The sequence below is a fragment of the Tachyglossus aculeatus genome, assembly GCF_015852505.1.
Source record: "Tachyglossus aculeatus isolate mTacAcu1 chromosome 12 unlocalized genomic scaffold, mTacAcu1.pri SUPER_6_unloc_1, whole genome shotgun sequence".
Classification (NCBI taxonomy): Eukaryota; Metazoa; Chordata; class Mammalia; order Monotremata; family Tachyglossidae; genus Tachyglossus; species Tachyglossus aculeatus.
The window spans coordinates 5712651-5767642 of NW_024044828.1; the positions used below are offsets into that span (position 1 = coordinate 5712651).

The 54992-nt window shown below is 41.6% G+C and overlaps 1 long non-coding RNA gene and 1 other non-coding gene across 2 annotated transcripts; one reads left to right on the forward strand and one right to left on the reverse strand.

Moving 5' to 3' along the window:
* Positions 1-12335: 12335 nt before the first annotated feature.
* LOC119921199 lies at positions 12336-12472 on the reverse strand. The gene has a single exon (XR_005448504.1). It is a non-coding gene; the product is annotated as a small nucleolar RNA SNORA7 (small nucleolar RNA).
* Positions 12473-24143: 11671 nt separating this feature from the next.
* LOC119921111 lies at positions 24144-43141 on the forward strand. The gene is made up of 3 exons (XR_005448464.1): positions 24144-24200; positions 39543-39590; positions 43022-43141. It is a non-coding gene; the product is annotated as an uncharacterized LOC119921111 (long non-coding RNA).
* Positions 43142-54992: the final 11851 nt, after the last annotated feature.

Genomic DNA, 54992 nt, shown 5'->3' on the forward strand with positions numbered 1-54992 from the left:
CCTTATTAGATAAACTTAGACTACCATTTACTCTTTGACAAGGCTTTTATAGGGAAAACAGAACTTACTTTTGTCACCAAATTATACTAATGAATCAATTGATAGTATTGAATTTCTACTGGATGCAGAGCACTGTACTAGGACTTGGGAGATTGACACCTGTCTACTTGTTTTGTTGTCTGTCTCCCCCTCCTGGACTGTGAGCCCATTTTGGGGTAGGGACCATCTCTATATGTTGCTGATTTGTACGTCCCAAGCACTTAGTACAGTGCTCTGCACACAGTAAGTGCTCAATAAATATGATCAAATGAATGAATGAATACAGCCCCTCTAGATTGTAAACTTGTTGTGACCTTAGAATGTGTCTGTTCATTGCTCTATTGGCCCCCTCCCAAGGGCTTAGTACAGTGCTCTGCACTCAGTAAGTGCTCAATAAATATGATTGACTGACTGATTGACAATACAGTTAGAAGACATGATTCCTGCTCTTGAGTAGCATACAATACACCATGGGAAGTAGACACTACAATGCTTATGTGAATGAAGAAGTGCTGAAGTGACAAATTGGGGTGGATATAAGGTGGGGAAATGAGACATTAATCGGGGAAGTCTTCCTGGAGGAGATGTGATTTCATAAGGGTTTTGAAGATGGGAAGAGCCATGGCCTGCCATACATGAAGTAGGATGGTGTTCCTCACAGGAGGCAGGGCCACATCACCAATTATATGATCATATTTAATATGAAGTAAATCAAGATCAACTGAGGCAATATGAATTAGTATTTTCTTCAGATTAAATATGAACACTACCTCATCTGTGTTTTTATTTCCCCTACAGTCCCGAAAGGATGAACAAAGAAATATGAATTGCTAATAAGGGGCTCAACAGCTTCCTTTGTGTCACCCTGACTTGCTCCCTTCATTCATCCCCCGTCCCAGCCCCACAGCACTTATATACATTTCTGCCATTAGTTTATATTAATGTATGGCTCCCCCTCTAGATTGTAAGCTCATTATAGGCAGGAAATGTGTCTTTTTTGTTGATTGTATTCTCCCAAGCCCTTTTACAGTGCTCTGCAAACAGTAAATATGAATATGATTGACCGACTGGATGGGAAGAGGAGAGAGCTGGAAATTTCATGGCAGGATATTAACCAGTCCCAGGCTCCATCCTGATGTTGTTCCTCAGTCAGAAGCACACTGCTTCAAAGAGGGAACAATCTGTTAGAGAGCACTCAAGCGAGTTCAGCCTTATTATTCACTAATAATAATAACAATAGGATTGGAATAGTAGAGCACCTGAAGATAAATGTTGCTGCGGCCACATTTGAAAACCCAAAGTGATTAGATGTGCTCATAGCCAACAGAGGAGAGAATTTATATGGTGTGTGAACAGCATTTTGTCAAACATTCATTTTTCTCTGGCCTTTTCTTTCTCACTGACTTAGTGAATTAATAGAAAATGTTACACTTCAGAGGAGATATTAAAACACGGTCCTTTCTTTGTCTCTTGTGTACATAGTGGCTGTGGTGAAGAAGCAAAGTCCAATATCTCCTGGGACCTTTGAGGAGAAAGGAGATAAGGTCAGTGCCTTGGTTGAAGAAGATTCTCTCAGAGAGAGTTCCACAGCAGAATCTACACATATAATTATATTGGTCAACTCACAATGATACTGCATTTGCCTAAGGAGTTCCCATAGTTTCTAATGCATTACTTTGTAAAGCACTCTAAGATACCTCAAGGTTGACATGCTGTGTTAAATGTTAGTATGTTACCCTAAATATTTCTGCCCATTTAATAGGTATTTTCAATAGTCCCCACAAGTTTTACCTTGAGATGGAACAAAAATGCCTAGAATTTGAATAGTACCTTTATTTTTTTCCAAAATCTTTTCACATTAGTTATTTCAGTTTGCCTTCTTTATATCCCTAGGCAGTAGAGAGAGGCAGATATTATTATCCCCTCTGCTTCTACAAAACTGCTGTTCAGAGTCCCCTAGTTCTGACTTCTAGGACCATTGAGTTTCAGGAATCTTATCCTAAGATTGAGACTGAGAAGTCATAAATTTTGGAGCTGTGAAAAAGCCCAAGCATTACCATATTTCTCCAAATATAAGGAGAGAGCTCCTCTTAAGAAAGAGAGGTGTCAAAAATTGTGAACAGTGACATTTAGAGCAGTCACAAAATTGAAGAAGCATATATTGGGTTTCAAAATCAAGGAATAAATTTAATATTCTTTCAGAATATCCTTGAATAACTCTAAAGGAAGTTCCCTGTCCATATGCAACTGGCAGTCCCCCATATTTCCTATCAGGAAGGCAGGAGTCTTTTAGAAAAAAACAGATTAGTGTAATTAGAATTTGAGGAACAGAAAGTACTTTTATCTTCCATTACCAGTGCACTTCAATCAGTTTTTCATTTTCAGCAAGGACACTGCTTTGCTTTAGAAAAGGCTTGTCATTTGGAGTCACCTACAGTCATTTTGGTTTCGAGATTAATATGTAGTTATGTAGCTAGAGAAAATAGATGAGTACAGCTGATTACCCAAAATGCATTTTACAATTCGAACAATAAAATTCTACATGCTATTTTTTTTGACAGTTTTTGTATTGTCTCTGATGCAAAGTTTTGAAGTTCTGTAATACCCAAGAAACAACATTGCTTAGTGGAAAAAGCATGAGATTGAGACCAGGTTCCAATCTCTCTCTGCCACTTCCTGCTGTGTGACCTATGTTAAATCACTGAACCTCTCTGTGCCTCAGTGCCCTCATCTGCAAAATAAGGACAAGATACCTTTTTTCTTGCCCTTTTCAACTGTGGGTCCCTTGTGGGATAGGGAATTTGTCCAGTGTGATTGTCTTGCATCTACTATGTGGTTGATGTAGTAAGAGCTTAAAAAATTTCAATATTATGGAGCAGAGTTGAGTTCCTGCAGAATTCCTCATTAAGAAAAATTCACCCTGGGTCCGGTGCCATTCACAGTTGCACAGTGTGTTACACTGAGTCCAGACTCTAAGTTCCTTTTGGGCAGGAACATGTCTACCAATTCTATTCTATTGTACTCTCCAAAGTGCTAAGTAAGGTGTTCCACACATAGTAAGCACTCAATATATATGATTGATTAATTGATTTGAATGAAGTTCCCCAATTCTGCTTTTTGGGGTCTGTCTGAAATGTGCAATGAAAACAATGATTCTGGAAGAAGCAGAACTATGCATATACAGATTGTGAACTCCAATAGTACTGATATTGGAGCCATCATAATTTCATGGAAAGGGCATGGGTTTGGCCAGCTTGTGACGTAGGACAAGACACTACAATCTCTCTGTTTCTCAGCTTCCTCATCTGTAAACAGAGGATGGCATTACCTGCCTTCCCCACCTTAAAGGGATTCTGTGAGGACAAAATTAGATGCATTGGCTTAGAACCTGGAAAAATAAAAGCACTCCCCTAACTGAATATATTGTGTCTGGGGCCCATTTCACTGGATATACCCTGATTCAGAAAATGAGAGCACTGTAGTTTCTCATTTGCCAGCTATGAGAAGCAACATTGTCTAGGGGATAGAGCATGGGCTGGGGAGTCAAAAGGACCTGGGCTCTTATCGCAGCTCTGCCGTTTGTCTGCTGTGTGACCTTGGGCAAGTCACTTCACTTCTCCGGTCCTCAGCTATCTTATCTGTAAAATGGGATTAAGAGCATGATCCCCATGTGGGACAGGGACTTTGTCCAACCTGATTAGTTTGTATTTACCCCAGCTCTTAGTAAAGTGCCTGATACACAGTGAGAGCTTAAATACTACAATAATAATAATAATAACTGGCCTGGATGGTTGTCTAGTTTTTCTGCACCATCATCATCATCAATCATATTTATTGAGCACTTACTGTGTGCAGAGCACTGTACTAAGCGCTTGGGAAGTACAAGTTGGCAACAGATAGAGACAGTCCCTACCCAACAGTGGGCTCATAGTCTAAAAGATGTCCTCGCAGCTTCAGTATCCAGGGGCTTGGGAGGAAGGGGGGAGAAGCTTGATCCTGGGGCCCAGGTCTGCCACGCAGCGAAAAGAGAGGGTGGCATCCGCCAGGCTCCATCATCCAGGGGGCGGAAGGGGAGGTGTCATCCAGGGAAGGAGAAGTGGCTTGATCATCCAAAGGGGAAGATCTTAGAGCCGCCGGGGGCCAACTGTGGGGTTCTGTCCTCCGTCGTCCGAGGGCACCCAGCCCAGCTGTTCACAAGGCCTGGACCAAGGGGATAACTCTTGCCTATCAGGCTTGGTGCTTCTGGAGTTTGGGCCTTCTAGGGGCCAGTTTAGTTGCTAAGGGAAAATGCCAGATGTTTCATTATCCCAGCATCAATGGCCAATTTACACAGGAAGGAGAGTTGTGTTCAGCGGTTGTTTTGATCAGAGGATGGTTGATGACTCAGAGCTGAGCAGCACCTGTTTTGGGGAGCTGGCAAGGGCATACAGTGGGAAGGTGAATGAAAGCGAAGAGCTGGAATAACTGTCCATCTAGAGACCTGAGGAAATATGTTGCCTGTTGACTTTCATAGCCCAGAAGCAAAAACAGAGCTGGAGAAACATTATCTTCAGGAAGGTTGATAAAAATGTACAGCAGATCGGAGGAATAGAGTGATTTTTAAAAAATGCTAAATATTATCAAGACCTTTATTTATTTATTTTGCAATGCTACTGCAATTACCTTTTCCATGTAAGAGCTCTCTTCTCTCGGAGTTGCGTGGGTGGACGTTGCTGTTGTTTACCTATTAAAGCTATGAAGCTCCAAAGACTAAAGTAAATTCACTTTTTTTTTAGCCTCTAAAAATAATGAAATGGCTTTGTGCAAGTCGTAGGACTTTAAAATACTCTGACAATCTCCAACAAATAAGTTTCCCAAATAGTTTGGGACAAGCTATTTAGCTTATTATACATCAGAGGAAAGGAAGACGTTTCCCTTAAGATTTGAGTCCATATTCCTTAGACAGGAACTGTGTCCAATTTGAGTGAATGTACCTAAGACTTCAGTATAGTGCTTGGCACATAGTAAGCACTTCAAAAATACCACAATTATTATTCTTCCTCTGCTCTGGGCACTCAATATAGTGGATTTTTTTAAGCTGGGAATTAAATTGTGATGTACTGACTCGAGTCTTTTATTGTTCCATTCTACACCTGCAGTTTTCCTTTCTCGTCCTGGGTCTGCTATAGGTTTTTTTTTCTTTTTTTAATATGGTATTTGTTAAGCACTTACTATGTGCCAGGCACTATACTAAGTGCTGGGGTAGATACAATCAATCTGGTTAGATACACTCTCTGTCCCATGTATGGCTCAGTCTTAATCCCCTTTTACAGATGTGATAACCGAGGCACAGATAATAATAGTAATAATTATGGTATTTGCTAAGCACTTATTATGTGCCAGGCACTGTTCTAAACGCTGGGGTAGGTACAAGCAAACTGGGTTAACACAGTCCCTGCCCCATTTAGAGCTCACAGTCTCAATCTCCATTTTACAGATGAGGTAACTGAGGCACAGAGAAGTGAAGTGACTTGTCCAGGGTCACACAGTAGACAAGCTGGGAGTAGAACCCATGTCCTTCTGACTCCCAGCCTGTGCTCTATCCATTAGGCAACACTGCTTCTCAGTGTGAATCAGCTTGTTCATTGTCAGAATACAGGTAATGGTTGGGTGTGGGTAAGGTTGGATGGTGATGCTTTGCATACTGAATACCATTTTAATGCCTGCCTTCTGTAGATTGTAAGCTACTTGTGGGTAGGGATCGTGTCTATCAACCCTAGGGTAATGCTTATTTCCAAGCTCACTAAAAGCTCACTAAATACCATTAATGGATTGATCGATCAAAAAGAGGAGGGCTTTCAGGACGATCCCCTAAATAACCTTAATCCATCAAGTATATAGGTGACCACACTGCAGAAGACATATTCAATCTCCATGTTGTCTGCCTGTCGGCTCCTTAGCACAAGGGGAGAAATAAAGGAAATTTTAGACTCCTGGCACAGGCCCAAGAAAGGTTCATACCTTCGAGCCAGCCCTGAACAAGATTTTCTTCTGAAGTCTATCGTTAGACCAGCTGTTTCTTCCCAAAAATGTTCATTTACTTTTCCATCCAGTCAGGCTGAAGAGGAAACAGGATCCTCATAAGGTTAAACTGGATAAATAAGAACAGTGCAGAAAGTGATGGTGGCCAGTCTCCACAGTAAAGATTTTGTAGGATCAGAGTGCCTAATACAGAAATGTTTTTATATGAAAATCCCAATCTCTTTACCTATTTATAAATGTTTTTCAAACATCCTATATACTCCATTTTGTCATCTGTTTAGGAAAAATCAGCAAATGTAACTTCTCAAAGGGGATAGATTTTCATTAATACACCTTCTTAGGCTTATGAAATTTTGTCCTACACACAGCCAAAGAGTTTCACTGGAAACACAGAACTAAATACTGCCACAGTATTCTACTACTCAAGCAGTCTATTATCCAAAGATGCCATTACTGACAAAGGAAAAATAAAGCAAACCAAGAAACAGATTTAAGCATTCAGCTGGGACAAGTACTTATGCTTCCTCAATCTCAGTAATAACTTCCTTCTCAATTTAATATTAATAAGGCTTTTTCTCAATGATTTTTACAAAAACCTTTCTTCCAGAATTTATTTCAGAATTGAAACCATCAATACAAGTCCACATGATATTATCCTTAACTGGTCACCTGGACAGTAAAATCTGTATCTCCTCATTTTTAATGCCTGTTATTTAGATTAAACCTTATTTGTAACAATTTTGATAAGAAACGTTTTTGCACTTTTAAATATTTATTTAAGGTAGAAATTGATATTTAGTTTGTCGGTCCCTATACGTCAAACTTTGCTACATATGTATATAACATGTAAATCAATCAATTAATGACATTTATTGAGTTTTTTTTTCATTGGCATTTGTTAAGTATTTTCTGTGTGCCAGGCACTGTAAGTGATGGAGTAGATACCAACTAATCAGGTTCGACACAGTCCATGTCCCACATGGGGCTCATAGTCTTAATCCCCATTTTATAGATGAGGGAACTGAGGCACAGGGAAGTGACTTGCCTGAGGTGGCACAGTTAGGATTAGAAGCCAGGTCCTTCTGACTCCCAGGCCTGTGCTCTATCATCCGCAATGTTTCTCACACTTCTTAATTCATTCAATCATATTTATTGAGCGCTTAATGTGTGCAGAGCACTGTACTAAGCACTTGGGAGAGTAAAATGCAGTAAAGTTGGTAGATACATTCCCTGCTGACAGGAAGGGGTCTAGTGGGGGAGTCAGATTTTAAAATTAATTAGAGATATGTACAGAATTGCTGTGAGGCTGAGGTGGAGCGATTTTATCAAGTACCAAAGGGGAACAGATCAAAGTGCATAGGTGTCGCAGAAAAGAAAGGGAGTAGGGGAAATGATAGCTTAGTCAGGGAAGATATCTTGGAGGAGATGAGCTTTTTAAAAGGCTCGAATGTGGAGAGAGTGGTATTCTGTCATATATGTAGGGGGAGAGAGTTCAAGGCTACTCACAATATTATCTTTATTATTATGACATTTGCTCAGCACATAATATGTTTCTGGCTCTAATCTAAGCACTGGGGTAGATACAAGTTAGGTTGGAAACAGTCCCTGTCCCACATGAGACTCACAGTATAAGTAGGAGGGGGTAGGATTTAATCCCTATTTGACAGTTAAGAAAACTGAGGCACAGAGAAATTAAATGACTCACCCAAGGTTTCAAAGCAATGAATTGACAGAGCTAGGATTAGAACACAGATCCTCTGGTTCCCTGGCCCATGTATTTTCTACTAGGCCACGCTTCTTCTAAAATACATGTGTGTGAGCATAACTCTCCTTTGCTTTTGAAAATAATGTCACATAGTGTCACACAGAGAAGCAACATGGCTCAGTGGAAAGAGCATGGGCTTTGGAGTCAGAGGTCATGGGTTCAAATCCCGGCTCCACCGAGTGTCAGCTGTATGATTTGGGCAAGTCACTTAATTTCTCTGTGCCTTAGTTGCCTCATCTGTAAAATGGGGATTGAGACTGCGAGCCCCCCGTGGAACAACCTGATCACCTTGTAACTTCCCCAGTGCTTAGAACACTGCTTTGCACATAGTAAGTGCTTAATAAATGCCATTATTATTATTATTATTATGTGGTGAAATTCCATCTGTGAGGAAAGAATGTTATACTGTACCACTGAAGGAATAATTTCAACAGACTTGTTCTAGAATCTTCAGTGAAAGTCAGAGTCCAGGTAGACCTTTGCAGTATGCCTCTATATTAATAGCAGCACTCCAGAAATGAATTGAGACCATACAGAGCTATAAGACAAGCATTGAGATGACAGAGAATTGATTTTCCATAAAGTCTGGGGTCTTCATAATAAAGTAAGTAAAATCCACAGTGAACAATTTACAAATGAAATGCATGAAATTGGATGTCCCTAGATCATGTATTGATTAGATTTTGATAAACACATTTGCTTGTCAATATTGTAAGTTATCATTGTTCGATCTTTATGAAACTCCAGAAGGCTATAAACTCGAAGTTAAACTTAAATACCATGAAATTCATGTTAGATCAGCATTCTGAGGCAACACTCTTTGTAACATCTGAACCAAAAATGCTTACCCCTATTTTCTGGATGAGTGGTTGCAATGCTAAATGATCTTATTAAATTGTAAGTTTTATTTAATCTTGCAGTTTATCAACATTGTTGATGAACCATATCAATTCAATATAAAATTAATTAGTTATGATATCTAATCGATTACAAGGGAAAAGGGGTAATGAAACAGAACAGAGACTATCTTTTCTTATTCTAATTCATTTCTTTGTAATATTCTGACTTTTTCTAGTGGCTCTTTGTGACCTTGAAGATGATTTTATAGAAGTTCCCAATGATACTAAGAAAAAATGATTTGGCTTAATTCTTATCCTAGGACTATGTTTTCCTAAAAGGTCTAGTATTTCATAAGTAGAACATATTTTACCTAATATAATAATAACAATAAGTTCATCACTTACTATGTGTCAAGCACTGTTCTGAGTGCTGGCTAAAAGACTCAGCAAGTGTTTGATATAGCAAGCTCCTAGAGGGGAAGCACTCAGTACAAGATCCCTACTTTCAAGGAGCTTAGAGTTTAGAACCATCAGCACTACCTGGATCTCCTGAACCAAATTTCTCCCCCACAGTTTCTTCTACTAGAGTTAAATGTTTTTGCATCTAATCACCCTCCCTCCAGTTTATGTGCTCTTTATGCTTCTGTTTTGAACTTTCCCAAACACTTGGTGAAGCAACATGGTCTAGTGGATAGAGCATGGCCTAGGAGGCAGAGAACCTGGGTTCTAACCCTGGCTATGCCACCTGTCTGCTGTGTGACCTTTGGAAAGTCACTTTACTTCTCTGTGCCTCATTAAGACTGTGAGCCCCCTGTGGGACAGAGACTGTGTCCAACCTGATAATAATAATAATAATAATAATAATAATAGTATTTGTTAAGTGCTTACTATGTGCCAAGCATTCTTCTAAGTGCTGGGAGGGATATAAGATAATCAGGTTGGCCAACGTGGGGCTCACAGTCTTAATCCCTATTTTGAGGGAACTGAGTTACAGATAAATTAAATGACTTACCCAAAGTCACACAGCTGACAAGTGGCGGAGCTGGGATTAGAACCCATGACCTCTGACTCCCAAGCCTGGGCTCTTTCCACTGAGCCATGCTGCTTCTCTCGTAGCAGCAGCTTGGAAAGAACAGAATAAAGAGCTAACACTCTAACAGGGAGACTGACACAAAAATATTTTCAGCCAGAGAAGTCAAAAATAAAAATGGATGTATGTACATAAGTACTAAGAAGAGTGAAAATAAGTTCATAAGAGCCAAGTTGACTAAAGAGATGATATGACTCATCTGACTGCAATGACAGTTCAAGAATGGGAGCTATAATCATTTACTTGAGAAATATCATGACCTAGAAGATAGAATATTGGCCTGGAAGTCAGAGGCCCTATGTTCTAATCCCAGCTCCACCACTTGTCTGCTGGATGACCTTGGGCAAGTCACATAATTTCTCTGTGTTTTAGTTACCACATTTGTAAAATTAAGGCTGTGAGCCTCATGTAAGACAGCCTGATTAACCTGTATCTACCCCAGCATTTAGTAAAGTGCCTGGCACATAGTAAGAGTTTATCACCAAAAAAATCACCCTGACTTTTGGTCATTATCATCAATATCATGTAGGCAATAGAAACCATCCAGGACCATCCAGATTGTGATTATCAGTCAATATTTATTGAATATTCGTGCAGAGGACCTACTGTGTATCCAAAGCACAGTAGTAGAAACCCAATAGAGAGCACAATGCAAGACTGTTGGGAAATGCAATAGAAGTCAAAGCAATGGTCTCTGCTCTTAATGAAATAAGAAACCAATGGATTACTTGGATATATTACCAACAAGTAGGTGGTAAATAGTATTATTTCATCGGTATTGTCCATTGAGACCATCATCTTATATTACATTGGAAATAGTTCTCAAGTGGTAACAAATTTAAGCCATTCTGGCTTTGGGCTAGAACCTCAGAAGAGAAAACATTCAATGACACTTTTCGAATGATTCATTCTCTCAGAGTTCAAAGTTGTCATGTTTTACCTGGAAAATGAATTAGACCTCAAAAGCAACAGAGCCAAAGACATTCTGAGAGAACTTAACTCCTCTAAAGAAAATTAGTGATTTTGGCAAAATAATCTCGAAGACCTTTAGTGTGTTAAACTTTCCAGATGTTTTCACAGCTGGAGGGCCCTAGAATGAGAAAATATATCTTCATAAAACAGAGTTTGTTGAGGGCACCATGCTTTAAATATTGGAGCTCTGTCTCACTTTGTCATTTTTAGCCTTTCTAAAAAACAGCTTAACATAAGACTCAGAGGACTAATCCCCATTTTACAGATGAGGCACAGAGAAGTGAAGTGACTTGCCCAAGGTCACACAGCAGACAAGTGGCAGAGCCAGGTTTAGAACCCAAGTTCTTCTGACTCCCAGGCCAATGCTCTATGCCCTAGGCCATACCGCAGCATGGCTCAGTGGAAAGAGCATGGGTTTTGGAGTCACAGGTCATGGGTTCAAATCCTAGCTCCGCCTATTGTCAGCTGTGTGATTTTGGGCATGTCACTTAACTTTTCTGTGCCTCAATTGCCTCATCTGTAAAATGGGGATTAAGACTGTGAGCCCCCCCATGGGACAACCTGATTACCTTGTAACCTCCCCAGTGCTTAGAACAGTGCTTTGCACATAGTAAGCACTTAATAAATACCATTATTATTATTATTTTATGATATAACTTCCATCATCCTGTTTTTCAGCAGTTGAGGGTTGGACCTACTAATGCAGTTCTGCCCACTAAGTATTTGCAGGGGAGGAGTCGGGGTCACAACCTGAAAAATAATCCCCCAATCTATTCAATCAGACTCTCCAATGCGGCAAATTGGAGAGTGTTATGACCCATTTTGGACATAAAGCAACATTTCTGTTTGTCAAATCTATAATTTTCGAACTGACTGTACTGGGTTTTCCCCAGTGTATGAACTTGTGCTGCAGTGAAGGAGACAGTGCTGCGATATGCTGATTTTGGGGGTATCACTGTCCGTGAAACCAGAGGCTCCCTAAGACCCGTGTACCTACTAGATAGCAAATGAACCTTCCAGAACCTCATCTGTGATGCTCCCCTGCCGCATGTGAATGTAAAGGATTGCCACTGATTGCCACTGGTCTGCAGAGTCTCTCTTACTAACTGTGAAGTATTAGCCATTTACCAGAAGTAGTGTGGCCTAATGGATAGAGCATGGGCCTGCAAGTCAGAAGGACAGAGGTTCAAATCCCGGTTCTACCACTTGTTTGCTGTGGTCCCCTGGGCAAGTCATTTTACTTCTCTGAGCCTCAGTTACCTCATCTGTAAAATGGGGATTGAGACTGTGAGCCCCGTGTGGGACAAGGACTGTGTCTGACCTGATTAACCTGTACCCTAGTGCTCACAACAGTGCCTGGAACATAGTAAGTTCTTAACAAGTTGTCTTGTCTTATGCCGTCAAGTTGTCTTTGATCCATGGTGACGCCATTGGCCCTTCTTTCCCAGAACGCCCCACCCCTATCTGCGATCATTCCGGTAGTATATCCTAGAGTTTTCTTGGTAAAAATACAGAAGTGGTTTACCTTTACCTCCTTCCACGCAGTAAACTTGAGTCTCTGCCCTCGACTCTCAACTGTGCCACTTCTGCCCAGCACAGGTGAGTTTTGACTTGTAGCAGATTGCCTTCCACTTGCTAGCCACTGCCCAAGCTGGAATGGAATGGATATGCCACTGCCTGACTCTCCCTCCTGTGGTCGAGACTGGTAGAGTACTGGGAACTCTCCAAGTGTGACCCAGGGAGGGGTCTTAACAAATACCATTTAAAAAAAAAAGGAGAAAAAGGAGAAAACCCAGTCATTCACCAGCATGGACCCAGACACAGAGAGTGGGAGCAGCAGGAGTGGTCATAGTTGAGCTGAGCTATGGCCATCTCCACCCTTCCTTATTCTCTCTTGGCTTCTGTGGCTTTTTCCCTGGAAGTCATAGCGGAAGTGTCAGCCAAACCTAAAGGACCTGGGACCCCATGTGGGACATGAACTGTGTCTGACATAATTATCTTGTATAGTGCTTTATACAGTGCTTGGCACATAGTAAGTACTTAATAAGTGCAACAGATATTATTGTTATCATGTCAGTAGGGAAGGCCACCCCTCACAGACCCCACCTTTCCTCACCTGCAGCTGCCACTACTACTTTGGGGGAAGCAGAATGTCTTGGTAGATAGAGTTTAGGTTCAGGAGTAAGAAGACCTAAATTCTAAGGTTGGAACTCCTACTTACCTGTTGTGTAACCTTAGGAAAGCTGCTTAACTTCTCTGGGCCTGTTTCGCCATCTGTAAAATGGAGATGAAATACCTGTTCTCTTAGACATACTCTGTGAGCCCCATATAGGACATGGACTGTGTCCGATCTGATTATCTTCTATGTACTCCAGCACTTAATACAGTGCTCAGCATATAATAGGCACTTACCAAACACCACTATTACCAAAACCACCACTATTTGTAAGAAGCAGCATGGCTCAGTGGAAAGAGCACGGGCTTGGGAGTCAGAGGTCATGGGTTCTAATCCCGGCTCCCCCACATATCTGCTGTGTGACCTTGGGCAAATCACTTAACTTCTCTGAGCCTCATTACCTCATCTGTAAAATGGAGATTAAGACTGTGAGCCCCACGTGGGACAACGTGATAACCTTTTATCCCTCCCAGCACTTAGAACAGTGCTTTGCACACAGTAAGTGCTTACCATTATTATCATTATTATTATCATTATCATTAGTATTATTACTATCATTAGTAGTAGTAGAGAAACAGCATGGTATAGTGGTTAGAGCATGGACCTGAGAGTTGGAAGGTCATGTGTTCTAATCCCAGCTCTGCTACTTGCCTATTGTGTGACCTTGGTCAAGTCATTTCACTTCTCTGGACCTCACTGTAAAATGGGGATTGATACTGGGAGTCTCATGTCAGACAGGGCCTGTGTCCAACCTGATTAACTTGTATCTACCCCAGAGATTAGAACAGTGCTTAGCACTTAGTAAGCACTTAAAAAGTACCATAATTATTAGTAATAGTAGCAGTACTATTTTGTGCCTTCATCTCCCGGTTTCTGGAGGGGCAAAATTGCCTGCCTGCAGTCACCAGAGCTGAACATGGGGCCATTTGAGTTCCACAGGCCACAGTGCCTGACTGGATCACCCAATCTCTACATTGGCTACCTGGCCCACATAGCCCAATCCCCTCAGTGCTCATGAGGTTCTTCTCCAGCTGGATGGCAGAGCTGGCATGAGGTGGAAGGTGAAAGAGCAGGAGCTGAGGGATTGGGAGCAGAGGCAGGGAGAGAGTGTATATTGGCATAAGGAGAGAGCAGGAGGCAAATGTAAGCTCCTTATTAATAATAATACTTGTGGTATTTGTTAAGCACTTACTATGTGTCAGGCACTGTACTAAGCACTGGGGTGGATATAAGCAAATTGGGTTGGACACAGTCCCTGTCCCACGTGGGGCTCACAGTCTCAATCCCCATTTTACAGGTGAGGTAACTGAAGCCCAGAGAAGGTAAGTAACTTGTCCAAGGTCACAGAGCAGACAAGTGGCAGAGCCTGGATTAGAACCCATGATTAGATCCCTTGTGAATAGGGAACGTGTCTACTAACTCAGTTGTATTGTACTTTCCTAAGTGCTTAGTACAGTGCTCTGCACATGATAAGTCCTCAATAAATAACATTGATTGATTGGTTAATTGATTGAGGATGAAGGGAAAGGGGAAAGATGAGAATCAGAGGTGGGGGTTATGATGCCAGGAAAATTCAGTCATCTCTGAAACCATTCTTAAGCCCAAGTTACTTTCCACACAAGCAGCACAGGGCTGTTGCTGAAGCAAAAAAAAAAGATACTTTGACAATGAAATTCCTCTGGGGATCGAATATTTCAGTGCATTATTCTGGGTGTTGTAGGCAAGGCACTTAAGCCTCCTGCAAAAATATGTGTCACTCAATTCCCCTGCTTGGATGGGCACAGACTCAGCAAGTGACCTTGTCTGAATGCTCTTTATGTGAAGAAGAAGAATTTTCATTCAAATATGTAATTGCCACTCAGGCTGTGTCTGTTTGTAGGATAATCCACAGGGAATAATTGTACAGTGATTTCCACAGAACCCTTTGTTGAAAAACTCAGGTGCTCTAAATGCACAACTAGAGAAGTGACAACTGCACAAAGATGGCATTTTGGTAGCTAGATTACAATTTTGCTCAAAAAACACAGCTGTGTGTTCTTCCTGGAGTGGTTTCATGCTAACTACTCTGAGACTCACGAGGCCTAAAAGACAGAGCACAGGCATGGGAGACAGAGGAGCAGCGTAGCTCAGTGGAAAGCGCATGGGCTTTGGAGTGAGAGGTTATGGGTTCAAATCCCAGCTCCACCAATTGTCAGCTATGTGACTTCGGGCAAGTCACTTAACCTCTCTGTGCATCAGTTACCTCATCTGTAAAATGGGGATGAAGACTGTGAGCCCCCACGGGACAACCTGATCACCTTGTAACCTCCCCAGTGCTTAAAACAGTGCTTTGCACATAGTAAGCCTTAATAAATGCCATAAAAAAATAAATTAAAAAAAAAGAGGACCTGGATTCTAATCCCAGCTTCACCATTTGCCAGCTGGGTGACCTTGAGCAAGCCACTTAACTTCTCTGAGACCTCAGGTTCATCATCTATAAAGTGAAGATTCCCTTAGGCTGTGAGCCTCTTGTATCTACCTCAGGTCGTAGTACAATAATTAACATTCTGACAACAACAACCACCCCCAAAAAACAAAAACAAAAAGCAAAAACAAAACAAAATAAACAAACCAAAAAGCCATTCCCCAGTGTGCATCCAGAGTTAGAGATTAGGAAAGCCTTGGAGTTGGTGGGGAAGAAATTAGTCTTTGTCTGATCCTCTGAGGTCAATGGGTCTTAGGATGGTCAAGAACAGAGGATGGAATGGGAGCTTGGTTCATACAGACAAGGGATACTTGGGCAGAAACATTCCTTTGCTTTATAGCCTAGTGGATCTAGAAGCAGGGATGGGATTTCTAAACCAAGCCTTTCTCCAGCATTTAGGGAGGCTCCCTTTAATAGCTAACATTGGCTTGAGTGGAAGCTATCACCCCATTTCTTTTCACCAACAGAAACCAGAGTGTACATAGCTATATAACATTCAATTCATTCTATTATGTGTAAATATTTTTTATGTCTGTCTTCCCCACTAAGCTTTGGTGGGCAGGTAACATTTTGTATTTCTGTTATCTCCTCTATATTATGGCCGACCTCTCACCCCCATCCTGTCCCTGGCCTGGAGTGTCCCCCCTTTCATATCATCAACAGAGAAGCAGCGTGGCTCAGTGGAAAGAGCCTGGGCTTTGGAATCAGAGGTCATGGGTTCAAATCCCAGCTCTGCCACTTGTCAGCTTTGTGACTTTGGGCAAGTCACTTAACTTCTCTGTGCCTCAGTTACCTCATCTGGAAAATGGGGATTAAGGCTGTGAGCCCCACGTGGGACAACTTGATTATCTTGTATCTACCTCAGCACTTAGAACAGTGCTTTGCACATAGTAAGCACTTAATAAATGCCATAAAAAAACAGATTATTACTCTCCCCACCTTCAAAGTCTTATTGAAGGCACATCTCCTCCAAGGGGCTTTTCCTGTCTAAACTCTTCTTTCCTCTTCTCCCGCTCCCTTCGGCATCACCCTGACTTGCTCTCTTTATTCATCCACTACCCCACACCACTTATGTACATATCTGTAATTTATTTATGTATATTAATGTCTTACTCTAGAGTGTAAGCTTGTTGTGGGCAGGGAATGTGTCTACTGTTATATTGTACTCTCCTAAGTGCTTAATAGAGTGCTCTGCATTCAATTTGCTCTAAACTCCCATTGGCCAGAAATATGTTCCCTTGTTTAGACATCAACAGCCTCCTGAATTTGCTCAACCAAAGGCAAAAATTGAATAGTGGATAAGGGAGGGGGGTTAGAATGGGGAGATGAAAGGTTAGTTAAGGAAATCTTCTTGGAGGAGGTGTGATTTTAGTAGGGCTTTGAAGATGGGGAGAGTGGCAATCTGTATGTTTATGAGTCGGGAGGACTTTCCAGGCCAGAGGGAGGATGTGAGCAAGGGGTCAGTTAAGTGAAAGATGAGATTGAGGAGCAGAGAGTAGGTCAGCATTAGAGACGTGAATGTGCTGACTGGGTTATATTTGGGATGCCCTGTGGCTTAGTAGATAAAGCACAGGCCTGGGAGCTGGAGGAACTGGGTTCTAATCTAGGGTTTGCCAGTTACCTGCTGGGCCTCAGTTTTGTCAACTACAAAATGGGGATTCAGTACTCATTCTCCCACTTAGATTGCGAGCCCCTTGGTAATCAGGGATTGTATTCAGTCTTATTAACTTGTATCTACCACAGAGCTTAGAACAGTGCTTGGCACATAGTGAGCATTTAGCAAATACCATAAAAAAGCAGGAGATGTATGAGGCTAGGTGAGAGAGGGAGAACTGTTCTAGACTGTGAGCCCACTGTTGGGTAGGGACCGTCTCTATATGTTGCCAACTTGTACTTCCCAAGCGCTTAGTACAGTGCTCTGCACACAGTAAGCGCTCAATAAATACGATTGATTGATTGATTGAGTGCCTTGAAGCCTACTATAATATGAGCAACCCAGCAAAAATACCAAATAAAAGTCACCAAAATTCCAGTACCTTAGCCTCACACTGTTTAAGCAGTGTAGAGTAGATCCTTAGAACTTTTACTTAAACATGGAGACTACAGGGTCAAATGAAAGCTGAAAAAAAAAAAAGACCCTAGAATTTCTACCCCATCTTCCTAAGTGTCTATTTCCTTTAACCTTATTGACTAAACTCCAATGCTCCACCAATCTACTTCCTACCAAAAGAACTTAAACCTTGGGAGGGCTCTCAAGATAGGAAGGGGTTACTAAAATAATCTCCCAGACCACTCACTGGTCAAGGGCTAGGCACAAATATGTTGCTGCCACTAGCCAAACTGCCTACACTAACAGGGCAAAGGATATGAAAAGGGAAAGGAAAGGTACTATATCTTAACCTCCCAGGTAATTGCTGAAAAAACAAAGGTGGTTATAACTCAATTCATAATCGCAATGTCTTTCCTTCTGACATTAGGTTTTTAATAAGACTAGGAAAAAGGTTTTAAATAAAGTCTTAGCTACATGAAAACAAAAGTATTTCTTTTTAAGGAGAAATTATTTTTCTTCCAAGCAGAAATTAACATGCTAGCATAATTCCAGGTAGAGTTCATTATGTAATCAACATCTGGATTTTCAAGACAAACATTCTATTGACTAGTTTTCCTCTTTTCACTACTCTGGTCCAGATCTCCAGTGAAACAGTGGAAGAAGATAAGCAATTCCTTCACAAATATCAAAGATTCATCCTCATCTTAATACCTCAAATCCACATTCACCTTATCTGAAATGACTGGGGTAAATTCTGCCCTGCCATATATCTCTTATCCCAATCAGTCTGGATTGAGCAGCCAAAACGAATATTTCAGGGTAGCACTCTCTTGGATTTCCACTTTCAAAGTAATTTCACCCTAATGAAAAATAGATGAGGTGATGATGACAAGTGATTGGTACTCCTGCAGTTGATTTACTCAGCTCTTCCCGACCTCTGGTTGTGAGAGCTTGTGGAAGGGCTGTTGAATTAGGTAGACATTGAAGATCATCTTTGCCAGCTCCTCCCTGAAGTTGTATTGCATTTTTGGCTGATGAGGAAAGCCGAGGTGTGGGGTGATACCTTGGATATCTAAACCTTGGATATCTAAACCGCCCTATTTCAGAATATGCTGCTCAACTCCAGTGAGGAAGGCACTTGAATAAAGTGCCAAACTAAAAAATAGTTCATGGAATCAGTCAATCAATCATTTCTATAGAATGCTTACTATGTACAGAACACTGTACTAAGCACTTGGGGGAGTACAATACAACGGAATTAGCACACATGTTCCCTGTCCATAAGAAGCTTACAATTGAGAGGAGGAGACAGGAATTAATATACATAAATAATTTATAATATATTAAGTTAAATATATTTACATAAGTGTTGTGGAGCTGGGGGCAGGACAAATATCAAACGTTTTAAGGTCAAAGATCAAGTGCATAGAGAATGCAGAAGGGATAGTGAGCCAAGGAAAATAGAGCTTAATCTAGGAAGACTTCTTGGAGGAGATGTGACCTTAATAATGCTTTGAAGATGGGGAAAGTGGAAGGTTGAGCTCTTCACACCTCCACTCGGTGTACGGATAGGATCCCACTTTTGGTCATGTCTTCCTTGAAAACCACAATATAAAGAAGTTGGCCTTTTCACAATATGAAGCCTTTTAATAATCTGGATGAACTATCAGCATGAACCATAACTGTTAACAGTGTATTTTTCCCTGAGTGCTTCTCTGAAGAGTGTTCTCCAATTCTGCCTTCTGCTTTCTTTCTCATCCCTTCCACTTTGTTGAGGTTCGTCGCATTGCCATGACCTGGGAATGTAAGACAGGGGCCATTAGATCTGCCCATTCTTTCTTCTGTGAGTTGTATTCTGCTTAATGCTGAGCAGAACAGCCTGAGAACTAATTAGCACAATTAACTCTAAGATGATTGCAGAATACAATTTCAAATGTGTCATTATGCTGTCAATTGCTCCTGCCTCACAATTTGAGTGGGGCAGTTGTAAATCTTGTGACTCCCCAAAGCCATTTTTGATTCCTGATGCTGAGGAAAGATCATAAAACTGAAATTGTTTCCATTCCGGAAAGGAGTACTTCTGCTGTCTTAAATCCCATATGGAAACTCAGTAGCCATTGACTTGAGTTGACAGATCAATATCTATTCTCTGCACTACCCAGTGAGCTGAAGTTCACATCTGCCATCAATCACAGATTGAAGTAAAAGTTTCTGAGTGGACAAAGTGCTCTTTAGATTTTTCTGTTATGCTTCAGGCAGCTAACATATTTAGGATCCTGTGATATCAAGAACATACAGTGAAGAATGATTTTATTGAATCCATGCCTTAAATGGCTTCAACAATAGATCAGAATGCATTTATTTCATCAATATGATGTTTTGATCACCACCATGACCCTTATCATCATTATCACTTTCAATCCCACAACCATGATCAAGTTATGATGAATTTGGAATTAGGAGGATATGCATTCCGACTTCCAGGTGTTTGCATTTTGATGGAAAGACAAGACAAAATGGAAAAGCATGAGAATATCTTTAGATAAACCAATAAGATGGATATCCAGAATTGCGACCATCATATATTTCCTCCAAGCAACCTGTTGCCACCGATGGAGACAGAATCCTGCCTAGATGAGCTGTGGGCCTGATTGAATAATGGCAATTGTATTCTAAAATGTCCATGAACATACTGATCTACAGGGAAGCAGCATAGCCTAGTGGAAAGGGCACGGGCCTGGGTATCAGAGATCCTGGGTTCTCTGCCAAGAGCTTGATGTGTGACCTTGGGCAAGTCACATAAATTCTCTGGGACACAGTTCTCCTATTCTCCTTCCTACTTGGACTGTGGACCCCATGCGGAACAGTGTCCAACTTAATTAACTTGTATCTACCCCAGCACTTAGAATAGTAGTTGACACATAGTAAGCGTTTACAAATACCATATAAAAAATTTAAAAGAGAGCACAGTTGCATGGTGGAAGATTTATAGAGCAGAAAAAAATGGAAGGAATAGGGTTGGGCAGTTGAATTTTAGGTCAAGCAAACAGGTGGGGATTGAGAGACCCTTGTTGGAGTAGATGGTTGGGTGCTGCAAGGAGGACAGTTTCATGTGAGCAATGGCTCTGTAGTAAAAAAGTTATGGGTGATGATGACAATCAAGTTTGCTTGGATCAATCAGAGAGCATTGACTGGGGAGGAGAAGAAGGAGAGGACAATTAAGTATGTGGGACAAGTAGATTCACGATCCTTCAAGCCTTAGCCATATATAGGAATGACTGACATATTCCTACCTCATTTTCATTTTTGTATGGATACATATTTAACAAAATGATGTACATCATATATATAAAGAGAGAGATAGACACAGAAAGAGACACAGCATAGTCTAGTGGATAGAGCAAAGGCCTGGGAGTTAGAAGGTCATGGGTTCTAATTCTGGTTCTTCCACTTGTCTGCTGGGTGACCTTGGGCAAGTCACTTCACTTTTCTGTGCCTGGGTTACCTCACCTGTAAAACGGGGATTGAGACTGTGAATCCCACTTGGAACAGAGACTGAGTCCAACCCAATTTGCTTGTATCCACCTCAGTACTTAGTTCAATGCCTGGCACATAGTAAGTGCTTAACAAGTACCACAGTTGTTACGTTTTTTGAAATCAGGAACTAATGGTAATTATGGTAGTTGATAAATGCTTACTATTTGCCAAGTACTGTTCTAAACTGAGTTAGATACAAGGTGATCAGGTTGGACACAGTCCCTGTCCCATGTGGGGCTCCGAGTCTAAGTAGGAGGCAGTAGAATTTAATCCCATTTTTATAGATAAGGCAAAGAAAGATAAGTGATTTGCTCAAGGTCACAGAGCTGACAAGTAGCAGAGCTGGGACTATAGTCCAGGTCCTCTGACTCCCAGGCCCATGCTTATTCCATTAGGCCACATCACTTCTTACTGGAATTTATAGGACTTCAAAGAAATTTACATGACAAGTTGAAGGGTAAGTCATTTAGAGGATGAGAGTGGGAGGAGGGAATTTGAAAGAGAAGGGGACAGCTAAAACAAACAAACAAAAAGAAAACTTGAGCTAATTTCCAGACGAATCTTTTGCTCTTTACAATCCAAATGTCTCTCATGCATCAGCCCGACACACTATTCTTGCTTTATTTCTAAATGGTGAAAATTGTCTTTGGGAGTTATTCTTTATTGTGATTATGTTTCATGACCCATTTGATATCCAGCAATAAAAAATGGCAGAATTTCAGGCTTTTATTAATTTCTGTACATAAAAACCTCTTCCTGGTCTGAGTTTGAAGACATTACTCTATCACAGCATCTTTACTGAACAAGGAGACAGTCAATTACATTAGCCCTAATTAGGATAAATGAGGGGTATGATGGGGTGCAAAACTTTCACAGATGGATGAAATCACATTGGGAAAAAATTGGAACAAGTTCAGCTGCTTAAACTGCTGTAGGTGGAATTGAAAGAATTTAATTTATTAGCAATTTAGCTCATTTTTTTTTACCTACCTTTCTCAGTGTTTAGATGATCAAATCTAGGCCATGTGTCTCAGATGTTTTAGAGGCAGTGGAAATTAATCACAGAAGTGAGGCTCCGCTTGGAGAAAGGACTGTATTCCTCTCTGGGGTGGAGGCTGTAGTGTGTTATAGGTGGCCAATATCTGTTCTTCAGAGATGATACATCGGGAGTCTAATCGAGACTGATTTTCCCCATTGTGATCTCTGTTTCCCCACCTGTCAAACGGAATGATACTCATCACTGTTGATCTCCCATGGGTATCTGTGGGAAACCCAATAAATCCTGAACATGTTTATTGCCTTTGAGGAGTCACGTTGGACTATAAGAAGGCGGCAGAGTTTTAGAGGAGATGAGCTTGCAGCTTCCTTTAGAAACCCATTCCTGGGCTTAAATCAAGAGTTGCTTGACATCTCTGTTAAATAATATACTGTTACCATTAAAGTATAATTAAAGATTCACACTCAGTGGCAAGCTGCCATCAAGCATCTTGCTTTGTTTAATTATAGAATGCACCTCAATAGACCTGGTTTCAGGAAGACTTTTGCTGCGAGGTCAATCAAAAGAAAATGGAAGGAAACCAGTCAATTGATTTGGCTTGGAGCCCTTCCTCCACACAGCACTGCTTTTAACTCAATCAGTTCCTCAGTTGGTGGAATGAGGAGGTAGAGCGGCAGACAAAACGAAAGGTAAATGTAGGAGAACGAATTAAAAGAAGAGAAAGAGAAACATTTATATAAACCTAATTTTGAAAAAGCCAAAGGCACACTTGGTCTTTGTTGCGGTAAATGAGTGTTTTGGGCTAATAAAGGTCAGCAACATCATCTTTAATAATGATAAATGAAACACGTTAGCATTCATAAGTGATTTATAGTCCTGTAATTCCCACTGCTCCCTATGATAATGGATGTGTGTAGGGGGGGAAAAGTTATTATCCATTTGCCTCACCTATGTACAACAAGACCAATTTTTTTCAAGCAGAATTAACACCTGTCTTATTAATTACTTACAATAACAAGGAGGGAAGCCAGTCCCTAATTAAGATCAGGAGATTTTCTTCAGTGGTTACCTATTATTAATGTGTTTTCCTTTTTATACTTTAACCTATCTTCCTTTAGAAAGCAAAGCAACCAATCAATCAATGGCATTTATTGAGTGCTTACTGTGTGCAGAGCACTGTACTAAGCATTTGGGAGAATGCAGTACACAGAGCTGGTAGGCACATTCCCTGCCCACAATGAGCTTACAGTCTAGAAGAGGAGGCAGATATTAATATGAATGAACAAATTATGGGTTCAGTTTGCCCTAGTGGAAAGAACACCTGCCTGGAGGTCAGAAGACCTTGGTTCTAATTCTGGCCCTGCCAGTTGCCTGCTGTGTGACTTCAGTCAAATCACTTAACTTCTCTGGATCCCAGTTTCCTTGACTGTAAAATAGGGATTCAAAACCTGTTCTCCCTCTCCTTAGACTGTGATCCCCATGTGAGGCAAGTCCGGTCTCTGACCTAGTTAATTTGTATCTCTCTCAGTCCTAAGAATAGTGCTGGCAAATGCAGTAGAAGCAGCATGGCTCAGTGGAAAGAGCATGGGCTTTGGAGTCAGAGGTCATGGGTTCAAATCCCGGCTCCGCCACTTGTCAGCTGTATGACTTTGGGCAAGTCACTTAACTTCTCTGGGCTTCAGTTACCTCATCTGTAAAATGGGGAATAAGACTGTGAGCCCCCCGTGGGACAACCTGATCACCTTGTAACCTCCACAGCACTTAGAACAGTGCTTTGCACATAGTAAGCACTTAATAAATGCCATTAAAACAATGTAATAAGCACTTAACAAATACCATAAAAACAAAGTGCTGTGGGTCTAAGGGTGGGGTAAAGATCATGTTCTAAGAGGGTAAGCTCCAAATAAAGACCTGTTTGAGAACATCTCTGTCACACAAAGTAAATCAATCAATCAATCAATCAATCAATCAGTGGTATTGAGTGCTCATTATGTACTAAGTGCTGTACTAAGGGCTCTCCCTATCTTCCAAGCCCAACTAAAATCCCATCTCCTCCAGGAACCTTCCCAGATTAATTCATAATACTGCAAGTCAAGTCACGTCATCCCAACAGCTACCCTTACGTATTTATACCCACATTTATATCTAGATATTACTATTATTATCTGCTATAGCCTTTTCTTCTTTTTTGATTATAGATAACCTGTGCCTGCTTGTCATGAGTTCACAAACTCCTTGACGTGAAGAACTGTAAGTTTTACTTCTGTTATACTATTTCAAGCACTTTGTACAGTGTTCTGCACTCAGTAAACACTCAATAAATACCATTGGTTGATTTTCAAGGGATAGGAACTAGGAATGTACGATCCAAGAATATCTATGATGGACCTCTATTGGTAGGTTGGGATGTAACATGCCCATTTTGAAATGATGCAATCATGAAAGGACAGGTTTGGGGTTGGCTGAAAAGAAGGGTAATATTTATTCCCTAGAAGGACCAACTTTTTGTTTTGCATAGCTTTATGCAAAACCATGGCTTCATGGATTCAAGCCAGGCTCAGTCTCAGTAGAAATTATAAGAGTTTCTCAACCATGCCTTGAACTCCTTCCTAAGGAACCTTAAAATTTCCTCCAGTAGATGTTCTTATCGTTTTCTCTGTACTTTGAGTGATACCAGTTTTGTTCAGGAAAGATGATGACAAAGAAAATAAATGACAGTGAGGTTCCACAGCTAATACCACATTCACAACTTCAGGTTTGGGGTGTTTTTTTGCTGTTTATGGTAACTACTGACAGAAGATTGCCTTTGGGGTAATTTTTGACATTTCAGATAGTGTTCTCTGGTAGAACATAGGCACTGAACCATGATGAGCGGTTTCTGGTACATTGGTATTGAAAATATAAATGGAAAGGGATATTTTGGTTTTGCGAGAAATTGAAATTGGCTAGTTCTCCATTATATTCTGAAGAGGAGGTACGCTGGGTTGTGACATTCAAAGCCAGTGTGAAGTTGTTAGGAGACTGAAGGAAGCTGGGATTGTACCCATACCTGTTGATATCAGATTGCCTTCCACAATGCCTACCCACATAGTCCATGTACCGTCGGCTTTGGAGCACTCAATCACTTTGCCCCCACCTATCTCACCTCTACTCTCCTACTACAACTCAGTCTGCACACTTCACTCCTCTAATACCAACCTTCTCACTGTACCTCCGTCTCATTCATTCAATTGTATTTATTGAGCGCTTACTGTGTGCAGAGCACTGTACTAAGTGCTTGGGAAGTACAAGTTGGCAACATATAGAGACGGTCCCTACCCAACAACGGGCTCACAGTCTAGAACGGGCTCATCTATCTCACCACTGACCTCTTGCCCACATCCTGCCTCTGGCCTGGAATGCCCTCACTCATATCCTACAGACAATTACTCCGGCTTCAAAGCTTTATTGGAGGCATATCTCCTCCAAGAGTCATTCTCTGACTAAGCCCTCCTTTCCTTTCTCCCACTCCCTTCTGCCCTTCTGCTGCCTTGACTTGATCCTTTTATTTGCCCCCCACAACTCCAATCCCCATAGCACTTACATGCATATCTGTAATTTTATTTATAAATTACTCTCCACGTTAAAACAGAAACTCTTGGCAATTGATTTTCTGGAACTCAATTAGCACTCATCTCGACTTCTCCATTCTTTTAACCCACTGTACCCCAGCTCATATTCTTCATTCCTTTCAAACTCTCAAACATACCTCCTTCTCAACTCTCCTGTTGCTGATCTCTTGGTCATCCCCTTCCCTCTTTCTGGAACTCAATTCCTCCTCAATACAGCAGGCCACAAATCTTCCCATATTCAAAGGCCTCCTCAAATTATATTTCTCCAGTATGACTTCCTTCACTAATCTTCTTCAACTCCCTTGTTGTCTCTTTCATATCACCTAAGCAAGTAAGGACTTATAATTCCCATTAGTACTAGTAAATATCTCATTTGCTCTAACACTTCTTACTATCTGTAATTTGTCAATTGAGGAGAGGGATCGCACATATTACCTCTATTATATTCCACCAAGTACATAGTACAGGGGTCCAAAACCAGGAAGTGCTCAATACATACTCCACCAAGCAGTACAGTGATCTGCAACCATGAGGTGTTCAGTAAATACACTGCCAAACGCGTAGTACAATACTCTGCAACTAGAAGATGCTCAATACATGTTATTAATTGATTGGTTATCTTTAATATATTAATAAAAGGGCTACAATCGTGTCCATTAATAGATGAATCAAAATAAAAATAAAGGGAAAAATATAATTGCACACACATGGGCGCTCTGAAAGATGATCCAACCCAGATGTTTCATAATGGGACAAGAGAAGCAGCATGGCTCAGTGGAAAGAGCATGGGCTTTGGAGTCAGAGATCATGGGTTCAAATCCCGGCTCTGCCACTTATCAGCTGTGTGACTTTGGGCAAGTCACTTCACTTCTCTGGGCCTCAGTTACCTCATCTGTAAAGTGGGGATTAAGACTGTGAGCCCTACATGGGACAACCTGATCACCTTGTATCCTCCCCAGCACTTAGAACAGTGCTTTGCACATAGTAAGCACTTAACAAATATCATCATCATCATCATTATTATTATTATTATTTATGTCAATAAAATGATTTATTGAGTATCTACATGGCATTGAGTGTCTTGGGATATTCAGATGAATTAACAATTGTTAATAAATTAACAATTTAACAATCAATTAAACACAGTTCCTGACCTCAAGAAGCTAATAGTTTAAGGGAAAGTCACCCAGAATCACAGAACCATTCGGCAAACATGAGAAACTAATCTACCCAACAAAAGTCCTCAGGGCAGTATAGTAAACACCCTGTGTGGACTTGTGCATGTGTGCATGAGTTGCTTTGGTTGTATGGGTACAGGTGTATTTATGTATGGATGGGTTAGTAGATATGTATGCCTATAAGTGTTTTTGAATAATGGGTGTATATGTGTTTAGCACTCAAAATTGTATTTCTCTATACCTGCTTGAGTGTTTAAAACAAATCATCAAAATTCAAGTGAGCCCAGATGAACATCGAGCTTTGGAAATTCTATTAGCAAACACAGTGTTATCCATTTCCACAGAGAGGCTAGAATCTGCCTATCCAGCAGTTTCTTTGGACTTTCTTTGACTGCAATGTAGCTAGAATTGTATGGAATGTTTGGGTCAAGCTAATTAGTTTCCCAAACTTGATCTACTGAACCTGAAAAAGAAAAGAGAAACATAGATGAAGCTCACAGATGTTGACTAGAATGATAATTCACTACTTGAGGTTTATTTTATTATTTCTCCTCAAATATAAGAGCTCCAAAGAGTCTTTTGTAATCCTTAATAATTTTCTACTTAATTTAACTTGTTGTGTGACTAGAATGTTTGGCATTCTCCAACCTAGCCTCATTTCAAATAGGCAGGTAATATTTTATAATCAAAAATAAAAGTGTATTACAAGAGGGAGGTCTAAAATCCTGATTGGTAAGAGCTAATTTCCATTTAATCAAATATAACATTTAAAAATCTAATTAAAGGTAATTCTTTCTCCAGTGATCTGCTGCAGCTAAATATATTTTTCTTAATGTGTTTTGGTAATTGCTGGAGGAGGATCAGTATATATTTTAAGAAATTAGCTTCTCCAAATCTATTTCCACTAATTAATTAATATATCAATCAATTATATAGATGTATCTCCACATAGGAAGTAGCATGGTCTAGTGGGAAAAGCACTGGAGTGCTGCTAGTCAGAGGACCTAGAGAAATCCCATAGTCTTGTTAAAGCAATTCTCCTTCAGTAATGCTTTGAATTTATAGAATTCTTTTATTTTCTAAGCACTTTCACATTACTCATCTGATTTGTGTTCTCTCAGTAACTACCTACAAGGTCGATATTATCATATTCATTTTATAGTTGGGGCGAATGTGGCCCAGAGAGGCCAACTGACCAAACAAGTTCACACAGGGGGATAACGGGCAACCTGGGTCTAGAAGGCCCCTTGACTTCCAGAACTAGGCTTTTCCATAGCAGCCCAGCACCTCCATAGGAAATCTCAATATGTGGGGGTCTCTCATCATCATCATTATAATCATCATCATGATCGTCTAGACTGTGAGCCCGCTGTTGGGTAGGGACCGTCTCTATATGTTGCAAACTTGTACTTCCCAAGCGCTTAGTACAGTGCTCTGCACACAGTAAGCACTCAATAAATACGATTGAATGAATGAATGATCGTCATTCTCTCAATAGACTATAAGCTTGTTGTGGGCAGGGAATGTGTTCCCTAATTTTTTTGTATTATACTCTGCCAAGCTCTTAGTACAGTGCTCTGAAACTAGTAATTGTTCAATAAATACCAGTGATGGTGAAGATGGGGTATTTTGTTAGATGCTTACTCTATGCCCTGTGCTAAACACTGAGGCAGAATTAGGATAATCAGATCAGACACAGTCCCTGTCCCACACGGGACTCACAGTCTAAGTGAGAGGAAGAACAGGCATTTAATCCCCATCTGACAGGTAAGGAGACTCAGGCATAAAGAAGTTAATTGACTTGGCCAAGGCCACACAATAGGCAAAAAAAAATGGTTTAGCACTCATTTTTCTTGAACTCTGTTTTCTGGTACTTTGATCTTCCCCAGGTATGAACTCTCCCAAGTGCTTAGAACAGTGCTTTGCACATAGTAAGCTCCTAATAAATGCCATAAGAAAGTGCTCGATACAGTGCTCTACACACAGTAAGAATCCAATAAGTACTATTGATTGATTGATTGAAAATTGAGTCAACAAGCAAGACTTCAGTTCACGGTTATAACTTTGAAGGCTGATCTTTACCTCCAACAAAAAAATATTTTGCTTTCTTTTATTCATTCAAATTTAGTTGGGAAAAAATAATACCATTTCCTTGCAGATATCATAGACTAAATATTTAATGCATTATCGGACTTCATTGCTGGCAGAGCTGATTTCAATCAAAATGCCTGAGAATGGTTTGAGACCCAGTAGGTGTCTCTAAATGATTAATATGGAGAAGCAGCCTGGTCTAGTGGCTAGGGCCTGGGAGTCAGAAGGATCTGGGTTCTAATTCTGGCTCTGCCACTTCTCTGCATCTGACCTTGGGCAAGTCACTTAATTTTTCTGTGCCTCAGTTACCATACCTGTAAAATGGGGATTAAGATTGTCATCCCCACATGGGACATGGACTGTGTCTAACCTGGCACACAGCACTTAAAAAATACCACTAACATCCAGCCATTTGCTGAACAAGATTTCAGTGAATGACTGCAGTTCCTACTTCAGGTCTGCAGTAGATGCAAAAAATGATTTCTGTTTAACCCATCAATAACTACTACCTGAAGCAAGACCCTGCGTAGCAAGCAGTTGGAAACATTTTCTTATTGGAGGTCATGAATGAATTATTAGCACTTTCTTAGATTTTTAAGAAATGACTTGATTTGCCCTGCTCCAGAATTCATGATTTTGTGGGCAAACTTACCAAAAATAATTGGCATGCATGTGAATAGATCCATCCATTCACTTGGGCAAATCACTTAACTTCCCCATGCCTCAGTTTTCCCATCTGTAAAATGGGGATAATAATAATAATACCTGAGTCCTACCTCACAGGGGTGTTGTGAGGTGTAAATAAAAACAACTAATGTAAAGTGCTTTGGGAATAAAAGCACTAAATAGAACTCAGGTAAGTGCTTTAGCACAGTGCTCTGCACACAATATGTGCTCAATACATACCATTGATTGACTAAGTTTTTCAGAGCAGGAGTTCAACAGTCTATTAGATTTCCATTCCAGATCCTTTCCACTCATGCTCTGAGTCCAAAATAGCATGGGACTTATTGTCCAATCGCTACCTTACTGGCACCTCAAAGTTTGGATAACTTATTTGGGGGAAGCCTCAATTCACAGGTATTTGAATTTGGTAATTGAGACTATCCAAAAGTCTTATGTCAGCTCCAATGGAGAGCTGAAGTGTTTAGAAGGTCACTCTGGCTCACTCAGCAGAATACCCAACCTGAACATGAAAGGTGCTTTGCCTCAGCCGGTCTTTTCCGAGGTGACCAGGGTACACAGCCATCAAAAGGTATTAATAGAGCATTTAGTTCCAGCACTAAATAAACTAAACTGAGTGTTTAATTTCAGCAAGAAGTAATCTCAGGGAATAGACTGATTCTTGGAGAAAAATCACTTGGCCATTTTCCATTTGTCAGGTGGAAAGTCAGAGATGATTTGTCTCCTCTAAACAATGCTGATGACTGTTTTGCAAACAGGGAACAGCAAAGTGCTCTGTGAGGTACTAAGCCAGATTCATCTCTGGAGTGTGGCCATAGGCAGCTCTATAATCCTCATTATTTTAAGCAATGGAATGTGATGCTTAGTACTCAAATACTTGCTAATCAGCTAGGCCCAGGGCAACAGGGAGATTCAACTGCTGAATTTCAAAGCGTTTATTTCTATGCATTTATTGTAACCAATCCTATTGGCTCCACATGAAGACAGAAAACATCAATAGAGAGCCTCCAAAGATTAAGGAAAATGAACTTGCCTATAGATGTGAATGATGGCCCTGAAAACGTGGGAGAGTGTTATTTTAAAATAAAAACTGCTGCAGAAAAGTTGGTGACTGAGATTAACACAATTTTGGGAGTGGAGTGAGTGGGAGGAGTCTAGAGGGGATCGGATATAGAAGTGAGGTAATGCAGATGATTGCACTGCCCAGCCAATGGGGAAGCTGGCATATAGGGAATTCTGCAAAAAAAAAAATCAATTCCACGAGATTTAAACACTTCTACATTCATACTAAAAGCCTAGGTAACTAAAGTGAGGGAATTCATCATCATCAATTGTATTTATTGAGCGCTTACTGTGTGCAGAGCACTGTACTAAGCGCTTGGGAAGTACAAATTGGCAACATATAGAGACAGTCCCTACCCAACAGTGGGCTCACAGTCTAAAATTGGAATTGGAATAGTTTGCAGCTAGAAATCTTGATTAAGGTAGGGAAATTAATCAATCGTGGTATTTATTGAGCCCTTACTATACGCAGAGCACTGTACTAAGTGCTTGTGGAAACCAATGGGATCCAGGTTTTCCAGGCTATAAATGTTAAAGTGGAGGTAGAATGGATGTACAGGTGATGGCGTGAACCTTTGTGAGAGTAGCAACATATACTGTGATAGCATAAAACATCTCACTGGGAATTTCTGTGGGTTTCAATTCCCAACCTAAAAAGATGACCATAATAAGAGTGTCCTGTAGATCACCTGACCAGGATGAAGAAAGTGAATGAGATACATCAGTGTAATTGAAGAAATTATAAAACTAGAGAACATAATGTGCCTATCAACTGTGTTGTATTGGTTTCTCCCAAGCGCTTAGTACATTAATCTGCATTCAGTAAGTGTTCAATAAATAAATGTCATTGATTGATAACAAGATTGGGAGATTTCAGAATGAGAATTCAGTATTATACTCTCCCAAGCACATAGTTATATGTTCTGCAAACAGTAAGTGCTTGATTCATGGCACAGTTTGAAAAATGACTGTTTTTCAAAGTAGCTAGTCCTAAAAATAATCCAACAGTAGTATTCTGTGAGCATCTACTGCATTCAGAACACTCTTTAAAGTACAAATGCATCAGTGACACACACATATAAACACGCACACATATATACTGTAACATATATATGCACATGTCTGTGTATGTGTGTTATATATTTATGTGTGTGTATGTGTTAATGTCTGTCTCTCCCTTAGGACTGTAAGATTTGTTATGAGCAGGGAACATATCTGTTAATTCTATTCTAGTGTACTTTCCCAAGTGCTTAGCACAGTGCTCTACACGTAGTAAGGGCTCAGTAAATACCATTGATTGATTGATTATCAAGCATGTATGAGAGTACAGTAGAGTTAAAGGATCCCTGCTCTCCGGGAGCTTACAACTTTTAGCTTCCTAGGAAATATTCCTTACTGGATTTAGCCTGAAATGAGCAAAAGGTCTGGTGCAGAAATGTTATGTGGGCAAGTCAGGTAAACATCAAGTCTGCAGCTTTGGAAACTATGATTCCAAAAATAAAGATTTTGGGGAACCTTTGTTGTTTAGATTCTTCCAACTAAAACATTGGAAGTTAGATGGTCATCCTTGGCACTCATGCATTTTGCTCTGATTCATTTTTTTGGTTCTGTTTTTTTTTTAGTTCTATCTATGTGTTCAGTCTTGTCCTCCTTCCCCCAGCACCCCAACATGCCTGACACATACACACCTGATCATGTGAAAGAGCTAGAAATAGGGGTGTACTAAGCCATCAGGTTTCTGATCATAGAATCTCTCTGGAGGTCTTGTGTCTTGGACAGGCCAGGCACAAATCCTGAGAATTTCCTGACTATGGTTCTCATTTGATCAGAGTTCCCTTTTCAAAAATTAAATTTCCTCATAATAGTTTCTTTGAAACTTCTCGATTGTATTGGGATCATTTCAGAGTGCCTCTCTGGTACTCTGAAGCCAATCTGGCTTTATTGGCAAAGATCCTCTGGTTTGGTGAATTCCCCTTGGATCACCCCACAGCTTGGATTTTTGCATTGCTAGTGAAGATGAAAAGAGGGGAAAGTATAAATGAGCAATGGGAGATAAGCACAGAAATATTTATGTCCTACAGTTGAAGACACTACTGATAGTGTAGTTTATCTGTGAGTGCAGGAATAATAATAGTAATAATAATAATAATAATACTTAGCCAAGCACTGGGGTAGATCCAAGATAATCAGGTTGGACTCAGTTCATGTCCCCCATGGGGCTCACAATCTAAGAGGGAGGGAAAACGGTATTGGATTCCCATTTTACAGAAGAGGAAACTGAGGCCCAGAGAAGCTAGGTGACTTGCCAAAGGTCACGATGCATGCAAGTGGCAGAGCTGGGATTAGAACTCTGGTCCTCTGAAACCCAGGTCTGTCTTCTTTCCACTAGGCCATGCTAAAAAGGCTAATTAATGAAGCACACAAAGGAGTTTCTACTGCCCTCCTTCATTGCTTATTGCCCTGCCACTTCCCCCTGCCCTCTGATCTTCCCACTCCCATGCTAAATTGCAAGGCCCTCAAATGCAGGGTTGGTGTGTCTTGTTTCTGCTCTTCTCTGCTAAGCACTTAGTACAGTGTTGACCATTGAATGACTGATTGAATACTTCAGTTGTTAACAATAAAATAAATATTCCTAGGCTTTTCAACCAAAAATCATTCCTGTAACTAATCTCCGCAGGACCTTTCTTCTGGGCCTGTGCTGAAACTGTTAGCATCAGGTGGAAGGAGAGTTCTTGAAAGCAAAATTCTAACACCATTTACTGTGTTTACTAGGAAGAATTTCCTAAGAACCATATTATCAACAGCTTTACAAACTGGCTACAGATGAGGGCCCTTGGGTGTTACAATGGAGATGATTTTTATGGTTCTTAGTAGCTAGATGGAGATTCTAACCTTGGCAAAACATGCCTCTGGCTGGAAAAGTTTCTGGATTTGACTTGTCTTCTTCATGAATCACAGCTGTAAATTAGATTATTGAAGCAATGTTTTTGTGATGGAAAAATGGAAGTCTGAGGAGAACCACAACATTCCTTCAGCAAGGACAGGAGAAAAGTTGGAAGCGAGATTCCTGTATTTTGTCACCTTTTGTGGGAAAGGCCAAGGAATGCCTTTAAGACTGTAAGTAATCTCCTTGAGGGCAGAAATCATTTACTCTCCCAAGCCCTTAGTCCAGTGCTCTGCACACAGAAAGTGCTCAATAAATACCACTAATTAATTGATTGTTCTGCCCAAAGTCAATGCCTTAATAAATACCAGTGATGGATTGACTAAGGAGAGGGAGAATGGGTGTAGGATAATATTGTTCTTAAAGTCCTTAGCTTTCCCCTCAAATTGATCCCTTCAAAGGACATTGTGAAACATATTTCACCCCTAAAAGTTTTATGATCGTCCAAAGTGTTTCATTTTAAAATTAGTGGAGAAAGTCTTTGGAGAGCAAGTGTGAAAAACCCTGCCTGAAACCTAGGACTTTGTTGTTTATTTAAATGAAGATAAAGATTTTTGGGCCCAGCACAAGGACAAGCTCCTCAAACTCAAGCAACACTCATTTTTTCCCAGCATAGTTGTTTGCCAATATCAACCAAAAAGAATAATTACTTTGCCGCTAGACAATTTGTTTTGCCTGCCGTCTGAGACATGACAAGAGAAAAAAAAGTACCAGTGTGTGAAGTATCTGTCTTTCCCTCAGTGTAGTGGTTCTTCCTGAAAGGTTCGACCACAAACATTCTCAAAGTGAAGCATATTTTTTCCCCTAAGAACGGCTTTTAATGCACAAGACAGACATATATTTCAAAGTTGATTTTTCAATAGGAAAATCTGGTATGGGTTGGTTTGGAGTAAACCACACTAGGTTAGTGAACTAAGGAACTACACAGATGTGTGGCTTCTCTCTGTGGCTTCTCTATGTATGTACACACTTTACAGCTTCATGTAAATAACTTTTCATCTTGACTGTAAGCTCCTCGGGGCAGGTATCATGTCTTACATTCATTATTTATTCCCAAGAGACTAGTACTGTGATAGGCCCACCATAGACTGTCAGTAAAGACTGATTGCATTGTGCAATCAATCAATGAATTACATTTACTGAGTGCTTACAGTAAGCAGAATACTGTACTAAGCACTTGGGAGAGGACAATATAACAGAGTTGATAGACATGTTCCTTGCCTCCTAGGAGCTTAAACTGCGGATGGGGAGGAAAATATTAAAATAAATTATGGATATGTAAATAAGTGCTGTGGGGCTGAGGGTGGCGCAAATAAAGGGTACAAATCAAGTAAAAGGGTGACATAGGAGGGAGAGGGAATGGGGAACAGAAGGCTTAGTTGAGGAAATCCCCTTGGAGCAGATGTGATTTTTAACAAGACTTTCAAGGTGTGGAGAGTAATTGTGTGTCTGATATGGCTCTGTTTTGATCTTACTAGATGTTGAAAAATAATACCTTGGCACCTGGAATTCTGCAGCTTTCTTAGGCCTCTCAAAGCCTGGGGTGTTGGGAGAGCTTATTCTTCCCTCTTTTTAACAGTACTTGTTGAGCGCTTACTCTGTGCCAGGCACCATACTAAGTGCTGGGGTAGATGCAAGGTTGGACATAGTTGCTGTCCCACATGACTTGCAGTTTTAACCTCAACTTTACAGAAGAGGTAACTGCCCAAGGTCACACAGCAAAGGAGCAGCTGGGATTAGAACCCAGGTCCTTCTGACTCCCAGTCTGTGCTCTTCATATCATGGGTGTAAAGTCCATCTCTAAAACTTTTAGCAGCTGGAGACAGTTCACAACCCGGATTGAGAATGGACTGGTAAGGTTCCAGAGAGACTGACTCCTCCAATTACTTTTGTTGTTTCACCATGGATATTTTGGATTGGTCGAATTTAAACCTAGTCTAACTGCTTTTTGTAGTTTCCTCTCCTTGTTTTAGAAGCCTGTCCTCTCTAACTTAAATTATGAGTCTCTCAAAGGACAGGGAACTGTACGTTAGCTGATTTGCCTGCCTTACCTGGTGTTTAGTTCAGAGCTCTGCACTTTGTAAACCCTTAATAAATGTGAGTAGCCACATTAATAATAATTGTGGTATTTTCTAAGTGCTATATGGCAAACACTGTAATAATCCCGGGAGTAGATATGAGATAATCAGATTGAATACAGTACCTGTCCCGCCTCAGTCAATCAGTAATATTTAATGGGCAATTACTATGTGCAGAGCTAAGCACTTGGGAGAGTACAATATAGCAGAGTTGATAGACATGTTCCCTGCCCACAAGAAGTGTACAGTCTGGAGGGTCTCACACTCTAAGTAAGAGGAGACTAGGAATTGTATCCCCATTTTACAGATAAGGAAACTGAGGCACAGAGATGAGAAATGGCTTGCCTAAGATCACACAGCAGGCAAGTGGCAGAGCCAGGATTAGAACCCAGATCCTCTTTCCACTAGGTCATGCTGTTTCTCTGATACAATATTAACAATGAAAATGATAATACCCAAAAAGGAAATCGGTGTTATAGCATATACTCCCTATAGACTTTATCTCCAAGGCAACAGAAAATCAAAACAAGACTGGATTGATTCCAAAGTAACCTGTTTCCAGTCCTATCTGTATAGGAGAGATAGCATAACAAGAACAGTTCAAAATTCATAGCCCTTAGGAACTTGAGGTATATGTAAAGGAATTATTTCCAAGCTTCAGAAAAATCCCTAACAAGGTCTGTTTCTGCTCACTAAATGAATATTAGTTTGGTTAGTATGTGGAAGATATGTTATTCTGTCAATCTGTGACAGAGGTAATAAGCAACTTCAAAAGTACTCAGCTTCAAAAGTGCAAAATGTAGGATTCAGGTCCATATTCAGGAACAGTTAAAAGATCATACACCCACTCCCAAATCATTGTGGATTTTAGGAGAAAACAACCTCCTACTTGAACAGTGACAAAGGTGACAGGTGAGAATGAGTAGAACAAGAAAATAGAAATATGTGATCATGATGGATTGCAAACATCTGGCAAATTATCCATCCTTTTTTTTTTTTTTTTAGTCAGTTTCCATTTTGGGACATTTTGCTCCACAATGACAAGATACATATTATTTTTCTTGTATCTTCTGAGAAGCTGGGAATAGTATTCATTAAGCACTTAATATGTGCCAAGTGCTGTGGTAAGCATTTTGGTAGATATGATAATCAAATCAGACATGTTCTGTACCTGTCTCCCAAGGGACTCACCATCTAAGAGGGAGGATGAACAGATATTTTTATCCCTGTTTTACAGATGAAGAAGCCAAGGCACAGAGAAGTTAAGTGGTTAAGCCCTATAAATACACAGATAAAAGTTAGACATGATTAGAAAAATTAGAGAAGAGTTAGATAGACCACCACTCTCCCCTCCTTCAAAGCCTTATTAAAATCACATCTCATCCTAGAGGCCTTCCCCAGGTAACCCCTCATTTCCTCTACTACCCCTCCCTTCTCATTACCCTGGCACTTGGATTTGTACCTTTCATTCACCCACACCCTTAGCCCCACAGCACTTTTGTACATGTCTGTAATTTATTTTAGTGTCTGTCTCCCCATCTAGACAGTGAACTCCTGGTGGACAAGTATCATATCTATGAACTCTGTTATATTGTACTTTCCCAAGTGCTTAGGTATGCTGCTCTGCACACAGTCAGTGCTCAATAATTACAATTGATCGATTGACGTGGATTCTGGCCCACTCACAATCTAAAAATAAGATGGGTGAAAATTTGGTGACAGACACAAACCAAAACCAATAATAAAAGTACAACTTCTCCAGATGGGGAAGATCCAGTCTGTCTCTAGAATGTAAGCTCATTGTAGGCAGGGAATGTGTCTGTTTATTGTTGTATTGTACTCTCCAAAGCACTTAGTACAGTGCTCTGAATGCAGTAAGCACTCAATAAATACTATTGAATGAATGAATGAAGGCTGTGGTTAAGGAATATCCCATCCAACCCAGCCTGTCTAGGGAAAGTTCAGTCCAGGGTGATCCAATGGGCCCACTTCAGAGACTCCATTCCCAGATGCCTGCATTAGAAGCAGACAAGAGGAGGAGCTGGGAGTTAAAATTCAGTGTCCTGACTCCCCATCCTGTGCTTTTTTTCCACTAAACCACACTGGAAGAAGTATTTTAAAAAGATTAACAACACGAAGAGGAGTTATTAAGAGGTTTTATGAGGTATTATGTCTCTTTGGATATTTCAGTATGTTCAAACTCTCACAGCATTTTCAAATTTTCAAGTAATGAAGCCTCCAGGCAGTATAGCTGGTGGAACAGGAAGACACTCTAAGCAATTTAAACTCTGAACAATTTGGCCTTCTTTGGAAGGGAACAACTGTGATTCTGTATTCTGTGTGCCAAAAAAGACAGGAAAAGCCTGCCAGCCACTCTCTCTCTCTCTCTCTCTTCCCCTCACCCTCTCTCTCCCCCCACCCTCTCTCTGACTGTCTCTGTCTTTCCATCTGTATGTCTGTCTTTCTCTCTTTCATAATCAGTAGCTGGCTCTAGATATCCTATTCTCGCTTTTTCACAAGCCTGAAACCTTGACATTGTCCTCGACTCTTCTCTGTCATTCAACCCACGTATTCAATCTGTCACCAAATCCTGTTGGTTCAGCCTTCACAGCATTGCTGAAATCTGCCCTTTGCTTTCCATCCAAACTTCTACTCTGCTGATACAAGCACTTATCCTATTGCACCTTGACTGCTGTATTAGCCTCCTTGTTGACCTTTCTGCCTCCTATCTCCTCCTACTCCAGTCCATACTTCACTCTGCTGCATGGTTCATTTTCCTTAAAAAAGCATTCAATCCATGACTCCCCACTCCTCAGGAACTTCCTGTGGTTAACCATCCACCTCTGCATCAAGCAGAAACCCCTTACCATTGGCTTTAAAACCACTCAATCAGCTCACCCCCTCCTTCTTTACCTCACTGATCTCCTAATATAACCCAACCTGCACACTCCACTCCTCTAGCACTAGCTTATTTAGTGTGCCTTGATCTTGGCCATCAATTCCTTACCCACATCTGCTCTCAAACCTTATTTATTATTACTTATTGAGACTTCCTGGACTAAGTGCCCACTCCATGAGTGTGACAGGCTGATCACCTCCTCAGATTTTTGAGTTGGTCCCCCAGCTTTCCTCCTCTGTGGTTCAACAACATTTGAGTAAGTCCCATTGATGCTGAAATGATCTAAAATATTGTCTCTTTTGCCTATTTGCTCTCTGAAGTCTGTTCTCTCCTTGGTCCCTCAAAAGTCCCTTCTCCCTTCATGTTCTGTGCCCCAAATAAGAAGTTGGCACCTTGGATATTAAGTGCCCCGGGATGTAAAAAAGAAGATGAAGACACTATCTCCACCCAGAAGGAGCTTACAAGACATGAAGCAATTTACAATTAGGAGAAAGAAATGCTCAAATAGTAATATAAAATAACATGAACAAAAGTGCAACTGGAATAAGTGAGGGTAAAATTGCTATAGTGAAACAAAATTCATGACCATATCCTCCATGTGAAGGACAGTGCAGACAGCCAGAGATTCTGGAGATTTCTAAATAGAGGCTGTTTCCCAGAATAGAATGAAGTGCTTTCCTTGTAGAAAACCAAATTAATTTTCACACACCACTGTGAACCTGCAAAAACACAGATGAAATCAGGGTTTTTTAAATTATTATTTCTAAGCAAGGGAGAATTTGACAGTTAATGTACTGCTTAATGTAATGGTTTGTGTTGAACCATTGTTTAATATAGTGGTTGGCTCTTAACCTCTTTGAATTGGATGGCCATCAGCTTGGTGTGGGCAGGGAATATATTTACCAACTGTGTTATATTGTACTCTCCCAAGTGCTTAATACCGGACTCTTTGCACAGTAAGTGCTCTATAATACCATTGATAATGATTTCCTCTTTTTGAATGATGATCATTGACTGCCAGGACCATCTTTTCTAAATTCTGCAGTTTCCAGATCTACGTGAGATCAGTTTCCAGGACACTTTCCTGAACAAGGTAAAAACACAACCAAGTTTACAAGGCTCCTCTCATGTGTTTTACAAACTCATGACCTATTTGATAAAGTCTAAGAAAAATCCAATTTTGTTTGCAATCTTCCCCATCCCTTTGAAAGCCTAAAATATAGTTAGATCAATTTTCTGAGTGCTTTCTGTGTGTGCGGAGGGAGCACTGTGCAAATTACTTGGGAAAGTACAATGCAACAGGGTTGGTAGACACAATCCCTGCCTACAAGGAGCTTACAGTACAGGGGAAAATATACACTAAAACAGATTACCAATAGGGGAAATAGTGGAGTATAGGAATATTTACCTAAGTGCCATGGAGCTGGGGTGAGTACCAAAGAGCTAAGGGCTACACAGCCAAGTAAGACATTGATGCAGAGGGAGGGCATATAGGGGAAATAAAGGGCTTAGCCTGGAAAGGAAGATTTGGGTATAAATTGTGTACAGATGGTTGTTGAAGCCATGAGAGCACATGGGTTCTCCAATGGGGTGGGTAAAGATGGAGAATAGAAGGAGACCAGAACTGAACCTTGAGGGACCCCCATAGTTAGAGGGTGGCAGGCAGAGGAGAAGCCAGTGAAAGAGATTGAGAAGGAGCCTCCAGAGATAAGATAGATTTGCCCCATCCCCAGAGAAGCTTCTCACTGAAAATGCATATTCCAGAATGATTGGTTTACAATTTGAGTCATTTCATTAGGAAACTATTATCCCAGTTGTCATGGTCTGTTGTTTCTTCTTGGTTTTATGATAGGCCACTGGAGATTTACTACTTTAGCAACTACTACTATTAGCAACTGTCATAACGCAAGATAATTGGATTCAACCCTGACTGGGTCCTATTTTCTGTTACATTCTTGTAGAGCACATTTAGGTGTAATAATCGACCATATTTTCCATTTATTTAATGGAAGAGTTTTTTTCGTAAGAGGCCCAAGCACTCCATTTGGGCTTTAATTAATCTGTACACATATGAATTTCCACCAGAATCAGTTTGCAACAATTAAAAACTCCATTACTCTGCATAATACATGCCTGGAAACTTTTGGTCCACGTTAACATGCACATTTGTGGAATGCTTTTAGTTGTATGTAGATAGAGAGATGATAGATATTAACATTTGGCAAATAGCTCTATGTGTTTGTAGGCATATGGATTGCCTCTTCACACCAACACAAAGATGTGTTGACATGGGGTTGGGAATTTGCTTCTTCATGTAGAATTATTTCCCTATTAGTTGTTCCAAAGCCCACCCAAACTCATTTGTTTTTTGGAATGTGAAGTTTCATGCAGCCGTAGCCTCCTCCAGACATTGAGAATTCATCAGTTAGCCCACAGCTGGGCTGTCTCAGTTTCTTCACACAGTTTCCTTCCCAAGGAGTGGGTGAGTGCTATACAGCGTCATCATGAAAGTCTGTGTGGGCTGCCTTAAGGCACCTTAACATTGCTTGGCCTTTGCTCTGTTGTGGAAGGACTGAACATCAGAGAAGTATCTGACTGCAATTGGAAACTAGACTGTAAGCTCCTTGAGGGAAAGGATCGCATCTATGAAATCTGTTGTACTTTCCCAAGGGCTTAGTACAGTGCTCTGAGTGAATGAATGGTTGGAAAAGCAGTCTTCTCATCCACACATTTCCTCTGATAAATTGTGGTATAGAAGGAAAAAACCATTGTCCATCAGTTAACAAGACTGATTGAGCAGTGGTCAGAGCAATGACCTAGTCTGCTGAGAGACATGAAGAGAAGAATGACGTGATCACTGCCCTCATCCACTTCTCTGCTCTTTTAATATTATTGTATTTTTATTAGAACAGTGCTCTGTGCATAGTAAGTGCTCAAAAAAATAATAATAATGATGGTATTTTTTAGGTGCTTACTGTGTGCAAAGCACTGTTCTAAGTGCTGGGGGGATACAAGGTGATCAGGTTGTCCCACGTGGGGCTCACAGTCTTAATCCCCATTTTACAAATGAGGGAACTGAGGCACAGAGAAGTTAAGTGACTTGCCCAAAGTCACACAGATGACAATTGGCAGAGTCAGGATTCAAAATACCATTGATTGATCGACTGATTGATTGACCCCTTCCCTTACAATCTAGTCAGGGTGCCGCTTTCCTTCCAAATCCTCTCCTCCACTTGTTCATCACAGGTAAGCAGCATGGCCTAGTGGAAAGATCGTGGGCCAGGAATCAGAAGACCTGGGTTCTAATCCCAGCTCTGCCTCTTATCAGCTGTGTGACCTTGGGCAAGTCACTTTTATGACTATTTTTCCCACCTTCCTGCTGAGCCTAGCATGGAGTTTCAATGCCTGGGAACAGCTGGGACCTTGACTACCTCCATCCACCATGCGGGTCTCTGGTAGAGGCTTCATTCAGAAGAGAAAACCTCTGGTTGTGCACACCGCTCATTTCCCTGCAACCCTGCCCTGCAGGGGCATGACTGGATACATGCAGTAGTAGACAAATAGACAAGAGGACTCTGAAACCTCCCTCCCCCAAATCCTCTAGGGAGCCCTTTCCCCTATTCACTCACTAAATCAATCAATCAATCAATAGTATTTATTGAACAATTTGCACAGAGCACTTACTAAACAGTTGGTAGAGTACTTTAGACTTTGTAGAGTTAATAGACACAAGCCCTGCCATGCAATCTAGTGGGTGTGACAGACACTAAAACTGTGAACAGGTTGGGTTAAGTAACATAGTTTAGATGTATATATGTGTACACACACATACACACACAATAATAATAATAATGGCATTTATTAAGTGCTTACTATATGCAAAGCACTGTTCTAACCACTAGGGAGGTTACAAGGTGATCAGGTTGTCCCACGGGTGGCTCACAGTCTTCATGGCTATTTTACAGAGGAGGGAACTGAGGCCTAGAGAAGTTAAGTGACTTGCCCAAAGTCACACAGCTGACAGTTGGTGGAACCGGGATTTGAACCCATGACCATGACACAAGAGATGCAGCGTGGCCTTGTGGAAAAAGCATAGGCCTGCGAGTCAGGGGACATGGATTCTAAGTCTGGCTTTGTCACTTTTCTGCTGTGTTATCTTGGACAAGTCACTTAACTTCTCTGCTCCTCAGTTTCCTCATCTGCAAAATGGGAATTAAGTATCTGTTCTCCCTCCTAGGGCTGTGAGCCCTATGTGAGATCTTAATATTTTGTGTCTACCCCAGTACTTAGTACAGTGCTCAGCATATAGCAGATGTTTAACAAATACCACAGGTATTATTGTAATAATGCGGATACATACAAATACATGTACATATATTCATATATATATATATATATATATATATATATATATATACATATATTACATGCATATTGTAGCAGCAGCACTATTCAGTGAAAAAGAGGCTTAAAAATGCAGGCTATTGTGATTTGGCCCTCTCTAGTAACAACCTCACATTTCAGAAAAATCGCTATTTGCTGTCTTTGGTGGGCTACCGTTTTGTACTTCCAAACCACCAGTGATGGAGCAAGAATCGGCTGTTCATGTCCAAAAGTGCTGGAGATAGGAGGATAAAGCAAAAGTCCCCCAGGTAAGAAAAATGGTTACAACTTTTTCTCACATCTCAGATCATTTTCCAAAAAAATCTACTCATTTGACAATTAATTTATACAAAAAATTCCCATTTGGATTTATGTCTCCCGCATCTCCTATGAAGAAAACACCCTCCCCTTGGGTGGGGGTGGGATGGGGTAGTAATATCAGGTTTTTGATGACAGCATAGCTAGTTTCCCAAGTGATCAGCTGATTGTGCTACTTCAGATTTTGGCAAATCATAGGAAATAGCACCTTCTTTATCATTTGTTCCCAACCTCACCATCTGCTTCCTAGTATTTATCTATAAGTTTTAAAATACATCTGGAAAAGTCCCACTTTTTTTTTGGTATTCAAAGTCCTTCCTTTTGGCACTGGCTTGCCTACAGATCCTTTCCTCAGACTTTTTTCCTCTCTGAACCTGACAAGTGTAGCTCTGAAACTAAACGAAAAGCCCCCTAGCAATGGTAATCTTTTATATTTTCAGTATTATAGGCATAGCTGGGTTTAAAGTAGGATAACTGACTATGAATGACATTTGAAACAGGGAAGAAGCATTGATGCCAAAGCCTTCAAACTCTTCCTGTAGAAAGCCTCCTTAGATAATTCAGAATAAAACCACAGGGTAATTTCAGCCCATCATTAAATCTGTGGGATAGTTTATTTCATTTATTTTTGGAGGTGAGGAAATATTGCCCACACCCTTTTCTCATGCTGTCAGCCATAGTATAACACCCAACAGGACCCCTGATTTCCAGCTGGCACTGTTTACCTTGAGGGCTTATTCCACAGATCCTCAAACTGGAAATGCAGAGACCAGGATTGAGTTTCTAGCTCTAACTTGATTCTAAATTCAAATCTCATTTTCTTAGTCCTTGGAAGAGAAGATAGCGCCTTTATTTTTCTCTTTTCATTGGTTTTCTGCAGTCTGATTAGATTGTTGAAAAGTCCTTGTGTAATAGTTCCAGGGTACATACTGAGAAGCAGAGTGGCCTATTGGATAGACCACAGACCTGGGAGTCCGAAGGCCCTGGGTTCTAGTCCCGGCTCTGCCACTTGTCTGATGTGTGACCTTGCACAAGTTGTTTCACTTCTCTCTCTGTTACCTCATCTGTAAAAAGGGGATTAAGACTGTGAAGCCCCATGTGGGATATGGACAGTGTACAACCTGTTTACCCCAGTGCTTAGACTTTTCTTGATCCTCAGTCTCCTCATCTGTAAAATGGGTAAAATACTTGTCCACCCTCTCCCTTGGACTGTGCACCTCAAGAGAGACAGGAACTGTGTCCAGTGTGATTATCTTGTATCTGCTTCATGCTTAGTGTAATGTTTGACTCATAGTAAGAATTCTACAAATATCACCATTATTAATGGGATAATGCATAATTATGTTAATGACAGGCAGGGAGAGAAAAGATGAAAAAGAAGAGAAATATGAGAAAGAAGAAACCCAAGGAGAAGGAAGAAGAAGAGCAGATGAGGCAGTGAGGATTGACTAGGCTAGGCTAGATAGGCTAGCCATTGGAATCCAACACTACTTTGCTGCTAATTCAAAACCAGTCAACATCAAATCCATAGTTCATTGTCTCAAATGAAATTGAATTGTGGGGTGAATTTCACATCTCTTATAATATCCATCAATCAATAGTATTTAATGAGTGCTTACATGAGCAGAGCACTGTACTAAGTGCTTGGAAGGGTATAATGTACAACAGAGTTGGGGGACATGTTCCCTGTCCATAAAGAGTCTAGAGTCTACATTCTTGTTACTGATCCTTCTGGGTACATGGTAAGCACTTAATTATAATTATTGTGGCATTTATTCAACACTTACTAAGCACTGGATAGGATATAAGGTCACTATATCCGACAGAATCCCTGTTTCACACAGGGCTGGCATATTGTAGATGAAAGTTGGTAGCTCTGAATATTTCAAGAGGGAAATCTGACACTGGACATACCATTGAAATGGAGTACAGCCACGACTTCCTTCGTAGAAGAGAAAAATGGAATCGTGTGCAATAATAGACTTCGCTGGTAGGCCGGACTGGATCAACTTTCCTTAGGGTTCAGGACTTCGATTTTGTGATGTCCCTGTTTGTGCATATTTTTCCTAATTTAAAACAGTGATCACAAGTCTGGTATTGAGGCCATCACAGTTACACTAAATTCCTTTTAATGACCATAGAGCAGTTCTGTGAACCATTTCAATCCTAACCCATGTAGAATACCATTTCTAGTATACAGGATATAACTGTGGATTGACTTTCTTCAACCAGATCCCACCACCCATAATGGCCTCAGTACAAGGACCTGAGGTAACAGCTGCTAAAGCCCCTGATTCAATCCGGTCCTGCCTGTAGGCACTGGGTCATTCTACTCGTATCCAACTGAGGGGTCTCAAAGTTGCTATTTGATATTGTTCAGCTCACTGGTGGGGGATCATTTCCAAGCCTCCCCACCCCTCCAACCAATTTCATTTTCTGGGAGTTAAAATGTTGCCCCTAAAAAATAAAACCAGACTAAAGGAAGTTTTGCTGGCAAAGCAGTTCTCGCCAAAACTTTCCACAGGCATACTTTTAACATTTAAAAATTGCATTCTTCTCGACCAAGTCACAGGAGGATGCTAGTAAATACAGAAATGAGATTACAGACAGAGCTGTAATGAGATTTCAGGGGGGAGAAAAGTCATGGCATGTGTCTTTTATTGTTTCCATTAATTCTAGATTATTTCACCCACATGGGATTTTCATTCCATTGTAACATATGTTCCTGATTCAGCTCAATAGTCCCACTGACCAAGCAAATACACTCCTTTAAGATGTCTCAGTGGGATCTTCGTGCCAGAGCTGTCCCTACCAACATTTATCAGGCAGAAACTCCTCACCCTCGGCTTCAAGGCTCTCCATCATCTCGCCCCTTCCTACCTCACCTCCCTTCTCTCCTTCTACAGCCCAGCCCAAACCCTCCGCTCCTCTGCCGCTAATCTCCTCACTGTGCCTCGTTCTTGCCTGTCCCGCCGTTGACCCCCAGCCCACATCATCCCCCTGGCCTGGAATGCCCTCCCTCCCAACATCCGCCAAGCCAGCTCTCTTCCTTCCTTCAAGGCCCTACTGAGAGCTCACCTCCTCCAGGAGGCCTTCCCAGACTGAGCCCCCTTCTTCCTCTCCCCCCTCCATCCCCCCCGCCTTACCTCCTTCCCTTCCCCACAGCACCTGTATATATGTATATATGTTTGTACATAGTTATTACTCTATTTATTTTACTTGTAAATATCTATTCTATTTATTTTATTTTGTTAATATGTTTGGTTTTGTTCTCTGTCTCCCCCTTCTAGACTGTGAGCCCACTGTTGGGTAGGGACTGTCTCTATATGTTGCCAACTTGTACTTCCCAAGCGCTTAGTCCAGTGCTCTGCACACAGTAAGCGCTCAATAAATACGATTGATTGATTGATTGATTGGTAAATAAACTCCCCAGCCCCCAGAATACCTTGTGCTTGGCCAACACTTAAGGATGTGGGCCCCTTAAATGAAGCAACAGAGCTTTCAGGAACTTTGACTCGTTTTTGAAATTTCCAATAAATAATTTCCAAGACCCACAGAGACTGAAATTTTAAGGGCAGAGAGGGTCTTGGGGAGCCAGATTTCAGGCACATCGTGAGGCCGTTTAGGCTGCCGTGGCCTTGGCTGCTCTGTTGCAGTTAAAATTAACTCATTTTTGAGTTAGGTGTTTCTGCGTGGAAAGTGGCTGCCCTCTGGCGGCCAGCATTGGTAAGGCACTTAACCTCGCCGCCTCAATTTCCTCACCTGTGAAATGGAGTTATTATAGCGTGGGTTCCAGTCCTGCTTGCTTGCTCTGTGACCTTGAGCAACTCATTTAACTTATCTAAGCCTCCGTTTCCCCAGGTATGAATGGGGATTAAATAACCATCCTCTCTCCTTCAGAGACTGTGAGGCCGGGGTGGGTCAGGGACCGTGTCCGTTCTGCTTATCTTGTCTATTTCCCAGGACTTAGCACAGTGCTTGCTATGAAGACAGCACTCAACAAATACCATTATCATTAACGTTATGAATTGTTATTGTCTCCTTGCCTACTTTTTTAATTTTTCAAAGTTGTAGTCTAGGGAGGGAGATTAATATGAATCACCATTGGTAAGTGGATCTCTCACATAACAATAATGATAATAGTGCTATTTGTAAATGCCAGGCAGTGTACTAAGCACTGAGGTAGATAAAAAATAATCATTTTTATTAAGGTTAGGGTAAGCATTAGGGGTAGGGTTAGGGTTTGGTTTAGGGCTAGTGTTAAGCTTGAGTTTTGGAGTAGTGTTGGTAATTAGCGTTAGTGTGATAGTGTTAGCATTCAGGTGATGGCTAGAGCTTGTTTCAAAATCAGGTCTAGGTAGTGTTAGGGTTTGGGTTACAGTTAAATTTAGGGTTATTGTTAGATTTATGTCTAGTTCAGGGCTGGTTAGGGTTAGGATTCGGGTTAGGGCTAGGTTTAGGGTCAGGGTAACGGCTAGGTTTTGGATTAAGGTTAGGGTTAGAGTTATGGCTAGGACAAGGATTATGGTTAAGGTTTGCATTCCAAAAATGTTTTGTTTTGTTGCCTGTCTCCCCCTTATAGACTGTGAACCAGTTGTTAGGTAGGGACCATCTATGTATGTTACCGACTTGTACTTTCCAAGCGCTTAGTACAGTGCTCTGCGCACAGTAAGCACTCAATAAATATGATTGAGTGAATGAATAATAATAATAATAATAATGGTATTTCTTAAGCACTTATGTGACAAGCACTGTTCTAAGCACTGGGAAATACCATACCATACCACAGAGAGGTGAAGTGATTTGGCCATGGTCACACAGCAGACAAGTGGTAGAGCTGGGGCCAAAACACAGGTCCTCTGACTCCCAGACTTGGGCTCTAGCCACTAAGCCACTCTGCTTCTTGATAGGGGTAGGGGAGAAGCACAAAAGTCTTCATTCTCAGAAGGCAATTACAGAAACCAAATGCTTTCCACAGGATCCTCCTAGGTACAATTCCAAGATATTGTGATCCCGTTTGCCAATCCATTTCAAGCGGAAAATGACTCAGTTGTTTGGAGTGGTCATGAAGCTCTGCTGTCTCTCCCTCCTTCTCCTCCCTTTTAAGGCCATCTGGAAGCAGAACGTGGGTGGAGTTGAAATCTGAATTTGAAATAAAGTATTTAAGGAAAGACAATCCAAAGATCATATTGATCTCTACCTTTTGGGGTAGAGGATTTATTTAGGTTCTATGATTTAATCCAAAGTACTTAGCCTTCCTGGTGGTAGCCTCCCAGTAAGGTAGATAGTGGGGAAATGGTTTATTACAGCAAAACTTCACACGCATTGTGTGTCAATACTTTCTGTTAGTCCTTTCATATTTATCTTCACATAATTAACTGCACTGCTGTTCTTATAACAGTTGGAATGTGAAACAGGACAATTAGCTATTAGCGAGGATGGGGACTAGCCATATGTTTGAGTTAATTAGGGTGTTGATGGCCTGGTGGAGGAGTCGGGCAGGTGGCACCTGTGGCCTGGTGGAGGTGCCAAGGCGGCTGGTGGCGGTGGCCTAAGGGGTGTCTGGGCGCTGATCTGGTGGCCTGGAGGAGGTGTCGGGGGGGCTGGTGTTGTTGGCCCGGCAGAGGTGTCAGAGTGGGTGGTGGTGGTGGCCCGTCTGAGGTGCCTGGACAGCTGGACTAGTGGCCCAGCAGAGTTGCTGGGGTGGTGGCACTGGTAGCCCAGCGGCTGCTGGTGTTGGTGGCCCAGCAGAGGTGTCAGGGTCTGGGGGTGGCTCCGGTGTCCCAGCAGAGGTGCTGGGGCGGGTCACACAGGTGGCCTTCTGAGATGTCAAGGTGGCACCCATAGCCCCTAGAGGGGTCAGGGAGGCTTGCTGGTGACTCTCCGGACAGCCCAGAGGAAGTGTTGGGATGGTTGGCACAATGACTTGCACCAGCAGCTAGGAGGAGGTGTCAGGGAGGATGGCATGGTGATGGTGCCAGCTACCCAGAAGAGGTGTTGAGGAAGATGGCACAGTGACAGTGCTGGCGGCCCAGAGGTGTCAGGTAGGATGGCACAGTGATGGTGCAGGCAGGCCAGTGGTGGTGTCAGGCTGGTCAGCACAGTCTCTCCCCACTGGTCTGTCATGGGGATCAGTTGTTGCCAGATCCGGGGGCAGGCTCGCCATTCTGCCCTAGTTCGGCCTGGCAAGATGGATCGGAGGAGGGTCGGCCATGTCGTTGTGGGACAGCGTTGCTCTGGTTGGTGCTGACAAGGGAGCTGCTGCTGCCGTGGGCTGCCGCTCCCACTGCCCTCACCTGACCAGGGGCAAGACCCTCCATGTCGCTGTCCCTCTTTTTCTTTATTGGCAGCCCATCACCCTCTGGGGAGGGGCTATTGGCGTGGGCACTGGCACGAAAATGCTGGCATGGCCACAGGCTGGGATTTGCATCGGACCACCTCTGAGGCCCTGTGACCCCAGAACCCACTGATTATCTGTGTCACGAAGGAGGCCTGGCATCCCAGCTTAGTCACCTCTGCTGGCTCCAGCTGCCACTTTCCAGGCCCCTTGACCATTTTTCTAGGCAATCTATCTTCTTCTCCCTGCTGGTCATTATGTCATGGGTCCTGTTTCTGGGCCAGGGAGGGGTGGGTGGCACTAGCGCAGGCACTGGGGCCTGCACTGCTATGGCCTGGAGGTGCCGGCCAACCTCTGAAACCCTGTAACAGCAGATACCTCAAACCACCCTAGTTATGAAGGAGGCCCTGCCACCCTGCAGCTGAGCACGGTCATCCAGCCTTGGCTTTTTGGCCTTCCTAGCCTTTTTTGGAGAGTGCCCATCCTCTTCCCCTATCTCCACCTTCACCCCTCCATGGGGCCTCTTCCTGGTTTGGGGAAGGGCTTGTGGCAGCGCCCCAACCTTAGATGGCTGTTCCAGTGGAGGGTCCCCAAATAAACGATATCCTCCAATCAGGGTTCAGGTCTCCCCGTGCCACTGCAGTCCTTGCTCCCCTCCTTGCTGGGCCCACAGCTGGTATCGCCTGTGGTGGGGAGTTTGAGGCCCTGCAGAGGAAACAGAAGTGGACGCCTGCCCCTGGGTCAGCACTGAGCTAACTGAACACCCCTGATCCACCCCAAGTCCTAGCTACAACTGGATCTGCAGCATATGAGCCAGGGGGTGGTGAGTGTGTATGTATGTGAGTGTGTTTGTAGCTTCAAAGCACCCTGGATGGACTCAAGCCAAGCAGTGAGAGAGGGCCGGGTTGGATGGAAATGTGAGGCAGACCTCCTTCCCCCGGCCAGCTCTTGGACTCCTCAGTGATAGGGATATTTCCTGCTTTACCAGGTGGTAAGGTACCCACAAGAGTGTTGCCCTCTGACAGGAAAATATAACCACCCAAGTGTGGGCCAGCTATATAGAGAAAAAAACTCCAATAGCCTCTAGAGAGACCCTACCTGACAGATGGCCATTGGTGGAGCCCGGCGAGTCCTTCAGGACAAATCTGAACTGAGTTCGCCATGTTAGCTAGTCTCTCGGTTTTCTCGCAGAGAAACAAGTGATAGCTCTGGGGGTTGCCCACTTTATAGGGTTGGAGGGTCTGGAAGGTTGTCAGGGTTCTTTGAGGTCACGGGATGGAACTGAGGTCATGGGGGGCAGGGGAGGGGTAGGGACCCATGCTCAAAGGGCAGGTGCAGGACCTGTCCATAGGTGTTGGGACTCCAGGAAGGTTTGACTGACAGTGGGAGAGGAGTCCAGCATATGATGACTGACCTCCACTACCACTACTCTCACTTAATCAATGTCATAATTATGGTGTACTTACTGCGTGCAGAGCACCGTATTAAGGATTTGGGAGAGCATAATAGAGTTGGTAGACACTTTCTCTGCCCACAGTGGGCTTATAGTCAAGAAATATTATTACTACTACTTCCAGAGGAGCAAAAATCCACGCTACTGTTATGGACCCACCCCTTATTCTCCTCTCTTTCTGCCTCCCTGGATTCTCTAAGGTGATGAAGATCTTGCCTATATGCCACTCCAGCCAGCCGCTATAACGCTGTCCTACAGGCTGTGCAGAATCCCAAACTTTTCAGCAAGGTGACCTCCGGGAACGTATGGCAATGCAGAGGGAGTAGGAGGACGTTTTTCTGTACGCTCCTTAAGCCTCTTTGCCTCCACTTCTCTTTATGTAAGGACACCTTTGTGTATTTCATCCCTGCATCTATCCAAGGTTAAGCAAGCTACTCTCCCATCCACAGGTGGGGGCAGGATCAGATGCCCCTTGGGTTAGAATTTTAAAGTTGGGGAATGAGTTCACATCCTTGCAGCCTATAAAATAAAAATGCCTCATTTCCTAGGGAGTATAGATTTCTCTCCAAAATGGTCTGTTTTGTTCCTGAAACCTTCTTTCTCCGTGAAGATTCTAGACTGTCAAGGAGATGGGAACTTGCTTCAGTAAGCTGTCTCTTGGAAGTCAATTAAAATGTTCAGTATAGTGGGCAGGAGTTTTGCCAGAGAGCTACTATTAACATTAATTGGGTTAGTGGAATGAAATTCCAGCATATTCTCATGAAAATATCCTGCTTATAATCCATTTGAAACCCTTCTCTTTCAAATATACTTCACTGTCTCTTTCAAATATACTTCACCGGACCAGTTAAATTTGAGAAATACTTTCTGCTGCAGTGCTTTTGATCTTGCTATTAAATATAACAGAAATCTGTTTTACACGCTACTGTTCATATCCATTTTAATTAATCCCAGATAGGGCTGTATTTTCATATTTTACCATTGATTCACATGAATTTTGCATCCTTCAAAATTATGAAAATGCATAAAAAGTTTGACAATGGTTCCATTTCTGGAACATTTTGAATATTAAGATTTTTGACAAGTTTGTTTTTTAATTTATTGTCCCAAATTAAAAATATGCAACATTTCACATAAAATTTTAAGCAGGAAAAAGTTAATTGCCATCATTACATCAATATGCTATTTATTGTCACTTGAAAGAAAGTAAGTTGGGAAAAGTAGGGAAGAGTTTTTACTGGAAAACTAGATCGAAAAAGAGCTAGATAGCATAATTTCCTGATGGGAACAATTAGTTTAAACATTTTCAAATGTAGTGTCGATTCTGGGGTTTGAAAGGGATTGGAAAAAAAAACCCAAAACGCTTATTGATTTACATGTTGAGGATTCTTCATCTTTGGAAAAAAAAACAATGCATGAATAATCTGGCTTGAAAACACACTTATGACTTTTTACTTATAGAATATTAAAAGATGCACTGTGTTTGGTCTGCAAAGGTACAAAAATCTAGATAATTTTAACGAAATATTATATGATATTTCAAGTGTTTTTTGACCAAAAATCTCCAGTGTGTGACCTTGGGCAAGTCACTTAACTTCTCAGGGCCTCAGTTCCCTCATCTGTAAAGTGGGAATTACGACTGTGAGCCCCCTGAGTGGGATAGGGACTGTGTCCTACCCAATTATCTTGTATCTACTCCAGCACTTAGAACAGTGCTTGGCACATATTAAGCATTTAACAAGTACCAAAATTATCTTTATTGCTAGCATACAGTCTTTGTTCTTGCTCCATATGACTTGCTGCAGGCGGTTGCAGACACAGCTATTGGGAGCACATCTTTTTACTCCCATAGTGCTCTGAGCCAAGTGGAGAATACAAGAAGAGGTAGAAAGAGGACATTCTTCCTGTTTGGATTTAAGAGGATGGGTGTTTCATCTCTAGGAGCTGGGAGGGGAGAAGGCAGGTTTGTTTTTAGCTTCTGTAGACTTTCAGAAGTCTGAGGGGTAGAGTTCTCCTGAGATGGGACTCCAGCAGATTTCTTCATAACTTTTATGTTACGGTACAGTGGAGCCAGAAAAACATAAAAATCACCCCAGTGATTCATTTAAAACCTGACTGCTTGATGACTGCTGCTTATCTGAACTCCTTAGTTTTTTCATTACATAGAGCTATAAAAATGCCCATAGATGTGGCAATCTACCTCCAGGATACTGGCCACTAACAACACTTCTAAGCAAATGAAGGAACTGTGCGATGGCCTCCCTCTTTGCAATTCATCAGACTGTTCAGTGCTAGATCTTCTACCACCAGCACTTCCTGCTAGGTGAAGTAGTACTTTCTTTTGTTTGTTTGGAACGTACCACTTTGAAGCTTCAGTGGGCCCACTGTTTGGTTCAAGCAAATTAGCATCCATTTAAATAAGCCATCTTGCATGCAGCTGTGAGTTCTGAGCATCTGAAATGTCCATTAATCCATATTAATATCCCGAGTGCTTCCTGGAACTTGGGAAACTCGGCTGTAGCCCAAGAATGCATTTGAGGCAGTTCCTTCCTCTCCCCCTTGCCCCACTCTCCATCCCCCCATCTTACCTCCTTCCCTTCCCCACAGCACCTGTATATATGTAAATATGGTTGTACATATTTATTACTCTATTTATTTATTTATTTATTTTACTTGTACATTTCTATCCTATTTATTTAATTTTGTTGGTATGTTTGGTTCTGTTCTCTGTCTCCCCCTTTTAGACTGTGAGCCCACTGTTGGGTAGGGACTGTCTCTATGTGTTGCCAATTTGTACTTCCCAAGCGCTTAGTACAGTGCTCTGCACATAGTAAGTGCTCAATAAATACGATTGATTGATTGATTGATTGATTGATACAATGAGAAGCCCAAATTAGTGGCTTAAATATTTGGTATACAGTATTGCCTATCAAATCCTTACTAGGTACACAGATTTTATTCTGTTGGTCTATTTGCAGCCAGTTTACAATATGGTTAGTTTATTATTAGTCTATGCTTAGCTGGACACTTTGTAGCTGGGTTGAGTTTATGGTGTATTCTACTAGAGGTGATAGGGTTGGATTTTCCTTAGAAGAGAATAAGATGAATCAAAATAAGAGATGTGTTACCTGTTCTGGTTTTTTATCATGATGGCCATAGGAAATGGAATTCCTATCAAGCGTGGGCTATTTCCTTGCTCCCATCCATCCGTGGTGAGTCAGACGAGGCTGGCGGCTCATTCCCAACTCTCTGAAAAATGGTACTGTCCAAGGTTTTCTGAAGGAAGCAAAATCCCCTTGATGTCCTTCCTCCCAACACCTCTCTAACATGTCTGGATTTGAACCCAAGGAAAGGTTCGAGGGTGGAAGATTTCTGGCAACAGATCTCCAACTAACCTAGCCATTGGCTTTGCCTCACGTGACTGCCATTTTGCGACCCTTTCTCCAGGTTACTGTCTAATGATAACAGCATCATTAGGGGCCAGCGATATGCCTATGCTCCTATAACACATAAACCTCCATGTCACCCATTGTTTATTAATTGTTCCACATGCAATCAGTCCTAAAGATCTTTTCACAGATGATGAGCAATTTCAACTCTGTTCTTTTCCCCAAGGCAAAATGGTACCGAATTTGTTTCCCACCAGGTACAAGCTTCTTTGTAGAGTTCTAGCAAGAAGTTCTAGACTTATTTTAGGTGATCTGTGGACCCATGGATTTTTCGGCTTGAATATCTAGAAACAATCATTGTCACACGAGAACCACTTTGGCTGCACTGCTATTTCAGGGCAAGTCAGAGAATATGAGGAAGAAGCTCAATGTACAGGAAAGTCACGGAATGCCAGTGTCCACAGCCATGTCCACAGGTCCTTTGTCCGTGAGCCCATCAGCTCACACATTCGAATAACGCACTCAGAACCAACATCAGCTGCAACCTGGCCATTGTGGAATGGAATTGGATTGGAGGACAGTGGCCAGTTCTGTTCCTAGCTCTAGGAGACGGGA